Source organism: Leucoraja erinacea, chromosome 1, assembly GCF_028641065.1.
Source record: "Leucoraja erinacea ecotype New England chromosome 1, Leri_hhj_1, whole genome shotgun sequence".
Lineage (NCBI taxonomy): Eukaryota > Metazoa > Chordata > Chondrichthyes > Rajiformes > Rajidae > Leucoraja > Leucoraja erinaceus.
The window spans coordinates 77,161,916-77,234,004 of NC_073377.1; positions in this window are offsets into that span (position 1 = coordinate 77,161,916).

Below are 72,089 nucleotides of genomic sequence, written 5' to 3' on the forward strand. Positions count from 1 at the left end.
AAGGTGGCACAAATCCTGAAGGGTTTTCTGTGTGTGCACCGGTTTTCTCCCAAACTCCACAGGTTTGTAGGTTAATTTTGCTTTGTAAATGTAAATTGTCCGTAGTGTGTAGGATAGTATTAGTGTACGAGGTGATCGCTGCTCAGCGTGGAATTGGTGGGGCGAAAGGCATGTTTCCACACTGTATCTCGAAAGTACAAAGTCTAAAGTAAAAGTCCTTAGTGCAAGGTCCTATGTAGTAGCAGGGATTAAATACATCCACATGCAGTGGAAAGAGATGGCACACAATAAGTATTTTCTACTTATATAACAATAGGACTAGAGCCTCACCACATCCTAATCTAAGTTCCAATTTCTCTCTCGTGTAGTTGTAAGAATGTTTTGCACTTTTCCATGTAATGTCCTGATTGAAACCCTGGCACACCACTGGTCCTTTTCATTAAAGACAGTTTAGGACATAAAAGTACGAGGAAATCATTGGAATCTTGAGCGATGGGAAGGAACAAAGTACAAAGAGCCATTGTTTGGTTTGCAAGGGAAGATTATGTGCAATGGGGAGGGATTGTTGGAGGTAGGCCCTAACGATACGTGGAAAAGACATCTCAAAGCATTGAAAGGGAAGGTGGGGCTGAGATGTGGTAGATATGACATCACATTGCCGGTTGAAATTACCAAATCAGCCGTGGAATGCAAAAACTTGTGTTGGAACAGCGGCCCTTGTATGGTTCTGTGATGGCGCTGAGGGGGAAAATGCAGTAATAAGTGAAGTTATTGACCATTAACTGATTGAAAAAAGTTGAAACACTGGGAATTGGGAGATGATGGTGGGGATTCCCAAGCCAGAGGAAAGGAGAGAAAATTGAGATGCACTGTGTGAAAGACAACATAACCACACAGGCAATGGAGACATAGAGACTGGCAGTATGGAATAGCATTCTGTCTAGAAGGAAGAGGTGAAGACATTTAATGAGATTGCTTTGGGAGTTAATGACCTATAGAGTATAAATTGATGCTAAACTTCAGAAATGCAGAAATAGAAGTTACTCTGAAGCTATGAGTGGGGAACTGACCTTGAGAGGTGAAACATAGAAACATAGAAAATAGGTGCAGCAGTAGGCCATTCGGCCCTTCAAGCCTGTACCGTCATTCAATATGTCATGACTGATCATCCAACTCAGTATCCTGTACCTGCCTTCTCTCCATACCCACTGATCCCTTTAGCCACAAGGGCCACATCTAACTCCCTCTTAAATATAGCCAATGAACTGGCCTCAACTACCTTCTGCGGCAGAGAATTCCAGAGATTCACCACTCTCTGTGTGAAAAAAGTTTTCCTCATCTCGGTCCTAAAAGATTTCCCCCTTATCCTTAAACTGTGACCGCTTGTTCTGAACTTCCCCAACATCGGGAACAATCTTCCTGCATCTAGCCTGTCCAACCCCTTAAGAATTTTGTAAGTTTCTATAAGATCCCCCCTCAATCTTCTACATTCTAGCGAGTACAAACCGAGTCGATCCAGTCTTTCTTCATATGGAAGTCCAGACATCCCAGGAATCAGTCTGGTGAACCTTCTCTGTACTCCCTCTATGGCAAGAATGTATTTCCTCAAATTAGGAGACCAAAACTGTACGCAATACTCCAGGTGTGGTCTCACCAAGACCCTGTACAACTGCAATAGAACCTCCCTGCTCATATACTCAAATCCTTTTGCTATGAATGCTAACATACCTTTCGCCTTCTTCACTGCCTGCTGCACCTGCATGCCTACTTTTAATGACTGGTGTACCATGACACCCAGGTCTTGTTGCATCTCCCCCTTTCCTAATCGGCCACCATTCACATAATAATCTACTTTCCTGTTTTTGCCACCAAAGTGGATAACCTCACATTTATCCACATTATACTGCATCTGCCATGCATTTGCCCACTCACCCAGCCTATCCAAGTCACCTTGCAGCTTCCTAGCATCCTCCTCACAGCTAACACTGCCCCCCAACTTCGTGTCATCCGCAAACTTGGAGATTTTGCATTCAATTCCCTCGTCCAAATCATTAATATATATCGTAAATAGCTGGGGTCTCAGAACTGAGCCTTGCGGTACCCCACTAGTCACTGCCTACCATTGTGAAAAGGACCCGTTTACTCCTACCCTTTGCTTCCTGTCTGCCAACCAGTTCTCTATCCACATCAATACTGAACCCCCAATACCGTGTGCTTTAAGTTTGTATACTAATCTCTTATGTGGGACCTTGTCGAAAGCCTTCTGAAAGTCCAGATATAACACATCCACTGGTTCTCCCTTATCCACTCTACTAGTTACATCCTTGAAAAATTCTATAAGATTCGTCAAACGTGATTTACCCTTCATAAATCCATGCTGACTTTGTCCAATGTTTTCACCACTTTCCAAATGTGCTGCTATCCCATCTTTAATAACTGATTCTAGCAGTTTCCCCACTACCGACGTTAGACTAACTGGTCTGTAATTCCCCATTTTTTCTCTCCATCCCTTTTTAAAAAGTCGTGTTACATTAGCTACACTCCAATCCTCAGGAACTACTCCAGAATCTAAATAGTTTTGAAAAATTATCACTAATGCATCCACTATTTATGGGGCTACTTCCTTAAGTACTCTGGGATGCAGCCTATCTGGCCCTGGGGATTTATCGGCCTTTAATCCATTCAATTTACCTAACACCACTTCCCGGCTAACCTGGATTTCACTCAGTTCCTCCATCTCATTTGACCCCGGTCCCCTGCTATTTCCGGCAGATTTTTTATGTCTTCCTTAGTGAAGCCAGAATCAAAGTAGTTATTCAATTGGTCTGCCATATCCTTGTTCCCCATGATCAATTAACCCGCTTCTGACTGCAAGGGACCTACATTTGTTTTAACTAATCTTTTTCTCTTCACATATCTATAAAAGCTTTTGCAGTCAATTTTTATGTTCCCTGCCAGTTTTCTTTCATGATCTATATTCCCTTTACTAATTAAGCCGTTTGTCCTCCTCTGCTGGTCTCTGAATTTCTCTCAGTCCTCTGGCAGGCTGCTTTTTCTGGCTAATTTATTCGCTTCATATTTGTTTTGATACTATCCCTGATTTCCCTTGTTAGCCACAGATGCATTACCTTCCCTGATTTATTTTTTTGCAAAACTGGGATGAACAATTGTTGTAGTTAACCATATAACCATATAACATATAACAATTACAGCACAAAAACAGGCCATCTCGGCCGTACAAGTCCATGCCGAACATCTTTTTTTCCCTTAGTCCCACCTGCCTGCACACATACCATAACCCTTCATTCCCTTCTCATCCATATGCCTATCCAATTTATTTTTAAATGATACCAATGAACCTGCCTCCACCACTTCCACTGGAAGCTCATTCCACACCGCTACCACTCTCTGAGTAAAGAAGTTCCCCCTCATATTACCCCTAAACTTCTGTCCCTTAATTCTGAAGTCAGGTCCTCTTGTTTGAATCTTCCCTATTCTCAAAGGGAAAAGCTTGTCCACATCAACTCTGTCTATCCCTCTCATCATTTTAAGGACCTCTATCAAGTCCCCCCTTAACCTTCTGCGCTCAAGAGAATAAAGACCTAACTTATTCAACCTATCTCTGTAACTTAGTTGTTGAAACCCAGGCAACATTCTAGTAATTCTCCTCTGTACTCTCTCTATTTTGTTGACATCCTTCCTATAATTGGGCGACCAAAATTGTACACCATACTCCAGATTTGGTCTCACCAATGCCTTGTACAATTTTAATATTACATCCCAGCTTCTATACTCAATGCTCTGATTTATAAAGGCTAGCATACCAAAAGCTTTCTTTACCACCCTATCTATATGAGATTCCACCTTTCAAGGATCTATGCACGGTTGATACCCAGGATCCCTCTGTTCAACTGTATTCTTCAATTCCCTACCATTTACCATGTACGTCCTATTTTGATTTGTCCTGCCAAGGTGTAGCACCTCACATTTATCAGCATTAAACTCCATCTGCCATCTTTCAGCCCCATTTTTCCAAATGGCCTAAATCACTCTGTACACTTTGGAAATCCTCTTCATTATCCACATCTTAGTATCATCTGCATACTTACTAATCCAATTTACCACACCTTCATCCAGATCATTGATGTACATGACAAACAACAAAGGACCCAACACAGATCCCTGAGGCACCCCACTAGTTACCTGCCTCCAACCCGATAAAACAGCCATCCACCATTACCCTCTGGCTTCTCCCATTCAGCCACTGTTGAATCCATCTTGCTATTCCTGCATTTATACCCAACAGTTGAACCTTCTTAACCAACCTTCCATGCGGAACCTTATAAACAACATCCACTGCTTTACCCTCGTCAATTTCCCTAGTAACCTCTTCAAAAAATTCAAGAAGATTAGTCAAACATGACCTTCCAGGCACAAATCCATGTTGACTAATCGGACCCTGTTTATCCAGATGCTTATATATATTATCTCTAAGTATCTTTTCCATTAATTTGCCCACCACTGAAGTCAATCTAGTTCATCCATGCAGTCTTTAAATGCCTTCAATTGCATATCCTCCGTCAACCCATTAAGAATCAATCGCCAGTCTATCTTGGCCAATTCACGTCTCATGCCCTCAAAATTACCTTTCTTTAAGTTCAGGACCCTTATTTCTGAATTAACAATGTCACTCTCTATCCTAATGAAGAACTCTTGCCCAAGGGGCCACGCACAACAAGACTGCTAACTAACCCTTCCTCATTACACAATACCCAGTTTAGAATAGCCAGCTCTCTCGTTGGTTCCTCTACAGTTAAAAGATAAAACAATAGATATTCCTATTTTCAATTTATGTATTATGTATACCTTCAAACATTTTTATTTGGCTTTAAGAGATACTAGACTAAGTGGGATCCATTGGGTCTTGGTCCCCCAATGCAATATTCCATCACTCACCCATAGCTCCCGACTGCACAGGCGCAGCTCATTTTCCCTCATCCTTAGCACTCTCTTCCCCTCCTCTTCACCCTCCCTCTTCTTCCCCTCTCCTCCTCTCCACCCCAATCCCTCCGTCACCTCTCTCTCCCTCTCCTTTCCCCTACCCTCAGTCACTCCCTCCCTCCATCCATAACTCCTCCCCCATTCCTATCCCTCTATCGCCCACCTCATCCACTCCTCACCTCCCACTATAACCCCACTATCCCTCCTCACCTCCCGCACTGCCCTCTTCTCCCTCTATTCCCCATTCGCTATCTCCCCCACTCCCCCCTCTTCTACCTCCCCTCCTCTAGCTCTATTCCCCGTCCTCCCCCCCTATCCCTCATCCCTTTCTCCCACTTCTTTACCCTCTCCTACAACCCTCCCCATTCCCTCCCTCTCCCATCCTTTCCCCTACCCTCAGTCACTCCCTCCCTCCCTCCCTCCCTCCCTCCCTCCCTCCTTCAATTAACTGCTCTCCCTTCCGTACTCCCCTCCTCTCCCCTCTCTTCCCCCACACTTCCTCCTCATCTCCCTAGGATCCCAAGGTGCTGCTCCTCTCCCTTCTTCCGTGCCCCGGAGGAGCATAAGCTGTTGGCGCCCTTAAAGCCAGGCCTCAGATCCTCGGCTTGACCGATGCATCAGCAGCTGGCGTGTAGGCGGGGGGGGGGGGGGGGGGGGGGGGGGGGGGGTGGAATGCCCACCAAACATCACAGCTGTGTATCTCTGGCTTATTAAAAGTTGTCTCATTTCTTAAAAGTGTCTCCACTCCTTCTCTCCCACCTTCTTGCCCCCCCCCCCCCCCGCTTCTCCTCCCCCTTCTCCCCCCCCTTCTCCCCCCTTCTCCCCCTTTCTCTTCTCCCCCCTTCACCCCCCTTCTCCCCTTCCCCATCTTTTAAAGGACTTACCGTACACTGTGCAAGCCGTCTTAACCTTCCTGTTCATCACAGTGTTTGCCTGTATCATCTTGGCTTTGCACCGTGTGAATTTCAGACAGCGCTGCCCCGCTTTTCCTGGCGATGAGTTTGCGATGTGTTTGTGAGGTGTGTGTTCCACTCTGACAGTCGCCGTTGCCGTTCCCGGTTTTTCAGGTGAGTGCCTCGAACTTGATAGTCGCCGGCATTCTGCTGAAAAATCGCCTAAGTGGGACAGGCCCTTTAGGGATACTTTTGGCAGCCTTTCTTAAATAGAGAAACGACCTTAACCACCCACCAGTCTTCCAGCATCTCACCTGTGTCCAACCATGATTCAAACATCTCCACCAGGCCTCCTGCATATTGGTACTCTAGCTTCCCACAGTGTCCTTGGATATGTGTGATCAAATCCAGGAGACATTTACCCTTTGTTAACTTTCCCAAGTTCTCTAGTCTTCATGTATTTCTCAGTGGTATAAACAGAATAGAATAAAATGCCTTTTATTGTCATTCAAACAGCTTGGTTTGAACAAAATTTCATTTTCTACAGTCTAAAGGGCCTGTCCCAATTACGCGACCTTGGCTCCCAGATTACGCGACCTCATGGTCGCTTGAGGTGTACGGGCACCGTATGGCCGCGTGGGACCGGTCCCACTTAGAAGCGCGGAGTTGTGCGGGGCTGGTCCTGACATTGCGCGGGGCTCCGAAATTCTGGCAGATGAAATCTTCGCGCGCCAAAACCTGTCGGCACGCAAGCGCATTGCGGTCGTATGCAGCATCTTGATGTCGTATGCAGCGTCTTAATGGCATACGCAGCATCTGACACATACACCTATCGCGTGGCGTTGCACGATGACATCACCCCCCGGCGTGGCATTGTGCAATGACATCACCGCCCGACAGCGTGCGACACCCAAATTCAGTTGGCTCGCCTCCTGCCCAGCTGGTTGGTAAGCATGACACAAATGACGTCACAAGATAACATAGCGCAAACTTAGCGCGTAATTAGCGCGTACTTAGTACAAACTTTGCATGAACTCCACTTCTGTTTGGTCGCGCCAAACGCATGCAATCGCATGCAAGTGGGACAGGCCATTTACATTACAAAAAAACCGAAGACCCACACTTAACACAGTTTACACAAACATCCATCACAGTGAATCTCCAACACCTCCTCACTGTAATGGAAGGCAAAAATCTTATCCCTTCCCTTTGTTCTTCTCCCATGGTCCAGCAGTCCAACTGCAGCGTCAAGGTGAACTCGGGCTCCGGATGTTACATCCCCCGGCGGGCGATGGTAAGTCCCGTGGTCGTTTATGTCATGCCGGACGATGTTAGGCCCCGCTCCGAGTCATTTAAACCCCACGATTCCAGCAGGGGAAATTACCGTTTTGGGAGCTCCGGAAAGCGGTCTCCCACCCGAGACCTGCGAGTTCCCGATGTTCCTGTCCACAGGGCCTGCAGCCGGAGCCTCCGACGCTCCGAAGTCGGGTCGCAGCCGTGCGCCACCACAGCTCATCCCGCTCCAAAGACGGCCAGCTCCACAATGTTAGGCCCAATGACAACGGACAGGGAAAAAGTCGGATCCCCGTACAGGGAAGAGACTAACGGTTTCCCCCACCTCCCACTCCCTCACCCCCCACATATACACAGCTAAAGAAAAATAATAAAAACTAGACTCAAGACATACATTTAACAAGACAAAAATGAAAAAAAGACAGACAGACTGTAGTCGAGCCGCTGCCAATAGGCGCCGACACACCACACCACACTGTCCCACACAAAGTGAAATATCCAATGAAGACCTTGCCCATCTCCTGTGGTTTCACACATGGTTTTTATCATTTTAGTTTCTGAGAGCCCTTTTTCCCTCTCCTACCTTTTTCCCTTATTATCCTTGCAAAATATCTTTGGATTCTTCTTAACCTTATCTACCGGAGGCATCTTTTGACCTATTTTTTCCTTCCTCTTTTCCTTCTAATATCTGGTCCTCAATTCCTTATACTCCTTCAGGGATGCACGATCCCAGCTGCCCATTATTAACCCATGCCTCCTTTTTCCTGTTCAGGGCCTCAGTTTCCCTTGGATTTTAGGCTCCTTACTTCTATCTCCTAAGCTCTTCAGTCTAACAGGAACATACATTCCTTGAACTCTCACTTTGACTCTTTTGAAAGCATCCTGGTTTCTAGATCTCCCAACCTATCTCATTGCGGCCTTTGCACTTTTTTATTTGCCCTCTCTAAGTAATTGTAACACTATGACTCTGTAACACTATATTCTGCACTAGTATTTTTCTCTTTGCACTATCTTTGTACTTGTGCATGGCTTAATTGTACTCATGCGTGGTATGATTTGTCTGGATAACATGCAAACAAAGTTTTTCATTGTATCTCGGTATGCAAGAACCAATGCCAATACCAAATGATTTGCCTCCATAGATGCTGAATGACCCTCGGAGTTCCTCCAGCAGTTTCTCATTAGCCACTGACAGAATAAATCCAGAGCAGAATTATTTACTGTATGAAAGAAAAAAAAGATTTATTGAGAAGAAAATGTTGAAAATAAGTTGCAAACTTAGAATGTAATTCTGCTGCCACTCAAACAAGAGTGAATTATTTTAGTTATGGTTTAGACTCGAAATGAGTTAGTAAGCAAATGGTTGCAATGCAGATGGAACCAAATTCAGATTGTGATTCTGCAATTTTATTAAAACGATAAAGACATGAATTATATGCCTTTCACTCAATATCTAATGGATGAAAAGTAATGGAACTGATTGTAAATGAAGCAATTTACTGCATTTTAAAGAATGAAGGCAATATTCTGCATCAGCATCGATCTGTGGAAACTAGACAACCATAACAAATGTATCGAGATTCCGTTGAGGGCTCAATATTATTGGTTGATTATGTTCATAATGATAACTGTTTCAGAATTTGATATTCAGAGGAGATTTAAAATGGCTCAGTGCAGGTTAAAATGAAAGTTTTGTGCAACAAAGGAAGAAGTTAGAAAAACAGAGGGAAGAGTCATTGACTGGCTATAACACATGGAACACCATATGGTTTACTCCTCAGCTTTTTGCAATTTGTTAAAATTTTGTTATTCTATATATAATTATTGATCCTATTATCTCTATAGAATATCAACCGACATGTCGAACAAAGGGACTCAAACCCATTGTTTAGTACAACTTAATCTGTGCTAGCCCTCAAGTTACTTAAGCATACATTCATAACACTGATTTCTAATAACTTCATGTTTGATATACTGTTCCAACTGATCACATAATTTTAAATCACAAGACTCATCGATTGAACTCAGATACTACCCATGTGAAAACGATAGAACTCACCAGGTTCATGCTACAGTAGATGGTTCTAAACCCAGGGCCTTCTTCTTGCAATGGTTGTTCCTGGGTTCTAGCTACTAATGTCACAGATAGACCTTTTGTTTGCTTAGGTCAGGGATATAGGCAAGGTATTAAGCAGGTGAGTACTTGGCATCTGTTTTCACCTAAGAAAAATATATGGACAGTGATATTAGTGTGAAGAACATTAATATGCAAGAGCAGTTTGCGATTAAGAAGGAGGAGGTATTGGAGCCCTTGACAATCATTATGGTGGATAAATCCCCAGTGCCTGGTGGACCTATCCCAGGTTATTGAAAGAGACAGGAGAAAAGATTGTAGGAGAGTGGACAAAAATCTTTGCATATTCTCTAGCCACAGGCGAAGTCTCAGAGAACAGGAGAGTAGCTATCATTGTTCGTTTGTTAAAGAAGGAAAATAGAGAGAATCCTGTGAATTATAGGCCAGTGAGACTCATGTTCGTGAAAAGGAATCTGTTGGAGGGGATTCTTCACGATAGGATTTACTTATGTTTGGAAGAGAATGGAATAATTAGGGACAATCAGACTGGCTTTGTACATGGCAAGTCATATCCAACTAACAGGTAAGTTTTCTAAGGAGGTGAAAAAGATCGTTGAGGGTAGGACAGTGGATCTTGTCTACATGGATTTTAGCAATGCATTTGATAAAGTCTTCTATGGTAGGCTGATCCAGAAGATTGACATTCATGGGATTAACAGTTACTTGGTATAGATGGATTTAGAACTGGTTTATTGATAGAAGATAGAGTTATGGTCGAAGGAAAACATTCAGGCTGCCAGAGCATGGTCAATGGAGTTTCACAGGGATCTATGCTGGAACCTCTGTTGTTTGTGATATATATATATAAATGGATTGGACATAAACATGGATGGGTTGGTTAAAAATAAAAATGCAGATGACACCAAGATTGCTGGGGTCATGGACAGTGAGGAAGGGTGTCAAAGTATGCACTGGGATACACGTAGCTCAGCTGCAGCAATCAGCAGAGATATGACAGATCTGAGCGTGAGATATTGCACTTTGGGAGGATGAATGTAAGGGAAAATACACAATTATTGGCAAGACCCTTAACAGCAATAATGTACAGAGGGAACTTGGGGTCCAAGTCTACAACTCCCTGAAAATGGCAACACAAGTAGATACCACTCCATCTACCGGTGTTGCCTATCTATGCCTCTCATAATTTTGTATACCTATCATGTCTTCCCTCATGATCCAGCATTCCAGAAAGAAACTATCCAAGTGTATCCAACCTCTCCCTTAGCTAATACCCCCATAATTCTGATAAACCTCCTCTGCGCCCTTTCCAAGCCCTCCATATCCTTCCTGTAAAGGGTGACCCCATTACAGGAAGGATATGAGAGGCATAGATAGGGCAAACCAAAGATCCAATAGCAGAGCAAGATAGGCTACTCCTGCTAAATGCAATGGTCTGACGTGTAGTACGCTGTGGAGGGGATCATGGGCATTTTTCCACGCCCATTTTAGCAACCTGAGCCTACCTGACCCGACCCGACTCGCACTGTAATCAATGTTGCGGGGCAACAGTTTGTGTCGGTTAGATTCATAAATCTGTCAGTTCAAACTTCTTGTCAAGAATAAAATTTGATTCTGGTAATTGTCTTTTTTAATGTTTTTTAAATCATTTCTTTTTAAATGGCTCACAAGCAGTGTTTGAGTTGATTTTGTAGTAACCGGAACCGACCCGACTCGCAGGGTGATTGACAGGGGGGGACTTTTTGTGCGTGATTATAGGGTTAGATTCATAATTCTGTTAGTTCATAATTCTGTTGATTCTTGTTAAAGAATAAAATGTTTATAAACACACATACATGAAAATTATATAAATGTATATAACACACACAATTATATTTCTTCTAATCCAATAATGAACTTTATTTCAGACTAGACAAGGGACATTAAATAAGAAACATTGTAAATAAGAAACATTGTAAACCTCCCTGCAACTTCACACACACTAGGCCTTATCCCCCCCCCGGCACTCTCTCGCCTGCCCCCTTACTACAATGTCCCCCCCCCTCCTACTGCCCCTCTCCTCGCCACCCCGGACCCCGCCTCTCTCTCCTCGCTGCCCCGGACCCCGCACTCTCTCTCTCCTCGCTGCCCCGGACCCCACACTCTCTCTCCTCACTGCCCCGGGTCGCGCACTATCTCTCCTCGCTGCCCCGGGCCCCGCACTCCTTCTCCTCGCTGCCCCGGGCCCCGCACTCCTTCTCCCCACTGCCCCGAGCCGTGCACTCCTTCTCTCCGCTGCCCCGGGCCCCACACTCCTTCTCTCTGCTGCACCGGGCCCCGCACTCCTTCTCCTCGCTGCCCCGCACTCCTTCTCCCCACTGCCCCGAGCCGCGCACTCCTTCTCCTCGCTGCCCCGGGCCCCGCACTCCTTCTCCTCGCTGCGGATCCAATCTTTGGCCGGAAGCAAGAAGGCGGGAGCAAGAAAGCGGAGCAAGATGGCGGAACAAGATGGCGGAGGCAGGTTGCTAAAATGAGGCATAAAATCACCCATGAATCCGCCCATCTTGCTCTGCTTTCGGGTCTTTGGGGCAGACAGTCAGAACCGTTCTCCCAGTATGTAAATATTACATACTAGAGTGCATAGCTTTAAGCTAAGAGGAGAAAAGTTTTTTTTCACATAGCATGGTGAATGTCTAGAACATGCTGCAGGAGTTTATGGTGAGGGCAGATACCATAGTAGCATTTAAGAGACTGTTGGATTGGCAAATGGATATGCAGGAAATTAAGGGATATGGATTATGTGCAAGCTGATAAGATGAACTTTTGACGGCACTGGGCCTATATTCACAGGAATTTAGAAGAATGAGGGGTATCTTCATAGAAACATACCAAATAGTGAAAGGCTTGGATAGAGTGGATGTGGATAGGATGTTTCCACTGGTGGGAGAATCTAGGACTACATGTAATTGCCTCAGAATTAAAGGACATTCCTTTTGGAAGATGAGGAGGAATTTCTTTAGCCAGACAGCGGTAAATCTGTGGAATTCTTTGCTACAGAAGGCTGTTGAGGCCGTCAATGGATATTTTTAAGGCAGAAGTAGATAGATTCTTGATTAGTATGGGTGTCAGGACTTATGGGTAGAAGGCAGGAGACTAGGGTTAGGAGGGAGAGATAGATCAGCCATGATTGAATGGTGGAGTTGATTTGATGGGCCAAATGGCCTAATTCTGATCCTATCACTTATGACCTTATGATCTAATGAGATAGGACCTGGTCATGGCATCATGTTTGGAAGACATTGTGGCTGTAGGGCCCATTCCAATACTGTTCTACTGTATGTTTTATATTCAATGTTCTTGCTTTCTCACTTGATTTTGCTCTCTCATTCATTCCACAGCTCAGTGTCCTCCCACAGCCTCTCAGGATGCATGACACCTAGTTTCCAGCGACAGAATATGAAGTGTCAGGTTATGCCTAGATAAGCCATTAGTGTTTGGGGTGGAATGAATGCCAAATAAAATTATTGATCTTAATCAAAGTAACATTTGCTAGCAAAGGGTTGAAGAATCATTATTGGAAAATAAACGCTACTCCTGAATAAAGAGTCAGTTTAAAAACAGTAGATTTAAATGTGTCAGTTGTCTGACCTTTATATAAATGCAAGGACAGAACTGGAGAAACAAAAGTGAAATTATTGATCCAGTGAAAGCAAAGACATAGAAAGTAACTGCGGTACTCTGGAGGAACATTAGAGCAATTAGACTTAACCTGTTGTGCTGTTGTTAAAAAGGTTGGACATATTGTAGAAAGAACACAAGATGTATGCAGCAAAGCCTTTACTTGAATTATGAAGAGAAACTAAGAAATTAAATTTCAACTTCATGTTAGAAATTCAAAATGAAGTGTGCTTCATTTGAAGCCTCCTTAAAATTAATGGAAGTATTGACCTTGATGTATTGTGGACAGATAGTTTATAGAATGTCAGGTCAGATGAGCTGGAGGATATAGTTAATGGTTTAAAAAGCCATTAGCAAAACATAGCAGGGAATTAAGTCATCAAATCCTAAGTACCTGAAGCATAGATAAGACCTCTCTTACTGCAATTCCAATTTTTTTTTAAATAGATCATTTTCTGTTTTAAGCGTTATTAGGTTTAATAGTAAGATTAAACGAGAACTTACCAGTTTGAAGTTTGATCTGTATTTTATGAGGAGTTACGATGAGGGATTACGTGAAGCCCGCCCCAGGACGCATTGCGGCATAACTTCAAAGCAGCGGTGTGGAATCACAGACAGACACGTATTTGAAGTAACATAGTAAAGAATAAAGAGACATCAATTATCAGTTTGATCCATGTAATGAGGGTGGGAGCGGAGGGCACGTAATCCCTCATCGTAACTCCTCATAAAATACAGATCAAACTTCAAACTGGTAAGTTCTCGTTTAATCTTACTATTTTACTTCGGAGTCACGTGAGTGATTCCGTGAAGATTTCAAAGCTCTGTGATTTCAAACCGTGTAACAGTTTATATCACTCGCTGCCGAAGCCTTTGAGGGAGGAAGCGTGTTATCATAATCAACCAATGATTCTGTTTATAGAAAAACCCAATGGTATTTTACAATAACACTGAAGAATTTTAAATGCTCCCCTTGGCTAATTTGAATATTTGCAGATTGGAATCTTCCTGCAAATAAAAACAGGTTTTGTCAACAGTTTATAATAATTTATTTCTCTGAACGTTTTACCCCCACTATTCTGCTGTAGCCAGGATGTGGTTTACAGGCACGTCCATTCTTTTGCCATTGACGTGGAAGCTTCTCCTGTGGGATGACAACTTTATACATGTTAGTTTTATCCCAGGAGCTTTAACCTGCTTGAGCCATTTCAAAAAAGGCTTGTTACCCGACCACAAGGTGTTTTGTGACCAACCCACAAGGCTTTTCATCTCCCTCGCATAATTAGGTTGTGTCTATGTAAGGTAATAGGGTCTTGGCACATACCGTGTTTTCTGGCGGGTAGCCCGTTTTTTATGACTGGATAAGGTGTTCCTGGTCTGGTTTGACCATTCCCTCAACAAATGATAGAGATCTGGTCTGAAGCTGTGAGCATGGTGTCTAGTTGAAATAGGAGTAGTGACTGGACACTCTGTGCTGCTCCATGTGCCTTTAACATATGTTTTTAGTGCATAGAAGGTTCAGGTTTTGGACTCTGGCTGGTGGGAACCCCTTGAAGTGTGGTTAACCACTGTGACATCCCATATATAGGTGTACCTTATCTAGGGGTTTAGAGTTTTAATACCCTTCAAATTACCACCAGCCAGTGACCCCATGGCCTGTTGTCCTGTAGCTGTTTTGAAAAAGAACAGGCAGGGCAATTCTAGCTGTGTTGATGGCACTGTAGCCGAATCCTTCATCATGATGAAGGTTCTCCAGGAATTCCAGTTCGTAGTACCTGTATCGGATGAGTAGGTTTACCCCTTTATCCTTGCAGTACTTCTCTTGATGCTGGACAAGTGTTGTAGTCCAGTGGATGTTCAAAAGGATGCTGACATGGTGTCGATTATTCAGTATAACAATCCCAGTCCCAGAGGTTTGCGCAGAATCTGCAGCTCAGGAGCTTATTTCTCATGGCACAGTTGATTTGTGCCCGGCTCCGATTCTGGGTACTGGAAAAACACCATCCAAGTTCCAACAACCATGTCATGGCGTGAAGTGAAACAAGGCCTGCGTAAGTCCGTCAGGTACTATCAAATACCTGAAGCAGAATCCTTTTGTACTGTGCGTTGTTCTCGATTGGTGAGGCAGAAGGGAAAATACATAAATTAATTTCACCAATGCAGCGTGAACGCATTTGTCTATCAATATTATAAATACATTCTTGAATGACAACATGACCTATAGGCCAGAAAAGTTAATATATATAGCTGACGATCTTTCTGCTGGAACTATCTGTCCCAGAGAAAATTTTTTAATGAGGATTCCACTGGCCCAGGGTCTGGTTTCCCCCCGCGACATAGATAGGACATCCCCAAACACCTGGTGATATAGCGTTAATGCAAATAATCGATATCAGTTTCACATTCCATTTTAATTGTCATTATCAGTGTACAGTACAGCGACAATGAAAATGCATTAATATCTGTTGCATCATATAGCTTGATAGTTTTGTTAAACTTTATATGAAAACATCTAATTGATGTTGTCCTTAATTTTATGTGACCTGGTGTCTGTCACTTTATTTTGCTTACCAGGCAGGTAAGTTGTTGATAGTCCAATACCTCTATGGATATACCATTGCCAAATTGTTTTGACCAACTTGTCATATGATACCGACTTTATGCTGCCATATGGTTAATATAGGCCACCTCCATAGTGTAGTCTTATTTATACCCATACATGCAAGTGCTTAAACTCATAAATTTCACCCGAGCATTTTTTAGATACTTAATGCCCAGTATAAGTGGTAACCCCACCACTGTCTTTCTAATATTATTTCAGTGGGTAACTTCATGAGATGCTCAATGACAACCTATATGTTGATTTTGATACTAACATCTGAATCATGTAGACAGAAAATGGTACCTTTTTTCCCCCCAATTACTCTGTTATTTGTCGAGTAGTTGGTAGTTTGACCATTAATTTGTCCCTTGTTTGTGCCAATTCAACTATGTTGTCTCTTGGCAACATTAAAGTTACGTGGACTGAATTAATATGAAAGCCAAGATAGTCCAAGAAAGCGCTCTATTTGCTGGTAGGAACCAGACCCACCTACCTCCATGGTTATTGGCGGGGTTGTGTTTTTCTTTTTTGAGTGTTCTTCCCTGTTGACGTGCTGGCGATGTTGGGGGGAGGCGCATTTTCCAGGGGGTCCGCTGCAGGCCCTGACCTAAAAAAGGTTTCTGGGGATAGTGCGGCCCCAAGCTTTGACCAGTCGCATATTCGGGACGCCGACTGGTAGATACAGTGGTGTGCTGCCGCCTGGGTGGAATGAAGAGCTTTGGTATGTTCGCTGCCGGTGGTGCCCTCATGAGGCTAAAGGTCTTAGACGCCTCCTCCATCTCTTTGGGCTGTTTGTTCAAGTCCTTCCCAAATAAAAATGAGTCGGTCTCTACTGATGGAGTTTTGCATAATCCTGCAAATTTAGAATTGAGGGCCGGCCTGATGTTGTCTCTTCTCAGGTTATTCAGCTCATATTGTGTCGTGCACATGAGTGCCAGGACATCCTGTTGGTGAGATGTCATATCTACGGTCTCGACACCCCGCGCATAGGCTGTTATAGCCGCCGTGAGGAGGCGAAGTATGCGCTGGAGTTTGACCTCCTGTGTCCGAATCGGTCCCCCCACGTTGCCCCATATTTGAGGATTGAGGCTCTTGACCTTGAGAGCGTCACAATTATCCGGGGCTGTGTGCTCCTCAAGCACTTGGGCGAGCACCTTCTCCTGCAGTGGTTTGTTGGAGAGATGGTTTATGCTGGCAGCCATCCTTGGCTCCAGTGGTGCTCCAACCCGTGGGGTAGCGACGAATCGGCTTACGACCCCCAGCAGCTCTTCCTGCACACCCTGCTCTCTTTCGGCTCCTTCCGCCTGCCCCATACTCAGACCAGCCTGCCCCTGGTCACCGATGCTAACCTCCCATTCCTGGTCCGAGGTCGCAAAGGGAGGTGCCGGACTCAGCACCATGGAGGGGGCGCCTGTCCTGTCTGTCCGAGAGCGCTGCTGCTCTCGGTAGACCATCCCCTCCAATAGCTGCTGGAGCAGCTTAGGCGGCTGTCTCTCTCCCGCTTTGGGGTGGACATTTCCCCTTCCCCCGACGAGTCGGAGACGACCGGCCGTTTGGCTTCCTAGCCCCTTTCCCAGTCCGCCGTGTAGGCTATGGCGAGACTGGCTTGGCTCGGTCTCAGGGATAGCGAAAAACGCTCTGCGAGCGACGCTGCCGCCGGTTGCTGCCCCGCTGGTAGAGTTGGAGCGGGGCAGTTTCTCTTTGCGAGTTTTTTGCGTTGTGTTCCTGAAATCTGTAATAAAACACAACTGCAAACTCACCTTTCCTATGCCCAAGAGCCGCTCCTGCAGCTCAGGCGGCTGTCTCTCCCCCTCCTGGGTGGAGAGACGTCCCAGTCCGATGTTGCTCCACCGCCGGGTTTTCCACACATCCAGCCCGCTGCTCAGGTGCTAGCGGGCTGGCTCGGTCCCGGTGTCGGGTTTGCGGACCGCCCGCTAAGCGGTCCTACCGCCTGTTGCTGCCCTGACTCTCTCTTGAGCGGGCAGGTGCAGCATATTTCCCCCCCTCAGCCCGCAGCTGATGCTGACGGGCTTGGAGCAGTGTCGGGAGCGGGCCGCTAATTAGCGGTACTCGCTCTCTCTCTCTCTCTGACTCGGGCTGCTGCTCACCTGCACTCGGGCTGCAGCGCACTCCACGCCAGCACTGCACAGTGGGTTCCCCTAACGGCTCCGTAAATGTCGGAAGCCTCCTCCACTGCCAGCACTGCACAGTGGGTAAAGCGAGCGAGGACTCCGTAACCCAACGCAGTGCTAGCGCCGTCTTCCTGCGCTGTCAAATGTAGCCCCTGTGGAGATTTTACCGGCACCGGCACAGGTCCCATCCATGGTCCGCCGGCGCTCTCTCTCCCTGGTAGCGTCTTTCCTCCCCTCCTTCGAACGGGAAAACTCCTACCAGAGTCCAAGGGGGCCGCTTGCACGCCCTGCGGGAAACCAAGCAGACGCAAAGGGGCTGTAAAAGTAAAGGTAAGTACTTACCTAAACTTAGATTTTTTCTCGTTTCTTCGGGAGCCCTGACTCCCGGCTGCCGCTTTGCATTGCTGAAACGTAAATGCCGCAATGCGTCCTGGGGCGGGCTTCACGGAATCACTCACGTGACTCCGAAGTAAAATTGGCATATGCACCAGGAACAGAGCAATGAAAGTTTTATTTACTGCAACTTTGCAGACAAGTAAAGGCAACACAACAAATAAATATATAATAAATCATCAGTTATAGCACACAAACTAGACCATAATTGTGTAAACCAAAGGATGTAGTGGAACCTTGGTAAGAGTACATAGTTGTTCACTGCTAAGGCAGGGTTGTGGTTAGGGTTGTGCACTGCAGTAAAATAGCCTGATGGTTGATGGGAAGAAGCTGTTATTCAACTGGACGGAACTATTCTCAGTCTCTCCTTCCTTCTTCTTGATGATAGCAAAGGGATTAGAGTGTGACCAGCGTGATGTTGGTCTTTGATAATATTATTTGCCCTCTGAGGCAGTGCGTGTAGATCCATTTGATCAATACCCATATGAACGGGACAATGTCCATCACCTTCTGCAGCCTCCTTTGCTCTTGGAAATTTTAATTACCAAACCAGGCCATGATGCGACCAGTCAATGTGCCCTCTTCTGTACTCCTGTCAAAGGCAGACAGTATGCGTGGTGGCCTGATGGTTGTAGGAAAGATGCTGCTCCTGAATCTGGACATTACAGTTTTCAGGCTCCTATACCTTCCTCCCAATTACAGGAGTGGGAGGACAGTGTGGCTAGGGTGGTGTGGGTCTCTGATGATGCTGCCTGTCTTTTTGAGGCAGCAAATCCAATAGATACCTTAGATGATGGGGACGTCATTACCAGTGATGGACTGGGCAGTGTTTACCACCTTTTTACAATCGTAACTGGGCGTTCGTGTTACCGACCAAGCCATGAAGATATAAAAAGGTATTAAAAGTATCCACAGGCAAAGGGTGGAAGACCACTCCAACACCGTGGACACCAGATGCATGTGGCAGGGTGTCAGGGACATCACTGATTACAAGAGCAGACCTGCCTGCCCCCACAGTGATACCACACTGGCCAACGAGCTAAACACCTTCTTCACCTGCTTCAAAACTGGCAACACCACCAGGAGTGAAATAACCCCGGACATGGTGGAGGGACAGATCTTAACATTGAGCACACAGGATGTACAGTGCGCTCTGTGAAGGGTCAATCCACACAAGGCTGCAGGGTCGGACGGAGTCCAAGGACGGGTACTTAAGGACTGTGCTGAACAGCAGGCTGAGGTATTTACCAGGATCTTTAACCTGTCTCTATCTCTGGCAACGGTCCCCAAGTGCCTGATGTCAGCTACCATAGTGTCGGTGCCGAAAAAGACTAAAATCATCAACCTGAACGACTACCGTCCGGATGCCTTAACACCAATAACCATGAAGTGCTTTGAAAGGCTAGACCTCTCACACATCAAATCCAGCATCCCTGCCTCACTGGACTCACATCAATTCGCATACAGGGCAAATAGATCCACAGATGATGCCATCTCTCTGGCTCTTCACACTGTCCTGACTCACCTGGAGAGACAGGGCACATACGTGAGGATGCTTTTCATAGACTACAGCTCTGCCTTCAACACGGTCATCCCCACCAAGCTCACCACCAAACTCCACCAGCTAGGCCTCAGCTCGTCGATATGCGACTGAATCCTGAATTTCCTGATGGGGCGACTGCAGGCAGTGAGACGGGGCCCGCACCTGTCCTCCACCATCACCCTGAATACCGGCACACCACAGGGCTGTGTACTGAGCCCCATGCTCTACTCCTTCTTCACACACAACTGTGTTCCTGCATTCGTCACCAACACCATTGTCAAGTTTTCAGATGACACAATGGTGATCGGGCTGATCACTAACGCTGATGAAACGCACTACAGTGCGTAGGTGCAGAACCTGGCGGACTGGCGCTCAGATAACAACCTGTCCCTAAACACCTCTAAGACCAAGGAGCTGATCATCAACTTCAGAAGGTCACATAATTGGGAGAACACTACAATCTTTATCAATGGGGACAGTGTGGAGAGAGTATCCAGCTTCAGGTTTCTGGGCACAGACATTTCGGAGGACCACACATGCTGGTCAAGAAGGCACAGCAACAACTGTTCTTCCTGAGAACACTATAAAAGACTGCTGGCAACCTTCTGCCACTGCACCACAGAGAGCGTCATAACATATGACATCTCTGTGTGGTATCTCAACTGCATGGAGGCTGTGAGGAGAGCTCTTCAGCCGGTCGTCCACAGAGCGCAGAAGATAATTGGGACACAGCTCCAAGCCTTGGAGGGCATCTACAATACACGGTGCTTCAGGAAGGCCATCAGTATTCATAAAGACTCCGCACACCCTTGCAATAGTCTGTTCGAACTTCTACCATCTGGCAGAATGCATCCCGATAAAATGCTTTCTTTGGTGCATCAGCAGAAGTTGGTGAAAGGTGTTGTGAACTTGCCAAATATTCTAATGGGCCTGTCCCACTTAGGCAACATTTTAGATGACTGCAGGAGACTATGCCGTTGCCACATGGTCACCACATGTTTGCGGGTGGTTGCCGGTGAGTCGCCTTCATGGCCGAGAGGAGTTCTCGCATTCTGGGAACTAGTCACGGCCTCATTATGGTCGATCAACATGTTGAAAAATTAGCGTCGACTAGAATGAGGCCGCAATGGAGAGTAGCGAGAACTCTCATGTTGCAGGTGGGTCGCCAAGAGGTCCTAGTGGGTTGTCAGGAGGTCGAAGGTTCTCTTAGATTCTCATAGGTTGTAGCCGGTGCTGACCGGTTAATTTCATTGGCTCATTGGGGAAAAAAACGTAAGCGGTAGTTTTCAGCACCAAGGATAACCGACCGGTAATGTTAATGTCTGCCAAGCTTCACAGCTGTGTAACATAGAAACATAGAAACATAGAAATTAGGTGCAGGAGTAGGCCATTCGGCCCTTCGAGCCTGCACCACCATTCAATATGATCATGGCTGATCATCCAACTCAGTATCCCGTACCTGCCTTCTCTCCATACCCCCTGATCCCCTTAGCCACAAGGGCCACATCTAACTCCCTCTTAAATATAGCCAATGAACTGGCCTCAACTACCCTCTGTGGCAGAGAGTTCCTGTATCGTGTATCTCTGGCTTCTTAAACATTGTCTCCACTCATTCTCACCCATTTTCCCCCTTGACCCCCCTCTCTCCCCATTTTGAAAGGACTTATCGTAGACTGCTTTTTAGCTTCTTAATTGCATCACCAACCTTCCTTTCCATCACGGTGTGTGCCTGTATCACATTGGCTTTGCACCGTGTGAATTTCACTCAGACAGTGCTCCCCCTGCTTGTCCTTTCCCCCGCCTGCATAACGGGCTGGTGAAGGAAGCGATTTGTTTGTGTGTGTGTTCCACTCTGACAGTTACCGTTCCAGTGCAAATGAACTCATTCTAAGCTTCCCCCAGTCTAGTTCAGTCAATAAAACACTGATTCAAGCACTGGAACAACTAAACTTTATTACTGGATTGCACAACAAATCCCCCAATACGATACCTAAACCACCACGGGTTCGATACTTATTTCTGCCTGACCAAGCCCTTCAGCCTCGTGCAAGCGGAAACACTCCACAAGGTTACGCAGTCCCAAGCGCTCTTCCAGAAGATCGACAAAGGACATCGTGGGGGCTGCCTTTTATATATCCCCGAACCTTGATGGGGCCGAACTACAGAGGGGAGGTCCCCTGACAATCCAATCAAACATATTAATTACAACAATACATTATTGACAGTTCCCCAACCCAATAGCAGAACCCCCCCCCCATTCATTGTTTTAGGTAATGTTTCGGGAGGAAGCTAACATAACTTGAATAATGCAACATTCAGTCTGGAATCCTAACGAACCATCCAGGACTTACACTTTTAACTAATCAACAACAGCAGGGTACCTGTCTAACAACATTATTTACAATATGTACACTTAGTTGAATGAATCCAATCAACTCAAGCATTTTACACTTCCTTGCGGGCCCTCTGCAGAAATCCTATTCATTTTATCAATTGAATATGCAACACTGATTTGGCTTCGGAAGCCGCAGTCTCCGGTAAAGAAGCGGCCGTTCCAGGCATCCCAAGCTGCAGAGAGGGTTCTCCCGATGCCGGAGCACCATCACCCAGTGAAGAAGGGCCTGTAACATCGGCCCCCTAGCGGCAACTGCGGAGGCCTCAATAGGCCTGACTATGGCTGGACATAGGTATGGGGATTGGACTTTGTGCCTTCTCTCACAGTGGGAACCATTGTGGGGGGATGTTTTTATGTTTATTGTTAAATTCTTTAATGTTGTGTCTTATCTTTATCCGTGTGTTGCATGGCAAGTCAAATTTCACTACACCAATTGGTGTATGTGATAATAAATGTCCTTTGCATAAATGTTCTTTGTATCCTTTGTAGTTCATTCAATAAAACACTGATTCAAGCACTGGAACAACTAATTTTTATTTTTGGATTGCACAACAAATTCCCCTATACGATACCTAAACCTCCATGGGTTTGATACTTGCATCTGCCTGGCCAAGCCTTTCAGCCTCGTGCAAGCAGAAACACTCCAAAAGGGCACACAGTCCAAAGTGCTCTTCCAGGTAGGGCTGAAGATGTCCTGGTTGGATTGCTCCTGGGCCTGGCCAAGCTGGCCATCCGTGAGTCAAGGCGCCAGGCGGTGGATGGCTCTACCCGAGCCGGCTGCCTGCTCCTTTTCCAGGGTTACGTCCGTGCCCGGGTGGGGTTAGAAAGGGAATATGCCCTGTCCACAGGCACCCTGAGGGAGTTCTGTGACCGCTGGGCTCCGCAGGGTGTTGAATATATCCTCAATAAGGATTGTAACATAATTGTATAGTAGTTTATTATGTATATATGTTTGTATTGTATTATGGTGGTGGGTTCTGGCTTGTTATATTGTAGTGTAAATATTATTTTTAATAATTGAATACATTTTTTGATTAAAAAAAAACACTCTTCCAGAAGATCGACAAAGGACCTCGTGGGGGCTGCCTTTTATAGATCCCCGAACCTTAATGGGGCCGAACTACAGAGGGGAGGTCCCCTTACAATCCAATCAAACATATTAATTACAACAATACATTATTAACAGTTCCCCAACCCAATAACTGAATCACCCCCATACATTGTTTCAGGTAATGCTTCGGGAGGAAGCTAACATAACTTGAATAATGCAACATTTACCCTGGAATCCAAACGAACCATCCAGGACTTAACACTTCTAACCAATCAACAACAGCAGGGTAACTGTCTAGCAACATTATTTACAATACGTACACTTAGTTTGCATGAATCCAATCAACTTCAAGCATTTTACACTTCCTTTCAGGTCCTCTGCTGAAATCCCATTCATTCTATCAATTGAATATGCAAAACTGATCTGGGCCCTAGACTTACTGGCACCATTCAGAAGCTTGTCTTATTTCTGCAGAGCACATCAGACTTGTCCAAAATGGCCTAACAATACACGAGTCCTTTACTAAATTTTGGTGATATTACTGCTCTGTTTTAGCCAGGATTTACACCAGTTGCCAGTTTTTCAGGCAACTGCCGGTAACTTGATAGTCACTGGCAGTCGCCTGAAAAATCGCCTAAATGGGACGGGCCCATAAGCCTTCTAAGGAAATAGGGGTGTTGTGGGCTTCCTTGGCTGCAGCTTCAAATTGGCTGGCCAGGCCACATTGCTGGTGATATAAATTTCTTGGAATTTGAAGCTTTCGACTATCTCTACGTCAATACCATGGATGCATATTGATGTGTGTGCATTGCTTCAATTTTTGAAGTCAATCATAATCTCTTTTGTCTTACTGACATTAAGGGAAAGCTTGGTGTCTTGGCACCAGGATACAATGTTCTTAATCTCCTTTCTCTTCTCTATTGTCATTATTTGATATCTGACCTACTACGCTGGTGTTGTCTGTGAACTTGTAAATTGAGTTAGATTGGTATTTGGCTGCAGTCAAGAGCATATAAGAAGTATAGTAGGGGACCGAGAGCACATCCATGCAGAGCACCAGTATTGAGAATTATTTTAGAGGATGATTTGTCACTTATCCTCACTGATTGTGGTCTGTTGGTCAGGAAGTCGAAGATCCAGTTGCAGAGGAGAGTGCTGACACCAAGTTCCACTGGTTTGGAGATGAGCTAGGTTGGGATAATGGTATTAAAAGCAGAACTATAGTTAATGAATACGAGTCTGACGTAGGTCGAGAAGCCTGTTTGTTAGATCACTGATTTGTGACATTTTCTTACTGTAAGTAATCTAATGCAGTTATATCTAAGGTTATCCGAGGTAGATAAAAATGCTGGAGAAACTCAGCGGGTGAGGCAGCATCTATGGAGCAAAGGAAGAGTTGGCGTTTCGGGTTGAGATCCTTCTTCAGACCAGGCTATCCTGCTCAGGCTATCCTGCTCAGCCACTGCCAAAATGTCTTTATGCAGAAAAAGAACAGTCTAGTGTTATTTCAAAGGTACCCAGAAGGGAGAAAATAGTTATATTGAATCCTGAAACACAAAGGGCAATGACAACCTATTATTAAAAAGATGCCTTTGCAGAAGATGAAGTGGGTGGTTGGATAACCATTATCAAAGCCCCAAGTTCATAATGGTGGGGAAAGCATGTGAAAAATAGAAAGACAAGCACTCCGTTTTCACAGAGGAGGTGAACATTGGGATTGTAAAAACATTCACAATGGGCATGGCACAGGTTGTACTCAAAGGGAAATAGAATGAGCATCTTCCTTGCACCTGATGGTTTACAACCTGAGGGAAGCTCGGCAAGAGGTAGCAATCTTGAATTTTTCAGACAATAACATACAAACAAATTATTCCAGTGGAGTCGGTGTTGACAGCTTTGACTCCCGACTTCATAAAAAGGAGATAACAATAGGTTTCACTTGCATAGGCAATAAATATGAGAATGTACATTCAATAACCTAAGAGAACAAGCAAAAGGATTTCAATGCATGATCAACCCTTCAATCATTGAGTGAAGTGCAGGCATCACACCAACTTTGTGCTGCTTGGTTAGCTTCTTTAGTACAAATCCAGCCCGCTGTAACTGCAGGTGATTGAAATGATGCATCAACAGGGGGCCAATTGCATAACTGGTTAGGTCCAATTAAAGCTACCTGCACTGTTTTAAGCTGGAGTGCGAATCTTAAAAGGGAGTCAGATAGTGGCTGGAACAGATACTGACAGTTATTCTACAAGTGAATCTGTTCCAATTATCTCAAGCTCCAGCCTTGAAAGACCCAGACACATAAAACTGTAGTCAGACATGGTCATCAAACATGTTTCTGCTGTATTATTCTGGCAGAACCTGTTAAATCATCTCAGAGAGAATTATGCTGAATGGGTTTAATCAACTTTGATATGCATACCTGCTTTAAGGAGTGCAGGTCGATTTAAATCCTTTCAATCTACTGCAGTTACAGAGGACTGGATTTGCACACAAGAAAATAGCCAAGCTGTACAAAGTTGGTTTGAAGCCTGCCAGGGTCACCTTGACAGCCATTGACATTGGTGGTTTCAGACCATTAAAGCTTTGGGGAAAGATAGCCTGTTAAAACTAAAAGCTAAATTATATTGGAGAGCACCCTACCTTCCCCAATCCTTCATTCACAGTTTGGTGGCATGTGGAGGCTGCAATTCCTTTATTTTTAATCACCATCTACAATGCCTCCTGTTAAAACACTGAGGTTAAAATTGCACTAATCAGAGTGGGAATGGACATAAAAACATAGACATAGAAAATAGGTGCAGGAGTAGGCCATTCGGCCCTTTGAGCCTGCACCGACATTCAATATGATCATGGCTGATCATCCAACTCAGTATCCTATCCCTGCCTTCTCTCCATACCCCCTTATCCCCCTAGCCACAAGGGCCACATCTAACTCCCTCTTAAATATAGCCAATGAACTGGCCTCAACTACCTTCTGTGACAGAGAATCCCACAGATTCACCACTCTGTGTAAAACACTGATTTTCTCATCTCGGTCCTAAAAGACATCCCTCTTATCCTTAAACTGTGACCCCTAGTTCTGGACTTCCCCAACATCGGGAATAATCTTCCTGCATCTAGACTGTCCAACCCCTTAAGAATTTTGTAAGTTTCTATAACATCCCCCCTCAATCTTCTGAATTCTAGCGTGTACAAGCCGAGTCTATCCAGTCTTTCTTCATATGAAAGTCCTGCCATCCCAGGAATCAGGCTGGTGAACCTTCTCTTTACTCCCTCTATGGCAAGAATGTATTTCCTCTGATTAGGAGACTAAAACTGTACGCAATACTCCAGGTGTGGTTTCACCAAGACCCTGTACAACTGCAGTAGAACCTCCCTGCTCTTATACTCAAATCCTTTTGCTATGAATGCTAACATACCATTTGCTTTCTTCACTGCCTGCTGCACCTGCATTCCTACTTTCAATGACTGGTGTACCATGACACCCAGGTCTCGTTGCATCTCCAATTTTCCTAATTGGCCACCATTCAGATAATAGTCTACTTTCCTGTTTTTGCCACCAAAGCGGATAACCTCCCATTTATCCACATTATACTGCATCTGCCATGCATTTGCCCACTCACCCAACCTATCCAAGTCACCATGCAGCCTCCTAGCATCCTCCTCACAGCTAACACTGCCCCCCAGCTTTGTGTCATCCGCAAACTTGGAGATGTTGCATTCAATTCCCTCATCCAGATCATTAATATATATTGTAAATAGCTGGGGTCCCAGTACTGAGCCTTGCGGTACCCCACTAGCCACTGCCCGCCTACTCTTTAGAAACATAGAAACATAGAAATTAGGTGCAGGAGTAGGCCATTCGGCCCTTCGAGCCTGCACCGCCATTCAATATGATCATGGCTGATCACTAAACTCTTATCCCGTACCTGCCTTCTCTCCATAGCCCCCTGAGTCCCCTATAACACAAGGTTCTCCCATCTCCTCTCCCTCTTAAATATAGCCAATATAAGTCGGCCTCAACTACCCTCTGTGGCATGAGAGTTCCAGAGATTCACCACTCTCTGCGTTAAAAAGTTCTTCTCATCTCGGTTTTAAAGGACTTTCCCCTTTATCCTTACCGCTGTGACCGCTTGTCCTGGACTTCCCTAACATCGGGAACAATCTTCCCTGCATCTAGCCTGTCCAACCCCTTAAGAATTTTGTAAGTTTCTATAAGATCCCCTCTCAATCTTCTAAAATCTAGAGAGTATAAACCAAGTCTATCCAGTCTTTCTTCATAAGACAGTCCTGACATCCCAGGAATCAGTCTGGTGAACCGTCTCTGCACTCCCTCTATGGCAATAATGTCCTTCCTCAGATTTGGAGACCAAAACTGTACGCAATACTCCGGGTGTGGTCTCACCAAGACCCTGTACAACTGCTGTAGAACCTCTCTGCTCCTATACTCAAATCCTTTTGAAATGAAAGCTAACATACCATTCGCTTTCTTTACTGCCTGCTGCACCTGCATGCCTACCTTCAATGACTGGTGTACCATGACACCCAGGTCTCGCTGCATCTCCCCCTTTCCCAATTGGCCACCATTTAGATAATAGTCTGCTTTCCTGCTTTGCTTCTTGTCTGCCAGCCAGTTCTTTATCCACATCAATACTGAACCCCCAATACCATGTGCTTTAAGTTTGTATACTAATCTCTTATGTGGGACCTTGTCGAAAGCCTTCTGGAAGTCCAGATATAACACATCCATTGGTTCTCCCTTATCCTCTCTACTAGTTACATCCTCGAAAAATTCTATAAGATTCGTCAGACATGATTTACCTTTAATAAATCCATGCTGACTTTGTCCAATGAATTCACCACTTTACAAATGTGCTGCTATCCCATCTTTAATAACTGACTCCACAATTTTCCCCACCACCGATGTTAGACTAACTGGTCTGTAATTCCCCGTTTTCTCTCTCCCTCCCTTTTTATAAAGTGGGGTTACATTAGCTAACCTCCTGTCCTCAGGAACTACTCCAGAATCTAAAGAGTTTTGAAAAATTATCACTAATGCATCCACCATTTCTGCGGCTACTTCCTTAAGTACTCTGGGATGCAACTTATCTGGCCCTGGGGATTTATCAGCCTTTAATCCATTCAATTTACCTAACACCACTTCCCGGCTAACCTGGATTTCACTCAGTTCCTCCATCTCATTTAACCCCTGGTCCCTTGCTATTTCCGGCAGATTGTTTATGTTTTCCTTAGTGAAGTCAGAACCAAAGTAGTTATTCAATTGGTCTGCCATGTCCTTGTTCCCCATGATCAATTTGCCTGTTTCTGACTGCAAGGGACCTACATTTGTTTTAACTAATCTTTTCATCTTCACATATCTATAATAACTTTTGCAGTCAGTTTTTATGTTCCCTGCCAGTTTTCTTTCATAATCTGGTTTCCCTTTCCTAATTAAGCCTTTTGTCCTCCTCTGCTGGACTCTGAATTTCTCCCAGTCTCTGGTAGGCTGCTTTTTCTGGCTAATTTGTACGCTTCATCTTTTGTTTTGATACTATCTCTGTTTTCCCTTATTATCCACGGATGCACTACCTTCCCCGATTTATTCTTTTGCCAAACTGGGATGAACACTTGTTGTAGTTCATCCATGCTGTTTTTAAATGCCTTCCATTGCATATCCACCGTCAATCCTTTAAGAATCATTTGCCAATCTATCTTGGCCAGTTCACGCCTCATACCCTCAAAGTCAGCTTTCTTTAAGTTCAGGACCCTTGTTTCTGAATTAACAATGCCACTCTCCATCCTAATGAAGAACTCAACCATATTATGGTCACTCTTGCCCAAGGGGCCACGCACAACAAGACTGCTAACTAACCCCTCCTCATTACTCAATACCCAGTCTACAATAGCCTGCTCTCTCATTGGTTCTTCTTCATGTTGGTTTAGAAAAATATCCCATATACATTCCAAGAAATCATCTTCCTCAGCACCCCTGCCAATTTGATTCACCCAATCTATAGGTAGATTGAAGTCACCCATTATAATTGTTTTACCTTTGTTGCACGCATTTCTAATTTCCTGTTTGATGCCATCCCCAACTCCACTACTACTGTTAGGTGGCCGGTACACCACTCCCACTAGCGTTTTCTGCCCCTTAGTGTTTTGCAGCTCTACCCATATCGATTCCACATCCACCAAGCTAATGTCCTTCCTTTCTATTGCGTTAATCTCCTCTCTAACCAGCAACGCTACCCTGCCTCCTTTTCCTTTCTGTCTATCCCTCCTGAATATTGAATATCCCTGGAGGATGTTCAGCTCCCAGTCTTGGTCACCCTGGAGCCATGTCTCCGTGATCCCAACTATATCATATTCATTAATAACTATCTGCACATTCAACTCATCCACCTTATTACGAATGCTCCTTGCATTATTATACAAAGCCTTCAGGCTTGTCTTTACAATGCACTTGACTGAAATCCTCCTCAAATATGTTGGTAGAAGCATTCAATCAGCATATTTTAAACTGAATAATATTGGTGCTAAATTGCCAGAACTGGCAATTTCATACCTGCACCTCCAGCATATTTATGCTCATGTCCTATTTCATTATTCTAAGGAAGAGAAAAAACAAGGATTGAAGATGCAGTTAAAAACATACCATTCTTCAGATATACACATCAAAGATGATTAAACCCATTTAGCCTAATTCACTCTGAAATGATTTAAAGGCTTCTGTCAGGGCAATATAACAAATAAAAACATGTTAGATGACCGTCTGACTCCAACTGAAATAAGAGAAAAAAGATTAAAGGTTTATTTGATCAGCCAGCAAAATTCCCAGCTTTACCGGTCAACAAATGCTCCAAGTACCCCGATTCCTGCTCATTGCCAGGCTATATTAATATGAGTTTATTAGTGTTCAACTGCATTTGTGGAATGAATTTAGCTACTTTTCATTTTATTTTTGTTCTTTCTAAACTTCTCATTCACTGATTGCAAAAGTGAGCTTCTCTTTGAATTCAAACTCATCATGCCTCTGGAATGGCAATGCCACTGGGAATTCTTCATACTCTTCTGGGATATGTGGATGGGAGGGATCTGTAACAATGCAAGCTTTTAGGAGATTCACCTTTGCCACTGGAATTACTACTATTATAAATCTGAAGCTTAGCATTGGCTCACTTTTCTACCATTTTCTTCAGTCAACAAAGAGATTGTCTTGAAGCATTGCAGACTACAGAGCAGCATGGCGCAGTGGTAGAGTTGCTGCCTTGTAGCACTACAGACCTAGTTTAATCCTGACTACGTGTGACCTGTGACCTGTGTGGGTTTTCTCCTGTTGCTTCAGTTTCCTGTGCACTCCAAAGGCATACAGGTTTGTAGGTTAATTGGCTTGGTAAAATTATAAATTGTCCCTAGTGTGTAGGATGGCATTAGTGTGCGGGGATCGCTGGTTGGCGCTGACTCGTTGGGCTGAAGGGACTGTTTCCACGCTGTAAACTAAATGAAGGAAACAAAAGGACTATACATTCTTGTGCCAATAGAATATTTTTTTAAAGGAACCTGAAGAAAATTGGTTCTCCATAACATAAACATAGGGAAAGCTGTTTATGTGAATGAAGTATTAAATAAGCCAACTGAACAATTTTGGTCAGCACGTGAAAGTGTTCAGGAAAATATTGTTATCAAGCATACTGAGTGCAATTATATACGGATAATATAGATAGAAGGGTGGCAACATGTCAAAGCAAGTAAAGTTGCTGCCTCATATCACTTGAGACCAGGGTTCAATCTTGACCTTGGATGCTCTCTGTATGGGGTATACACATTCTCTCTGTGATCATATGTGTTTCTTTCACTCCACCAATTTCATCCCACATCCAAAAGACAAGCAGATTGAAAACTACCATTGCCATTGTAAATTGTTCCTGGTACATAAGAGAAGGGTGAAATTTAGGAGATAGTTAATGGGAACTGTAGATGGCATGTGCATGTACCTTTAATATAGTGACCTCACCACTACTAACTACTCCCCATATCAGAAGTATAATTGCAACCTCCCCACCCATTGATCGCTCTCTAGCTCCTGTGACAGACCACGTACAGCTAGGGCAGTAACGTTTGTGTATTATCAATAAATAGTAGTAAAGACACAGTGTGTTGATGACTCCTCTTTATAGGAATGTTGGGTGAATAAAATGGGTTACGGTATGGTTAGCATAAAAATGAGTGGCTGATGTTTAGTATTGAATCAGTGAGCTAAAGGGGCTGTTTCCATGCTGCATGACTTTGAGAATAGTTGAAAATAATTATTACATTACTATTGAGATGCTTTTCTTTCAACATCTTTGTTCAATCATGGAAAATTATTACTATCCTGGACAAAATTACATAATTACTGAGGTTTTGCTGATGGCATTGTTTTCCTATTGCGGGTGTATTTCATTGCTCCCCTGGTATGTGAATGAGAAAGCGCATCAGCGCCTCTACTTCCTGAGAAGATTACGGAGAGTCGGTTTGTCAAGGAGAACTCTCTCTAACATCTACAGGTGCACAGTAGAGAGTATGCTGACCAACCGCATCATGGCTTGGTTCGGCAACTTGAGCGCCCTGGAGAGGAAGAGACTACAAAAAGTAGTAAACACTGCCCAGTCCATCATTGGCTCTAACCTTCCTTCCATCGAGGGGATTTATCGAAGTCGCTGCCTCAAAAAGGCTGGCAGTATCATCAAAGACCCACACCATCCTGGCCACACACTCATCTCCCTGCTACCTTCAGGTAGAAGGTACAGGAGCCTGAAGACTGTAACGACCAGGTTCAGGAATAGCTACTTCCCCACAGCCATCAGGCTATTAAACCTGGCTCGGACAAAACTCTGAACATTAATAACCCATTATCTGTTATTTGCACTTGATCAGTTTATTTATTAATGTGTTTTGCAGTCAATGCCTACTGCGTTCTGTGTGCTGAAGCAAAGCAAGAATTTCATTGTCCCATCTATAAACTCACAATAAACTCACTTGAACTTGAACTTGAACATATAGCACAGAAACAGGCCAGTTGGCCCAATTTATCCATGCAGAACAAGATGTCCATCTAAGCAAGTGCCATTTGTCTGTGTTTGACTCTTATTCCTAAAAAAAAATCCTATTTATTTATTAAATTAGTAAAACAATTAATTGACATTAAAAAAAATCAGGCGACAATCATACCTAGAAATTGGATTGCACATAGTGCCAGATTAACATGAAATTGGACCAATTTGCACTTGGTTTTTTAAGTTGTAAATCATGAAAAAGTGTTTAATGCCTGTTTTGAAGTGTTTGTGAACTTTTCATTTTTGAATTTCGACCCATCAGGAAAATGAACTGTCAATTCTTCCTATGGAAGTTTTAATTTCTTATGTATGTTGTTCATGTGAAAGCATTATCAACTTGGGCAGCTTGTTTTAATTCCTTGTCAACAGAAATTATATTAAAAGACCCCATCTTAACACCATTGTCAAAAACAATGAAACAAGTACATCAGTCAAAACAGTATGCTATATGTAAATTAAAGGCAATCCCCGACACAAATTTTATTTTTAGTGAAAGATCCCCTGTCATTTCAATTAAAAATAAGCAGTCAGCAGCTGAAGATCAAAGGATGCGTGAATGTAGCTGATTGACCCCCTTGATCTGTGAGTACAAAGCTAGTGCGGATCAGGAGGACTTGGGGCCAACTGCAGCCACAGGTTATGACCAGACCTGCCTGATTAATGAGCGGTCTCACCCATTAACTTCTCCCAGCACCACTTTATCTCCTCTCCCCCCCCCCCCCCCCCCCCCCCCCCCCCCCCCCCACACCACTTAATTCCCCTCCTGATGCAATGGAGAAATCTCTTCAAAGCCCAGAAATATTGACCGTCTTACCTTGGGTCAATCTGCAAGCCACAGAGCAGCAGTCTGTCTAGAAAGCAGCACAACCAGTGAAATGTGCAGGTTGGATTTTACCATTCTTTTGTAGAGTAAACCATGATAATGATTTCTTAAAGTAATTATGTGCTAGTTTGTAAGTTTTATTGTATTTGATACTTCCAATTTGGCATTAGTGTTAGATTAAGATGTCAATCATAGGCAAACGTATTTCTCTACAGAATGCCAAAACCTTTTTTTTAACCAAATGTGTACAAACAAATCATAGTAATATCAAATTAGATGTTAGCAAAAACCCCAAATAGAGGCTTCTTCATTCAATTAAAAAAAAAAACATTAGATTGATTTGCATGCTTTAAGAGATGATAAAAACATGAACTGCACATTTTACTCGGACTGATTACTCAGACAGGAACGGCATGGTGGTGTCGCGGTAGAATTGCTGCCTTACAATGCCAGGGTCCTGGGTTTGATCCTGGCGATGCGTGCTGTCTGAACAGAGTTTGTATGTTCGCCCTGTGACCGTGTGGGTCTTCTCCAGGTGCTCCGGTTTCCTCCCATACTTCAAAGACGTACAGATTTGTAGGATAATTGACTTCTGTAAAAATATAAATTGTCCCTAGCATGTAGGATAATGCTAGTGTATGGTGGGATCGCTGGTCAGCGCGGACTCAGTGGGCCAAATGGCGTGTTTTCCTGATGTATCACTAAAGTCTAAAGTCCAAAGATTGATCTTAAGGTGATAAGATCATGGGATAGGAGTAGAATTAGGCCATTTGGCCCATTAAGTCTACTCCACCATTCAATCATGGCTGATCTATCTCTCCCTCCTAACCCCATTCTCCTGCCTTCTCCCCATAATCAAGAATCTATCTATCTCTGCCTTAAATATATCCACTGACTTTGCCTCCACAGCCGTCTTTGGCAAAGAATTCCACAGATTTGCCACTGATGCTTGGTGGAAGCGTAGCAATAAATGTGGAAGGATTCTTTAAGGGTATCTATAATTAACACTCTTGAAGGGGACAGTGCAAGTGGATGTACTTCAAGATTCAAGATTCAAGAGAGTTTATTCTCATGGGTCCCAGATAGGACAATTAAATTCTTGCTTTGCTTCAGCACAACAGAATATATATATATATATATATATATATATATATATATATATATATATATATATATATATATATATATATATGAGCCTGTACCGAGTAAATATAATTTGTTATCCACAAAACCATAGGCCGACCAAGAGTCAAGTAATTATCAAATGCACTGGAATCAGAACAATTATTTTTTTCCTCATACTGCAGCTTTACAAGCACATTAAATGCCATTACAGAACAAATACATCAGTAATAAAGTATCAGTTCTACTAGGTAAACCAGACCCTAATAAGATCAAGGCAAGGTACACAGTGCAACCTTGACAGTAAAAACTCCATTATAGTTCAGTGCTGAGGTAGGGATATGGTTAGGATTGTGCAGGGTGGTTCAAGAGCCTGACGTTGATGAGAAGAAACTGTTCTTGAACCTGGAGGTAATGTCAACAGGGCTTTCGGCCACACCTTGGTCTTTGAAGATATTAGCAGCCGAGATGAGAGTCTGATCCCAAATGGGTAGGGGGGTGTGTGGGAGGTCTTTGATGACCAGGAAGCGCCCACTAGAACGGGGCCATGATGAGACAGTTAATGTTCTCCACTGTAGACTGTAGAAGACCAATATAGTATTCAGCGACATGCTGACTCTCCTCAAATGGCGAGGTGATACAATGAAGCAGCAGTAGAATTGCTGCCTCACAGCGCTGGAGACCCAGGTTCAATCCAGACCAAAGGTGCTGTTGTTGTCGAGTTTGTATGTTTGCCCTGTGATCATGTGGGTTTTCTCCAGTTCCAATTTCCTCCCACATTCCAAACTGTTCAACTGTAAAGAAGTGCAGGATAGAATAGTGTAAGGGTCATTCAGCGACATCTCTGAGGTCTCTCCTCAAATGGCGAGGTAAAACTACAATGAAGCAGCAGTAGTAGAGGATAATCCCGACGCCAGAGCACCATCACCCGGCGAGAAGGGCCCGGAACATCCGGCCTCCATAAAGGCGACTGCGGAGGCCTCAATAGGTCAGACTATGGGTGGACATGGGGATGGGGACTGGACTTTGTGCCTTCACTCATGATGGGAACCATTGTGGGGGGATGTTTTTATGTTTACATTTATTTACTATTGTTATGTTTCTTTTTAATGTGCTGCAATGGCAACTTGAATTTCACTACACCAATTGGTGTATGTGACAATAAATGAACCTTTGAACCTTTGAACCTTTGAACCAAAACTGCATACAACAAAACATTTATAATAAAGCCATGTGCATGGACAGAGAGCAGGTTCCAAGAAGTTGTTTAACTTTTTCATTTCCAAGCCTGAAATTAGGAGAATCCTCATTGCACCCTGTTATGCATATATTATTTCATTAAAACTGTGTTTCCACTTGAAATGTTATTGTAGTGAAATATAACCTGTTGTAAATTCCAAAATGGTGATTGTCCACATGGAATGTAATACAGGAATTATAACTTTGCAAAGATTTTAATATTGTTTTAAAGTTATATGAAATATTTGAAGTAGATACGAGACAGGATAGCAGAAGAGTTCAGGCCAGGTGCTGAGGGGATATGTAAAACTTAGATCAAAAAGGAAGCTGCAGTAACAATTGTCCATGGAAAACGTAACCTCTCAGCCACTAGGAGGACTGCAGTCAGGAAAAGAGGCCTGTTCAGCAGTTAGACCACCGAGACAGGGGCTAAGGTGAGGGAAAGATGGTCCCTGATCAGGCACGAGATGCAGTGTCTCGAATTGTCAACAAAGTGCCCCTGGGACTGTGAGATACTGTAGGGTTTAGCTTGTGGCAGGGAGAGGTTAAGAGAAATGGAAGCATATACAATTCTTTCTATTATTTTATAGTTACAGTAATCGATCAACCTTGGGTATGGATATTTCACTGTAATAAAAATTTCTGAATTTATGGCATTTAAAAACATCATAGATAGGACATCTTTACAGCAGATGGTAATTTAATTGTTCGCTGTGAGTAAATGCAGGGAGAGACATAAGACCTAAATGGAGAGAGCTGGAGAGTGAGTGAGTCGGGGGGGGGGGGGGGGGGGGGGGGGGGGGGGGGGGGGGGGGGGGGGGGGGGCGTGAAGGAGCCATGATCTGGTAGAGGAAGTAAAGGTGCAAGAAGATGAGCACTGTGCCGGAATAACTCCAATAAAATTGCTGGATAGTGGAACAAGAATGCCGCAGTTGGGCCAGGGAAATAAGCCAGAGACCTTGAATGGATGCAATCTGTAAGGATGAACCATGAGCTTGCTGTTGCATCCAATTGCTGGAGGCGGATGCGATTTTTATTGAAATAAAACATAATTGAAACAGTGGATGTTTAATTAAATGTGGAGCTCATGTCACAACTATGTCTTTTTAAGTATTTTCAGTATGATATAGCCTTTGCTGAACTGCTTGCTGACAACCTGGGTCATAGGTATCGGCTTTTAGATCTAATTTCGACCATTCAGTGAAACAAGCCTGTCTATTTTGATAACATCATGGTGTAGTCGAGACACGGTGGAGAAATTGCATTCAGTGTTGGAATGACTCACACCAGGAAGTGTTTGGTGAAAACTCCTGATCGGCAGGATTTCACCAGGAAAACACTGTGAAACAAATTGAAAATCATTCACTATGTAGCACTAAAGCCTCTTTAAAAAGAGGCAAATGGGTTTTGTCTAATCCAATTTCCCAAATGCACTATAATTCTTCCCATTGCGGCTCCGAGCCAACTGTCAGTGAGAAAAGAACATTTCCTCTGAAAAATATGTTTTATCAGGGAGGCATTTAAAGTCTTGTTGAAGTAGCTTCAAGGAGATTTGATGCCATTTTATACATAGAGCAGACATTGCCATTGGTTACCATGGTGAGCACATTTGTCAAGCTGTATGTTTTCAGCTCCTTCAGTCTGTGTTGAGACTATCAGGAGAATCAATTTGCTCCATGTAGCCATATCAAACAGATGACTGATGGTGCGTTGAAGAAAACCTTGATCTGCTTGATCAAATTTGGAAAATATTGAGGTGATGAAACTGATCAACAAAATCGCTGAAGGGAATGTATCAAATATCAATATCCTTCTTTCTTCTGTTCCAGTTGCGAATTGAATTGCTATCGACATCATGTATTTAATGGCTTTTTGGTTCGGATTTTCAACTTCTAACATTTTTATTTCTTTGTTTATCTTCATCCCCTAATCCCTGGACCAGCTGGTGGGCAAGGCTTGCCAACTCTGCCAGACTGTTAACTTTCCCAGATGGGAAGCCATGGGCAAGGGCTGATGAAGTGCAGCTGTGAGAGTTCCGAGCAAAAGTGTAGACAACGAGGAGTTGATAGGCAGTCGATAACTCCCCTCAGCTTTCACTAATGATCTGCTTTCAGCAAAAGTGGGCTGAGGCAGACTGAAGTGCATTGAAGCAGACTTATCATTAACCTGCGCATCTTAAACAGCAGCACTCATCCTAACCAGAGGTGAGCTGAGTACAGGTAAGAGTCAAAATAGGTGAAGGCTGATTAACTGGAATCCCTCACTGGAGCAGAGACTCTTTGCCCAGCCCCTCCTCTCTGCCAGCTCCCTCTCGTCCCCCCTACAATCAGTCTGAAGATGGGTACCGACCCAAAACATTGCCTACCATGTTCTCCAGGAACACCGCCTGACCTGCTGAGTTACTCCAGCACTTTGTGTCCTAATTAAAAGTCCTGATGTGTGGAAGGGGATGGGTGCACTTCACTGATTGTCTGCAAACAGTCAAGTCAAGTCAAGTCTATTCATCACATACACATACGAGATGTGCAGTGAAATGAAAAGTGGCAATGCTCGCGGACTTTGTGTAAAAAGACAAACAAACACACTCATATTCTTTTACATATTAAATATTGGAAGGAAAAACATTCAGTAAAGTTAGTCCCTGGTGAGATTTACAGTCCGAATGGCCTCTGGGAAGAAACTCCTTCTCAACCTCTCCATTCTCACAGCATGGCAACGGAGGCGTTTGCCTGACCGTAGCAACTGGAACAGTCCGTTGCATGGGTGGAAGGCATCTCCCATGATTTTATTGGCTCTGGAGTTGCACCTCCTGATGTATAGTTCCTGCAGGGGGGCGAGTGAAGTTCCCATAGAGCGTTCGGCCAAACGCACTACTCTCTGCAGAGCCTTCTTGTCCTGGGCAGAGCAATTCCCAAACCAGATGGTAATATTACCGGACAAGATGCTTTCCACAGCCGCTGCGTAGAAGCACTGGAGGATCTTCGGAGACACTCTGAATTCCCTCAATTGCCTGAGGTGGTAAAGGCGCTGCCTTGCCTTACTGACGAGTGCTGCGGCGTGTGATGGTCCATGTCATATCCTCAGAGATGTGGACTCCCAGATATTTAAAACAGCTCACCCTATCCACAGCATCCCCATTTATCCTCAATGGAGTGTACGTCCGCGGATGATGTGCCCTCCTAAAGTCCACGATCAGCTCCTTCGTTTTTTTGATGTTCAAGAGGAGGCTGTTCTCCTGGCACCAGAGTGCTAGATCAGCCACCTCCTCCCGGTAGGCCTTCTCATCGTTGTCTGAGATCAGGCCCACCACCACAGTGTCATCAGCAAACTTAATTATTGAGTTGGAGCTGAACCTAGCCACACAGTCATGTGTGTACAGGGAGTACAATAGGGGGCTGAGGACGCAACCCTGGGGCGATCCTGTGCTCAGGGTGAGGGACTCCGATGTATTCCCTCCCATCTTGACTACCTGGGGCCTGGTGGTGTCCCAGGCACATAGGGAGGTGTTGAGCCCCAATTCCAGTAGCTTCCCGGCCAGTCTGGTGGGGACTATCGTGTTGAAGGCTGAACTGAAGTCTATAAACAGCATCCTCACGTAGCCCCCCTTCTGGCTGTCCAGATGGGAGAGAGCTGTGTGCAAAACCTGGGAGACCGCACAGTCCGTGGATCTGTTCAGCCGGTATGCGAACTGCAACGGATCCATGTTGCGAGGGAGGAAGGCGCAGATGTGTTTCTTCACCAGCCTCTCAAAGCATTTTATGACTACCGAGGTAAGGGCCACCGGACGATAGTCATTCAGACAGGCTGGGGAGGCATTTTTTGGTACTGGTAAAATGATGGATTTTTTTAAGCAAGCAGGGTCAACGGACTTGTCCAGGGAGAGGTTGAATAATGTAGTGAGCACTGGAGCTAGCTGCGTAGCACAGGACTTGAGTACCCGCCCTGAAATGCCATCGGGGCCTGCAGCTTTCCTCGTGTTCACCCGTGTCAGAGCCCTCCTCACGTCGTGCTCGGATAGTGAGAATGTGTGCACTTCCTCCCTTCAGCTTCGGTAGCCAGCACGCTGGTGGTATTGTCGATAGTCGGCAGACCTGGGGTGGTGTTGCCCCTCTCGAAACGAGCGTAAAAGGAGTTCAGGTCATCAGCTAGGGAGGTGCCGGCACTTGCGGATGAGGGTGGGGTGCTCCGGTAGTTGGTTACAGTCCGTAGCCCCTGCCACAGGCGTCTGGTGGCCTGCTGCTCCATCTGTGACTCCATCTTGTCTCTGTACCTCCTTTTTGCGTCCTTCACTGCCCTTCGCAGTCGGTAGGACTCTGCCTTGTAGACGTCCATGTTTCCTGATGCCAGGCCCGAGTTGTAGGCAGCGGTGCGAGCCTTCAAGGCCACACGAACTGACCCGTCTACCCAGGGTTTTTGGTTCGGAAAGGTGCTTACACTTACCGTGGGGACGATGTTGTCGGTTACTGTTGCGATGAAGTCCGTGACTGCTTCCGCAAACTCACTGACTTCACTGGAACTTGCTTCGAACATATTGAAGTTGACATCGCTCAGTGCAGGGAGGTCAGCAGAAAGTAAGGTTCAGGAAGATGGATGGCAAAGGGCATAATCAGCAGCCAGGAAGGGAAGGTGATAACAAACATTTTCTTCATAACCCTTAAGGGCTTCAGTTTCAGTTTAGTTTATTGTCATGTGTACTGAGGTACAGTGAAAAGTTTTTGTTGCATGCTAACCAGTCAGCAGAAACACAACACTGTCACAGTCTGCCCTCTCCTCATTCTCATCCACTTCTCCTCCCAGTACTTTTCCACCGGTCCCTCCTTCTCCTCACCTGCCTGCCTGCCACTGCCCTCTCATCAGCCTAACTCTCCTCACCTGTTGCACAGTTGCCTCTGATCACCTATTAACCCGGTATATAGACTCTCCTCGCCGTTCACACTGTGCCAGATTGTTCTCAGCATTCATGCAAGACTCTCCAGCGATTTCCCGACTGCCTACACGGATTCGAAACTGCCTGCCCCTGACCATTCCGTCCTGTTGTCTTTACGGATATCACCTCAGCCTTCTGTCCCCGACCTCCTGGTTTCTGTCTGCCTCTCTCCTGGGCTGTTTGGTGTATCCCTGCAACGGCTCCTCGACTACCTGCCTGGCTTCAACTCTCCTTTCGTCTGTCCCTCGCTGGTTTGTTTGCATCGTGTGTTGAATCTTCTGGTTACCGGACTTTCCGCTACCCCGACTACGTCTCCTGCCTGCCCCTCTTCGGAACCCTCGCTCAATCCTGAGCCTCTGTGTGAGTATGGTGTACCCATTCCTGTGTTACTACTCTGTGTTACAGTATCGTAATAAGGTTCATTACCAATTAAGCCTGCCTGATTCTGTGCTGCTATTGGGTACAAGCTATACCCGTTACAGTATAATATGGCCAACAATGGGCTCAGCGCACGCAATGTCGCCGTCAAACCGCTTTGAGAGGATTGAGCACACGCTCCTGCAGCACGAAGCTATGCTCACTGCCTCCAACTTCGAGGTTCGACAGGCTGTGTCAAGCCATGAGCAGGCATTGGTTGCACTAGCCACCGAGGTCCAACAGCCGACGACCACCCTCGCCCAGGCTACACCCCAGGTTTCGCCTCCGGCTCCGACAGCACCAGCTCCCGGTCCGCCAGGACCATCACCTGAGCCTCGGGTGGAAACCCCGGAGCGCTACGCTGGAGACCCGGAGGGCTGCAACCCATTCATCATGAACTGTTCCATTATCTTTGCCCTACAGCCCTACACCTTCGCCCAGGAAGCGGCGAGAGTGGCGTTTACCATTAATCACCTGACTGGCAGAGCTCGGCTGTGGGGAACGGCTGAATGCGAGCGACGCACGCCGGCTTGCTCCTCTTTCCAGGCCTTCGCCACGGAGATTCACAAGGTGTTCGGTGAGGTTTCGATGGGTCCGTGCGCTTCGGGAGGTCTGCTGGGGTTGAGCCAGGGGAACTAGAGCGTTGCTGACTTCGCCATCAACTTTCGCACCAGGGCCCGTCAGAATGATTGGAACGCCCCGGCCCAGTGTGACGCTTTCTTGCTGGGCTTGAATGATGATATCAAGAATGAGTTGGTGTCCCACGACCTTCCTTCTTCTCTGGATAGGCTTATCGAGCTAACGACCCGTCTGGACCAACGCATCCTGGCGAGATGTCGGGAGAGGCGACAGGGACAGGCGGTCCGCCAGCTATCCACCCAAGCTCGTTTTCCTCCAAAAACTGGACTACCCTCGTCGGGGCAACCGTCAAGGCAACCCGAACCCATGCAGGTGGGTCGCACCAGTCTCACCCCCGAGGAACGGGAACGTCGGCGTGGGGGGAACCTCTGTCCCTACTGTGGCCTGGTGGATCATTACATCTCCAAGTGTCCAGTAAAAGGGCCAGACTCGCCAGTAGCTATACCCGTTACAAATACATGATTACAATCTATCCATTACAGTGTATAGATACATGTTAAGGGAATAACATTTAGTGCAAGGTAAAGCCAGCAAAGTCCGATCAAGGATAGTTCAAGAGTCATCAAAGAGGTAAATAGTAGTTCAGCTCTGCTCTCTGGTTGTGGCTGGATGATTCATTTGCCTGATAACAGTTGGGAAGAAACTATCCCTGAATCTGCTGGTGTGCATTTTCACACTTCTGTACCTTGTCGCCTGATGGGAGAGGGGGGAAGAGGGAATGGCCAGGGTGCAACTCATCCTTTATTATGCTGCTGGCTGAGGCAGCGTGAGATAAAAATCTGAAAAGGAAACCAATAATCCCCAAATCCTTCCACTGTAGGTTTGTTTCCAGCTTTGGAAAATCATCACAGCAGGAGTAAAATTCATATTGAACGTCTGCTGTGTGAAGGGAGAAATTTAATTTCAACAATTTCCATCATGAGCTGTGAAAATAGCTGTAGCCAGTGCTTTTATTATGAAGTTGTAATAGTTTGTACTATAATAGCACATTATAAATGACTATCTGGAGACAATACTGACTATGGGGATGGTAGGTGGGGAAGCCCTGAAATGCAATTCTGCAATAATTACATGTCCACACATGAACATGACTTAGTGTGTTAGTATTGTTTAATATGGTATTCACATAATATCTACATTTTCAAATTGGTGATAACAAAAAATCTGTGGCACGCTACTCTGAGCATATGATTATTTAAAAGTAATAACAAATGGTAAATTATTTTTTATAACAGGATTGATTATGCTATTAACAATATTTCCACTGGTGGATAATTACCCTCACCAATGTATTATTTTGGAACTGATTTTTTGAGCATTGGGATCAATTCAATTCTATTAGCTATTCCTGAACCTTACCATGAGTTTCACCAATATATTTGAGAACTAGTTTTTTGTATAGTGTTAAGAACATTCATGAGAGAAAGATTCCTAAAAGGATTTACAATTGTCTCTGGACTTGTAATACATTATGTGATGGATAACAATGCAGACAATTATTCATCTGCAACTACATAGACCCAGTTGTAGACTAATTAATAATTCATTGCAAACTTTGAATGTTATTTTACGTGGATTCCACTGATGCTTTCGCAAATCAATTCAGAAAGCAAACTCTTTTGTTTAACAGGCCTAGTGAGCTCGCCATCCCTTGGCACAAGCTGTTTTGAGGCAGAGCGTGAAATAATAATGTGCTTGTTCTCTAGTTGCCAGTGCTTGTTTCCATTCACCCATCTGTTCTAATGGATGGCACCATCTCCACAAAAAACATGGAGGATTTGTGCATGTCCTTGTCAAAGTGCTGGTTGATGTCCTGGGTTGAGCAAGAACACATATTGTGAATATTGGTTTGCCTTACAAGTAGACTAAATCAAAAACAAAATACAACACTTGTTCCAAGAGCATCTTGAATTGAAATATGTAAGTTATTGGGGCAAATCCTCCAAAATTATGGAAGAACTCGGATAAGGACATGGATATTTTAAAATGACAGATTTGCTGGCTGCAATGGAAAAAAAAACCCAATCCACAGAAAGAAGCAGTTTCAAGTTTCAAACCTGTCTGGCCTGTGGACTTGGGCATCACACAACTTTGCGAATTAAGTGGACAGGAAAGGCTGAGACGGAGATAACAAGATTATCTTGGATACACAAAGGAAGGAACCAAGCCTCATCAGACGGTGGTAAACAGGCCAGCGCAAGCACAATCACCATCTTGGATGACCCATCCATCAAGACAATAGGAGCCCATCCAGGCAATGGGATAACGATCAGGCTGAGGGATCATGACATCAGCAAACCCCTTATCATCGGAAGCCTATTGTTCATGCCAGATCGAAACTGGGAATCATCAAAAGAACCCTTTTATCCAGAGGACCACCTGGGGGTTTCAAAGGGAGCTCAGGTATAAAAACAGGAGTCAAGCCAGAACTTTCTCTCTCTTTCTGCTCTGCTGGACAGCTCATGGGCCTGTATCGACCTAGCTGTGAGTATCCCGGTGACCTGGTGAAATTCCCGAAATAAGATAGAGGTTGAGAAAATAAAGGGAAAGGGGGGTAAAATAGTGTAAAGTAAGTTTTATGACATGCCCGATAGTTTTCCGTCCATAGTCTTAGTTTAAAGCATAAGTTTAGCCACGTATTATGCAGTGTTGGTGAGATTCGATTTCTCATTGTTTAATAAAGCCTGTAAATTTTAGACTTGCTTTGAGTCCATCTTGGTTTCTGTTTTCTCTCATCAGCACACTCTGGTCAATTCAACCTTTTATCATATCCCACCATAATTCCGAGGTCTAGAACCTAGGGGAATCCCTTTTGTTGTATTCTCTCTCTTGGAAACCGCTCAAGTGGAGTGGTGGCCGTTTGACCCTCCGACAAGGGAGAGAATAACTCGGGCAGTTGGGCCCGAAGTGGAGTAAAAGGGAAACGCAAAACCCCAACAAATATATTGTTTGATGTTTTTCTTTAAAGGCATGTCTGTATTTCTGTAACTGAGTGAAGTTCTTAAGCATGATAAGAAAATGAAAGTACTACCCATTTTTTTACAATGTTAATTTAACTCTTCTCTCTCCACTGATGCTGTACTGTTTCCTAAGTTCAGAAGTTGTAGGAGCAGAATTAGGTCATTTGACCCATCAAGTCTACTCCGCTATTCAATCATGGCTGATCTATCTTTCCCTCTCAACCCCATTCTCCTGCCTTCTCCCCATAACCTCTGACACCCATACCAATCAAGAATCTATCAATCTCTGCCTTGAAAATGTTCATAGACTTGGCTTTAACATGTCCTGTTTCAACTTCAATACTTGGGCTATTTTGCTTTTTGATGCTTACGAAATCAATACATTTTTATTGCATTGTACCAATGGCCTAAATGTAGGCAGTGCAAATGAATAACACATACAATCTGCTGTCGTTGTTACTTTTGATCAGCATTAAGAGCATTTAAAGATAGTTTTCAATACCGCGTCCTCTTGAGAAGATCTGCCAAAGGTGAAGACAGGGACAGCAATCGCCGAGTGAATGTTCATGCATCTTCACCAAAGCAGTGGTTGCTCATTGTAATCTGTTTTGATAATTCCCTTCCATTGGACAAGAGCTGTGTGCCATCTAAGAAAGGAAATGTAAATTAAAATATTGAAATCAATGGAAAAGCAAGGAAAGCAAAGTAAATAAGAATAGAATTAAGGAGAAAAGATTCTGAAAGCATAAATAAAAGATCAAAAAATATTTAAAACATTTCTCAGCCAATAATTAAACTATGAATGAGAATCCACATCTAAAATTCACATTGTGTTTAATGTTGACCATTTCACAGTGCTTGGCTAGGCCCAGCACAAATACACGTGTCTCCTCAGCGTAAGAAAACAATAGATTCATCAAAAATAGATACAAAATGTTGGAGTAAATCAGCGGGACAGGCAGTATCTTTGGGGAGGAGGAATGAGTGATGTTTCCAGTCGGGACCCTTATTCAGACCAAATGTAGCAAGTGGATGGTGGGTGGGAGGGTGTGAAGTTGGAGGCGAGAAAAGACCAGGACTAACCAGGGCCAGTGATAGCTAGATTCACAAAACCACGTACAGTCGGCAAATCTTCATCGTCAGTCTCGCTGGATTGCAAAGCTGCCACAGTGAATGGCTGTGACGTTCAACTTCCAGTAACAGTCAGGGCATAGAGCAATGTTAAAACAATTAAAACATGTTTTAGGATGTTCCTTCAATTTGAAAATCACAACCAGACCTTAAAAATCAGTTAAATCATTAAAATTGATTTCCATGTAAAATAAAAGCGCAGTAATTCACCTGCCCCCTATTCATTTGAATGGGGATGATTGTGCTTACACCAGGTTTAGGCCAGCATAGGCTCAGGACCATATTTTTCAGCCTGAGAATCAGGAACTGTCAAGGTTCAGCCGGGTCATTGTTCTCCATGCGCAGCGCATCAAACAGCATAGGCAGAAAGATGAAACCATACTCAGTAATGTGTGATTCCTGAATTTAAACCAAATATTCCACAGGGATGCATGGATACATCCCATCATTGATGTTGCCATAAGAGTGGAAGGCCTGCCCCATTTATCTCTGTATCATCTCAATTACATTTATTTTCATTTTAAAGACCTCTATTAGGTCATCCTTCAGTATTTACTGAAGAAAAAATGCATGTCCTCTGATTCCATGCTCTCTGAATGAAGTTGTTAATCTATTATGAGATATACATTTCCCTGAAAAATATTTGATGACATATATTAAATCAAATTAATTACCATTGTCAGCTCTTTCTATTATTTCTTTTAAAAAGTTGTTGGTCAACCAAAACTTTCCCTTTTGAAATCCAAAATAGTTTTTCATTACTATGCTTTTGTTTCTGTATCTTAATGCATTTTGTTGTCTCTGTACTGTACACTGACAATGACAATTAAAATTGAATCTGAATCTGAATTTAGCTTGTTGGATGCCTTTACATTTCCTACAATAATATTAAGTTGGCATCTATAATTCTATCTATAATTCCATGGACTTATTCTATCCCGTTTTTTAAATAAAGGTATTACTAGACTGTGGGACCCATTAGGTCCCGGCATCACACGGGAGGTGCTGGTCCCCCAATTAAATATTCCACCTCTCCACCAATTCCAATATTGGTGGCCAGTGGGGGGGGAGGGGGGCTTTCTGGAGCACTTGTATGGGTGTTGTGCGCTGAAGGGACTGGTTTCCAGAGGGCTAGTCACTCAAGCCTGTTGTGCCGGAAGCGCACTCACTCACGGCTGGTGGGCTCCCAGGTGACTCACGGCTATTCCTTGAAATTCCATTTCAAGCAGGGTGCAAGCCCACCAAATTCAAGTGCAGTTTCATACCTTTTCAAGAAGCTTGTAAGGCTACCAAATTCAAGTACAGTTTCATACAATTTCAGGGTGCAAGTCCACTAAAGACAGCGAGTCATAACCTCTTGCAGAGACTGAGCCATGCCCACACTTCCGGGTTTTATAGTCCCTACCACCCTCTCACCAGAAGGGGCGTGGCCATCATGGCGTGAATGACAGTAGAGAGAATCTCAACATTTTTAAAACTCTAATAACTCTTTAATTTCCATCGATTGGAAAAATCCTCGGCACATGAACGGAGGGGGACGCTGAGTAAGATGGCCACAAATCACAGCCATGCGTGGTAATTTTTTTTCTGGCACTTTTAAACCAAAACACAATTTTGCATATTCAAACTACGTTTTTAAACCACATTAAGGTCACTGACATGTCAGTAAAACCATTCACAGTTTAGTAGACATGTGTCCAGTGTTATTCACAGCTCAGACTGAAAATTGTGACCTCTCGCTCCCCCATCTTGCAGAGAACTGAGGCACCTCCACACTTCCGGGATTTATAGTCCCACCAGAAGGGGCGTGGCCTTCAGGAGAGAGAATCTCAACATTTTTTAAACACTAATAACTTTTTTATTTTTCATTGATGAGAATAATCTTCTTGTCCTGCGCTGTGGAGGGGGACTCTGAGTAAGATGGCCAAAGATCACAGCAGAAAGTGGCAGCGTTTTTTCTAAAATCAATATACAGAACAGGAAGTGGTCAAGATCAGACTTTTAGTAATATATAGATAGATATTAACTATTCAAACATCCTCTGGAACTATACCATTTTTAGCCAAGTAAATGTAATTGTAATTAATTTATGAGCCAAGTATGTAAACATACAAAGAATTTGATTTGCCGACAGTCATACAAAAAAGCAACAAGATACATAACCACATAAAAATTAAACATACTTAAACAATTACACAACCACCGCAATGGTGTGTGAGAACGCCACACAGCGTAAGCGGAGCCCCACAGCCACCTACATCCAATGTCCGGGCCACACACATACTCATTCACCTTGATGTGACCAGAGCTGTCATTCTCTCTGGAGTCCCTGTCCGCCCGAACAGCCAGAAAGCCGTCCACACTCGCACTAGACTCTGGGATATCCTCATGGAGCCATGTCCCCGCAAAATACCAAGATCACTGCCCTCATGGCAATCCCTCCGAGTCCTCACCAGTGCAGGCAGCACGTCCATCTTGTTTATTTGGCTACTTCACATTCCTCACTGTGATGGAATGCAAATAACATGCCTTCTTTCCAACTTTTCTCCCGAGATCGGTGCAATCAAAATTTCCGAGGTCAGGGTGATCGAAGCTCCCACATCGGGACAATCAATGCTCCTGCGTTTGAGGCAGTTGAAGCTACTGCGATTGGAGCTATCACAGTCAATCCCTAACAAAGGGACAGCCAGCTCCACGATGTTAAAGCCGCAGTGCAGATGGAAATACGAAGAAAAAGTCACATCTCCGTCAACAAAAGAGACAAAATAGGTTTCCCTCAACCCCCCACATATTACAAAAACTTAAGGTACACTAAAACATACAAGCACAGACCAAAACAAAGAAGAAAAGACGAGACAGGCTGTTGGTGTGGTTACCATGTATGGCGCCACCTCCCAGTAATGTCTGTGTAGTAAGCTTCCAATATCTTTTCTGAAATACTTTAAATTGTCTGGATGCAATTCATTTGCACCTAGGGGCTTACACATTTTGGTTTCATTAATGTATTTCATAGTTTTCTATTTTAAATGTAACTTTGATTTAATGTACCATTAATCATTTAATCATCAAAAATCATGTCCATCTGTTCCATTTCCCTGAAAAATATCAAAGCAAATAATAAATTAGTATTTTTGGTCTCACCCAGTGGTATTTCCTAATTATCACTTCATGGGTCCGTTCCCATCCCAAACCTTTTTCATCCATCCATGTGTCTGTAAAGCATTTTACATTTTTCCCTTCTAAATGGCTCAAAATGATTGTTGTAGTTTCTCTTCTGCTTGGCAGACCTTTTTTTGCATCTCTCCTAGTTCCCTTGGTATTGGATCCAATCACAGCCTATATACTACAATCATTGTCAACATGCTGCAGTTCAACTTCTGATGTTTGGGTAACCTTGATTGTGCGAGTATAATCACCACAGGTTGAATAACATCCCTGTACGTTTTGCCAATGACTGAAACAGCAGATGCATTGATCCTCTGAAGCAAGTGTAAACTTAGATGAGAAGTTTCTTGCTGACCGAAAATGGAACAGGGAAGTTAAAGTTCCACACACACTAACCACCCACACACACACACACACACAAACCATCCCCACACACACACACTAACCTCCCCCCTTGATATTATATTAAATGTGTTAATTCGATCCTTTTACCCCCATCCCCTCCCTATTCACTGACGCATAGCCCCCAACTCGCAGGCGGGTCTGAGAGAGGGAGGGGGGGGGGGGTGGAGGGGGGGTAGAGAGATAGGGAAGAGAGAGAGAGGGGGCAGAGACAGAGAAATAGGGGCAGACAGAGACAGAGAGGTAGAGGGAGAGAGGGCAGAGAGAGAGAGAGAGGGAAGAGGCAGAGAGAGGGGGGAGAGAGAAGGGAGGAAGAGAGAGGGGGGGGAGAGAGAGGGTGGAAGAGAGAGGGGATGAGAGAGGGGGAGAGAGAGGGGGAAAGAGAGGGGGAAGGGGCAAGAGATGGGGAGAGGGGTGTGAGAGAGAGAGAGAGAGGGGGGGGGAGAGAGAGAGAGAGAGAGAGAGGGGGCGAGAGGGGGAGAGAGGGAGGGGGAGGGAGAAGGGAGAGGGAGAGAGGGGAGGGGGAGAGAGGGGGAGAGAGAGGGAGGAGACAGGGAGGAGGGGGGGGGTGAGTGAGGGGGGAAAGGGAGAGTGGGGGTGGACAAGGGGGGGGGGGGAGAGAGGGGGGGAGAGGTGGCGGGGGGGGGGGGGGGAGAGGGGAGGGAAGAGGGGGGGGAGAGAGAGGGGGGGTGGCCCAGGCCAAGCCAAGAATTGGACTAAAGCCGAGCCGAGCCGAGCCGAGCCGAGGTGAGAGGCCAAGTAGAGCCGAGCCGAGCCGAGCCGAGCCGAGCCGAGCAGCCAAATGAGCTGGCCGAGTGAGCCGGCTGAACAACCCAGCTGATACTTTTGAATAACTGGGAGTGGGTGGGGGGGGGGGGGGGGGGGGAATAGTTAGGGAGGGTGACATGACTTGCAGCGCATGGAAGAAGGATGCACAGAGCAGACCCATTGTGACGTTATCAGCAAGAGACAGTGGTTTTTAAATTCAACGTTTTTTCAGAATTTTGAACATTTTCAGTAATAACTCGGGAAATAAAGCCTGAAATTTTCAGCTAAAGTGATTTTGGACTACATGGGAAAAATCTCTACTGAGACTTCCGGTTGCGCAATGCTGGACTAGCAGTCGGAACTTTTAGCTCCGCTGCTGTAGAAACACGATTTTTCGCGTTAAAATCGGGTCTGGAAGTATACCCAACAGTTGAACCTTCTTAACCAACCTTCCATGAGGAACCTTGTCAAAGGCCTTACTAAAGTCCATATAGACAACATCCACTGCTTTATCCTCGTCAATTTCCTTAGTAACCTCTTCAAAAAATTCAAGAAGATTAGTCAAACATGACCTTCCAGGCACAAATCGATGTTGACTGTTCCTAATCAGACCCTGTTTATCCAGATGCTTATATATATATTATCTCTAAGTATCTTTTCCATTAATTTGTCCACCACTGAAGTCAAACTAACAGATCTATAATTGCTAGGTTTACTCTTAGAACACTTTTTAAACAATGGAACAAGATGCACAGTACGCCAATCCTCAGGGACTATTCCTGTTTCTAATGACATTTGAAATATTTCTGTCATAGCCCCGGGTATTTCTACACTAACTTCCCTCAATGTCCTAGGGAATATCCTGTCAGGACCTGGAGACTTATCCACTTTTATATTTTTCAAAACTGTCAGTACTTCTTTTACTTTGAAACTCATAGTATCCATAGCTACTCTACTAGTCTACTAGACAAATTGATAACCACACCCTGTAGGTTGTCATTCTCTTCAGTTTAGTTTGGTATAGTTTAATAAAGTTTATTGTCACGTATACTGATGTGCAGTGTAAAGCATTTTGTTGCATGCTATCCAGTTAGCGGAAGGACAATACATGATTACAATCAAGTCTCCCATAGTGTACAGATACAGGATAAAGGGAATAGCATTTAGTGCAAGATAAACTCTGATTAAGATAGTTTGAAGGTCTCCAATGAGGTAGGTGGTAGCTCAGGAATGCTCTCTACTTGGGTGAGGCGAAAAGAGGGAGTGGCCGGGGTCAGACTCCTTGATTATGCTGCTGGCCTTGCCAAGGCAGCGTGAGGGGGAAATGTAGTCAATGAAAGGGAGGATGGTTTATGTGATGGTCTGTGCTGCGTCCACAATGTTTCAGCAATTTCTTGTGGTATTGGATGGAGCTGTTCCAAAACCACGCTCTGATGCATCCTGATAAAATGCTGTCTATGGCTCATCTGTAAATGTTGATGAGAGTTGTTGGGGACTTGCTAAACTTCCTTAACCTTCTAAGGAAGCATTGAAACATCTGAAATGAAGAGAGACTGGGGTGAACGTTTGGAGTGAAACCAGGGCAGAAAAAAACATGTTGGCCTTCATAACGAGGGGATTTGAGTAGAGGAGTAAAGAGGTCCTTCTGCAGTTGTATAGGGCCCTGGTGAGACCACATCTAGAGTATGATGTGCAGTTTTGATCTCCTAATTTGAGGAAGGACATCCTTGCTATTGAGGCAGTGCAGCGTAGGTTCACGAGGTTAATCCCCAGGATTGTGGGACTGACATATGAGGAAAGATTTGACAGACTGGGCTTGTATTCACTGTAATTTAGAAGGATCAGAGGGGATCTTATAGAAACATATACAATTATAAAAGGACTGGACAAACTAGATGCTGGAATTTTTTTCCCAATGTTGGGAGAGTTCAGAACAGGGGCCACAGTCTAAGAATAAATGGGAGGCCATTTAAAACTGGGGTGAGAATAAAACCTTTTCACACAGAGATTTGTGAATTTGTGGAATTCTCTGCCACAGAAGGTAGTATAGGACAATTCACTGGGTTAATTTAAAATAGAGATAGATAGAGCTTTAGGGGCTAGCGGAATCAAGGGGAATGGGGAGATGGCAGGCACCGGTTAATGATTGTGGATGATCAGCCATGATGACAATGAATGGCGGTGCGGGCTTTTAGGGCCAAATTACCTCCTCCTGCACCTATTTTCTATGTTTCTCTGTTTCTATACGTCTGCTGACACTGCTGCAGTCTTTCCTGCAACATATGGAGAAGGGGAGCAAAATCTGGAGCGTATTCTTGGATAATCGAATCCCCCTCATTATTTTGACCACTTTTCTCTGGCCGCTGCTAACCATCATTGTTCTCTCAATGATGTTTTGTTTCATAATATTCCATGTAGCTCTTCCAGCTTATCTCCCATACCATTAGAACATACATTGGATCATCAAAAAAACTAACAAATTGAAATTTATGCATGTTAAATCCCATTTTGTACCTTCAATAGTTGACACCCACTGTGAAAAGAAGCCACGCTTAGTCTATTTTTTATCCACCTGGTAAAAATAAAAGAAAGAGAATCAATAGTCATTGGCAGTGAAGTCTTTCAATCATCTCCGGAAGTGGCGGCGCTGGTGAATGGCTGCGCACTCGCCTGTTGTCCGTTTGTCTTTACTTTTTTGTGTTGTTTTTTCTCGTTTTGTCTAGTTACGTTTTTGGTTTTTAGGTTGTGTTCATGTCGGGGGGGGGGGGGGTTTGAAACAGGGCTTGCTGTCTCTCCCTTCAGGGGATGCAACTTTTTCATCATATCCCCCATCTCTGCCTCCGTCTGCGCTGAGGCCTAGTGGCGGAGCTGGCGACCTCGAGACTCCGTGGGCAGCCAGTCAGGACTCACTCTAGGCTCGCTCCAGTGAGGGTGGCCCAGCTCGGGGCTGGAACGGCACTCCCGTGAGGGCGGCCTGGCGAGGGGCTGAGACTCTCCCGTCGGAGCGGCCCATCCCGAGGGTGGAATGGCGCTCCCGTCGGAGCGGCCCAGCTCGAGGGAGGAACGGCACTCACGTGAGGGCGATCCGGCTCGGGGCTGGAACGGTGCTCGGGTGGCTGGGACGGCGTTCTGGCAGCTATGACCTGAGTCCGGGGTTCAGCCGCGGGCCAGTGGCTGCGTCCGCTGGACTGGAGGGCGGCAGCTTCGACCACCCCGGGCCGCGGTGTTTGAGCCGGCCCGTTTGCGGGGTTTGGTGAGCCGCGGAACTGTTTGTGCCATCGCCTGGTAGGAAATCGCCTCAGCGCAGAGGGAGAAGAGGAGGGAAGAGACTGCAGCCCTAAGATTTTTGCCTCCACCGCAGTGAGGAGGTGCTTGGAGGATACACTGTGGTGGATGTTAATTTGCATTTAGTGTTGTTTATTATTGTATGATTGTATGTATGACTGCAGGCACGACTGCAGACAATAAAGGAATTCAATTCAATTCAATTCAATCTTCTTTCTAATGATTTCTGTTTATTTCTGAGACCCGTACTAAACCTTGCCATTGCAATCGATGGCTGACTTGACTGCAGGCAAGCCAGCAGTTCATGTTGCAGTTAGTTATTGACAAATGTGATGGAGTCATGCCCGAGGTAAACGATGCATCGATGACCTGCTTATTCCACCCGTGACTGATAGATACATTGATTTGACAATGCAATCACCTTCATAGTATCTTGGAAGGAGGTCAACACAAAATGTAAGAATCAAACTAGAATTTACAGTTGCTGGCTCTTTTGTGCAAAATGAACTCTGGTATTTTAGCCAGAGTGGAAGGAGATAGATTGGCTCTTTCAATCACTCTCTTTAAACGTACACCACATTTGGCACATCTCAATTGATGGTTAGAACAAGTGAACCATGATGTAGCAAAAGTGCAAGGCTTGACAGAATATCACTTGACATCGCAAGCACCATTTTCCTTCTCTTGGTGGCCTTTTGCTGCCAATTGCAACGCTAGTGAAGCATTGAATATTGTCCCCCATTGCATACGGAAATCTCAAAAGATGAATACAGTTTGTAACAAATGACTTTTAAATGAATATAACAGCTTTCTTGCATTAATGCCTCCAGGAAGAACATTTAAAATTTTTCTCCGACGACACATTATTCCTTCCAACGTCCCACCAGTTTGTGAGCTGATCCGTGCGGTACACTAATTAATTCTCATTCTGTTGTGGCTCGGTTTGCATGCAGTAATTTTGCTACTGCCAATATAAAATGCACTATTACATGTTCCTGCGATTAACAACCAAAATATTATTGCTCATTTAAGGATTTGTAGCAAGGCCAGTTCATTAATTCTGTGATTTAAAAAAAAATCCTACTTTCTTTTATATCTGGTACAGTTTATATGTTCTTTAATTATGGTGTTTATGACCAGAAAAAGTGAGGTGCATTTGATTGAAATGTTTATATTTTCCTTTTTAGTTTAGTTTGGAGATACAGCACGGAAACAGGCCCTTTGGCCCACCAAGTCCGCACCGATCAGTGATCCCTGCACATTAACACTTTCCTACACACAATAGGGACAATTTAGTGTCACGTGATCTCACCAATCTAAAGCACTGAATGCAGTAGACAAAGTTTGAAGATGCACATGTGAAAAGATATCCTACTGAGCATACAAATACTCATCTCAGTTCTGGTATCATTATATCCTTGGGCCAGAAGATGCACACAAAATGCTGAAGTAATTCAGCGGGACACGCAGCAAATCTCTGAAGAGAAGTAATGGGTGACGTTTTGGATTTTTGTCTACCTTCGATTTTCCAGCATCTGCAGTTCTTTTTTAAACACTGTATGTCATGTTGTTACTTGTTGGCGGAGCACCAAGGCAAATTCCTTGTATGTGAATACTTGGCCTTACTTACTTACTTACTTACTTACTTACTTACTTACGTACTTACTTACTTACTTACTTACTTCTGACTGCATCTGCAGTTCCTTCCTATTCATGGGACAGGTCGTGCTCAAAAGGAAACATCCTTTCAATATCTCATTTTGAATTGTTTTTATTAACAGATTCCATCCACTGTTTTTGCTTCCTTGATCAAATTTGATCAAATTTGTGCCCCTAAACAAGAACATTGCTCCTCAGACAACCAATTTATCTCGAAGACCCAAAATGATCCAATGAAGCTTCATATATTTTTCAGATAGATAACATATAGGAAAATGCAACATGACTGCGCATATTGATTTCTCATCCACGTTATAACTTTTGTGTTTCTAATCTAAAAGGAATTCCGAAGTTGAAGGCTGCCAAAAATTATTGGGTTTTTTTAAATCCAGTTTGCACTTTTCTGCGATTGAGTTTCATTTCAGCCAGGCCCACCAAAGATCCCCATGAATATATTCTGCTGCTTTAGCAGCATAGACTGTAATCTTTGAGGGTCAGGTTGCACCTGAACTAGGGGGGAACCAATATCCTCACTGGCAGGTTTGCTAATGCTCCTCGGGATGGTTTAAACTAGATTGGCTGGGGGATGGGATCCAAAGCAGGAGTGAGGCAGATGAGAGGCTATAAGTCTCTGATGCAGGAAACATGTTCCCCATGTTGGGCATTAACTTGACAATTTTTGATAGTTGAAAGACAAACTGTATTTATTTTAAAAGTGTTAGTTAAAATCATTTGTCATTTTAAAACTACTTTATACAAACTTTCACATGTGTTTATCTATCTGAAAAGTGATTTGTTGTTTGTACAACTTGAAATCCAATACATTAGTGCTACCCAAAAGTGCATGAGCCGCATTGTTCGTTGCACATCAGTGATTTCTTGCTTTCCCTCTGATTTAATTGCTGATGGGCTTATCCCTGCATTGATGGGAATTGCTGCAAGAACCCTTCCCTCTCCCCAGTCCTTTCCTGTTATAAGGCATGAGTGGCCATCTTGCTCCATTCTTCTCGACTGGATTGACTGGGCTTATGTACACTGGAATTTAGAAAGATGTGAGGGGATCTCATAGAAACATATACAATTTTTCAGGGGTTGGACAGGCTAGATGCAGGAAAAATGTGCCCGATGTTGGGGAAGTCCAGAACCAGGGGTCACAGTTTAGAAAAAAGTGGAAGGCCATTTACGACTGAAGTAAAATGTTTTCACCCAGAGAGTTGTGAATCTGTGGCATCCTCTGCCACAGAAGGTAGTGGAGGTCAATTCACTGGATGCATTCAAGAGAGAATCAGATATATCTCTTAGGGCTAATGGAAATAATGGATATGAGGAGAAAGCAGGAATGGGGTACTGATTATGGATGATCAGCCATAATCATATTGAATGGCGGTGCCAGCTGAAAGGGCCTAATGGGCCAAAGATCCGTGAAAAGGTACTTTGGATCCGTCTTCACTAAGGAGGACACAAACAATCTTCCTGATGTACTAGTGGACAGAGGATCTGGGGTGACGGAGGAACTGAAGGAAATCCACATTAGGCAGGAAATGGTGTTGGATAGGCTGATGGGACTGAAGGCTGATAAATCCCCAGGGCCTGATGGTCTGCATCTCAGGGTACTTAAGGAAGTAGCTCTAGAAATCGTGGATGCATTGGTGATCATTTTCCAATGTTCTATGGATTCAGGATCAGTTTCTGTGGATTGGAGGGTAACTAATGTTATCCCACTTTTTCAGAAAGGCGGGAGAGAAACATAGAAACATAGAAACATAGAAATTAGGTGCAGGAGTAGGCCATTCGGCCCTTCGAGCCTGCACCGCCATTCAATATGATCATGGCTGATCATCAACTCAGTATCCCGTACCTGTCTTCTCTCCATACCCTCTGATCCCCTTGGCCACAAGGGCCACATCTAACTCCCTCTTAAATATAGCCAATGAACTGGCCTCAACTACTCTCTGTGGCAGAGAGTTCCAGAGATTCACCACTCCCTGTGTGAAAAAAGTTCTCCTCATCTCGGTTTTAAAGGATTTCCCCCTTATCCTTAAGCTGTGACCCCTTGTCCTGGACTTCCCCAACATCGGGAACAATCTTCCTGCATCTAGCCTGTCCAACCCCTTAAGAATTTTGTAAGTTTCTATAAGATCCCCTCTCAATCTCCTAAATTCTAGAGAGTATAAACCAAGTCTATCCAGTCTTTCTTCATAAGACAGTCCTGACATCCCAGGAATCAGTCTGGTGAACCTTCTCTGCACTCCCTCTATGGCAATAATGTCCTTCCTCAGATTTGGAGACCAAAACTGCACGCAATACTCCAGGTGTGGTCTCACCAAGACCCTGTACAACTGCAGTAGAACCTCCCTGCTCCTATACTCAAATCCTCTTGCTATGAAAGCCAACATACCATTCGCTTTCTTTACTGCCTGCTGCACCTGCATGCCTACCTTCAATGACTGGTATACCATGACACCAAGGTCTCGCTGCATCTCCCCCTTTCCCAATTGGACACCAAAAAACAGGAAATTATAGACCAGTTGGCCTGACATCGGTGAGGGGGAAGATACTGGAGTCAATTATAAAAGCTGAAATAGCGGAACGTTTGAATAGCAGTAACAGGATCGGTCCGTGTCAGCATGAATTTACAAAGGGGAAATCATGCTTGATTAATCGTCTAGAAATCTTTGAGGATGTAACTAGGAAAATGGACAAGAGAGAGCCAGTGGATGTAGTGTACCTGGACTTTCTGAAAGCATTTGAAAAGATCCCACATAGGAGATTAGTGGGCAAAATTAGAACAAATAATATTGGGGGTAGAGTGCTGACATGGATAGAAAATTGGTTGGCAGACAGGAAACAAAGAGCAGGGATTACATAGAAACATAGAAACATAGAAAATAGGTGCAGGAGTAGGCCATTCAGCCCTTCGAGCCTGCACTGCCATTCAATATGATCATGGCTGATCATCCAACTCAGTATCCTGATTCACTTTCAGAATGGCAGGCAGTGACTAGTGGGGTACCGCAAGGCTCGATGCTGGGAACACAGCTACTAACAATAAATATATTAATGATTTAAACTGTGTTGAGTGTTTGTTATTTATTCTATATTATGACTGCAGGCTAAACCATTTTGTTCTACTGAAAAGTGCAATGACAATAAATTGAATCCAATCCAATCCAATCCAATCCAATCCAATTAAGGGATTACAAGGAACATTAGCAGATTTGCAGACACAAAGCTGGGTGGCAGTTTGAACTGTGAGGTGGATGCCATGAGAATGCAGGGTGGCTTGGACAGTTTTGGGGAGTAGGCAGATGCATGGCAGATGCAGTTTATGTGGATAAATGTCAGGTTATCCAATTTGGTAGCAAACACAGGAAGGCAGATTATTATATAAATGCTGTCAAGTTGGGAAAAGAGAAAGTACAGTGCAATCTGGGCGTCCTTGTTCATCAGTCACTGAAATTAGGCACGCAGGTGCAGCAGGCAGTGAAGAAAGTGAATGGCATGTTGACCTTCATAACAAGAGGAATTGAGTATAGGAGCAAAGAGGTCCTTCTGCAATTGTACAGGGCCCCAGTGAGACCACACCTGGAGTATCGTGTGCAGTTTTGGTATCTGAATTTATGGAAGGACATTCTTGCTATTGAGGGGGTGCAGCGTAGGTTCACGATTAATTACCGGGATGGCGGGACTGTCATATGCTGAGAGAATGGAGCAGCTGGGCTTGTATTCTCTGGAATTTAGGATGAGAAGGGATATTATTGAAACATATAAGATTACTAGACTATATGGGACTCGTATGGGTCCCATGTTCATGCTGGTCCCCCAAAGCAATATTCCGGCGAATAGATACTTGGGCTGGCAGCTTGAGTGACTCTCAGGGCTGGTGGGCCGGTAGATCAGTCACTCAGGGTTGGTGGACTGGCAGTTCATTCACGGCTATTCAGTGTGCAGGCCAACAAATTCAAATTCATAGCATTTCAAGCAGAGTGCCGGCCACCAAATTCAATTTCATGGCATTTCAAGCAGAGTGCTGGCCACTAAATTCAATTTCATAGCATTTCAAGCAGAGTGCAGACCACCAAATTGAATTTCATAGCATTTCAAGCAGAGTGCAGGCCACCAAATTCAGTTTCATAGCATTTCAAATGGACTGCAGGCCACCAAATTGCCAAACAACTCATTGCATTGTCATTAAGGGCTATCAAATCATTTATTGCAAGTACACTCACAGTTCAGTTGATTCACAGCTTAGAATCACAGTTGTGGACATTCCCTCGTGATCTTCCAGAGTGACTGACTCATGTCCAGGCATCCGAGGTTTTATAGTCCTGCCCCTGGTGTTGATTTCCATGCGAGAGGACCTATCCGCTGATCTCAAGATTTTTTAAACACTCATAATTTTTTCATTTTTCGTAGATTGGCAAAATCCTCGGGGCTGCCTCAGTGGAGGAGGACTGTGAGTAAGATGGCCACAAATCATAACAAAATATGTTAGCGTTTTTTTCAAAAATCAATATACAGCGCATCTATATACAGCCAAAGGATTATTGGGACACAGCTACCAGCCTTGGAGGGCATCTACCACACACAGTGCCTCAGGAAGGCCGTCAGGCCGACTCCTCACACCCTTGTAACGGACTGTTCAAACTACTTCCCTCCGGCAGACGTTACAAGGCCTTCTATGCCCGAACCTCCAGACTCAGAAACAGCTTTATTCCCAGTGCTATAGCGGCTCTGAACTGGCCCTGCTGAGTTCCCCCCATCCCCCCTGGACTGTCTCCCTCTGATGGTCACGTCTCACAGCTTATTTATTTATTTTACTTTTCTTTACATCGGTTGGAAGCTGCATACTAAATCTCGTTGCACTGTTGTGCAATGACAATAACATATATTATTATTATTATTATTATTATTACTATTATTATTATTATTATTATTATTATTACTATACAGGAAGTGGTCAAGATGAGACTTTTAGTTATATAGATTAATGGGCCTGTCCCACAGGCGATTTTTCAGCGGACTGCCGGTGACTGTCAAGTTGCCGGCAGTCGTGTGAAAATCCGGGAACTGGAACGGAGACTGTTGTAGTAGAACACGCACACACATACACACACAAACACTTCGCAAAGGTGGGGGACAGGCCAAGCGGGGGGAGCACTGTATGAAATTCATACAGTGCAAAGCCAAAGTGATACAAACACACACCGCGATGAACAGGAAGGTTGGCGCTGTAATTAAGATGGCTAGCACAGCGTATGGTAAGTCCTTTAAAAGAGGGGGTAGAAGGGGGAGAAGTAGTGGAGACAACTTTTAAGAAGCCAGACAACTTTTAAGAAGCCAGTGATACACAGCTGTGAAGTTCGGTGGACATTTAACATTGCCGGTCGGTTATTCTTGGTTCTGAAAACTCCTTCTTACATTTTTTTCCCCAATGAGCCAATGAAAATGACTAGTCAACAAAGGCGATTAACTAAAACTACCAACGACTACCTCGACTAACTGCATGGCGACCCCACTACAACTGCACCTATGCCAACAGGATTCTCGATTATCTCCATAGAGACCAACATGTTGAAAAATTAGCGGCGACCGTACTGAGGCCGCGACTAGTTCCCAGAATGTGGGAACTCCTTGCGACCATGAAGGAAACTCACCCGAGACCACCAGAGAACATGTGGCAACCATGTGTCTCCTGCACTCGCCTAAAAAGTCGCCTAAGTGGGACAGGCACATAAGGGTTTGGTCACGCTAGAAGCAGGACACATGGTCCCGTTGTTGGGAGAGTCCAGAACCAGGGGCCACAGTTTAAGAATAAGAGGTAAGCCAATTGGAACAGAGATGCGGAAACACTTTTTCACACAGAAAGTTGTGAGTCTGTGGAATTCTCTGCCTCAGAGGGCGGTGGAAGCTGGTTTTCTGGATACTTTCAAGAGCGAGCTAGATAGGGCTCTTAAAGATGGCGGAGTCAGGGGATATGGAGAGAAGGCAGGAACGGGGTACTGATTGTGATTGATCAGCCATGATTACATTGAATGGCGGTGTTGACTCGAAGGGCCGACTGGCCTACTCCTGCACCTATTGTCTATTGTCTATGGAATGGCCCACTCCTGCACCTATTTTCTGTTTCTAAGTCGATGAAAGCAAGTTTAGTTTAGTTTAGTTTAGTTTAGAGATACAGTGCGGAAACAGGCCCTTCGGCCACTGGGTCCGCACTGACCATCAATCCCTGCATATTTACATTATCCTACACCCACTAGGGACAATTTTTACATTTACCAAGCCAATTAACCTCAAACCTGTACGTCTTTGGAGTGTGGGAGGAAACCATAGATCTCGGAGAAAACCCACGCAGGTCACAGGGAAAATGTACAAACTCCGTACAGACAGCACCCATAGTCAGGATCTAAAAGCTTCTAAAAGGCAATTGGTTTATCACAATGCTAATTCCACTGTTGCTGCTCTCTGCCATTTTTGTTGCTGAAGCTCTCTGGTTTCTCTGGAGTTAAAAAACGCTGGGAATGCACCAAACCCCACACAGTTTACAGAATCAGCATCAGAGTCTGATGATTACATTGATCAAATATACAGAAGGCAGAGAGCTGTGCATTCTTTGCATCGGATAGCCAAAGAACGATATTTATAACCCAAGGAACTACTGTTTGAATGTGACAGTGAAAGCACTCCATGCGTGACCTGCAATTATTTGGCTAATAAGCAGGGCCGACTCATCATCACGTTACCATCATAGCGCTGAATTTCTGCATAGCACTCTTTTTAAGTTCCACAAGGCCTTTGACAGAGTCGCTGATGATTTGCTTCCATTTAAAATTTCTATGTAATCCAGTTAAGATATGCACTGTAATATTGTACTTTTGTAACGTGCAACATCAGCAGCAGAAATCTAGTTTGCTTTCCTTTATAATGTTGATAGTTTCTGAAGGGTCTAGCTATGATTAATTGACTAGAGCTACTCTTTTGAATGCCAATGAAGCAAGCCATATAAAAACAGTTGATGTGCTCAAAGCGTTAAATAGTTTTCTAAACTTCCTTTTACATTAAAGTCAGGCACACTTGAGCTGGAGCAACAGTAAACTACAACAATTCAACAGGTCAAATGGCACAATTGAAGGCAAAGGGATGGTTGATGTTTTATGTCGAGACCCTGCATCAGGACTGAAGGTGAGGTGTAGTACTGAGATAGGCAGTACATAGAGATACGGGAGTTGGGGGAGGAGTGAGACAGAGGGGGACATGTGTCAAGGTGGGGGGGGGGGGGAGAGGTGTTGATGGGCAGATGGAGCCAGGTGGAGGGGCACCATACATTTCGGAAATGAGGGGTTGTGTGAGATGGAATTGTAAACATAGGGAGACCCGTTTCCAATTGTTCAGAATTGCCCCTTCCTCATCGTGGGCTTCCAGTGGCAGCACATCTCCACCCCTCATTAGGATGGTCTTAGTTTAGTTTGTCAACTCTAATGGGGATCAGATCCAGGAAGCATCCGGAGTACTGCCCTTGCACAATGCTATTCAGCAGCTGAATATGCCTGCCCAGTCTGAGGTCATTCTTCACACGCCAAGAAGTTGGATCCGGTGCTAAACGAGCATGCAGAACCATCTCTGGTTGCCTCAAACTCACACGAGTTGACGACCTGTACCTGCTGTGTGATATTACACCCCCTCCAATCAGGAAACATTCAGCTGGTGATGCAACGTCTGTGGACAGAGGAAAAGCATTGCCTTAGGTATTTTCATTAGAAATGGAAAATTGAGAAAACAAGTTGATTTTAAGTTGCAAAGATGGTAGAGGTCAGATGGATAGGACAGAAGGAATATTTCAGACAGTGAAGTCAGATTGGTATAGTGAAATGTTATTTATAAAGCTTGAAGGCTGATAGATTAATGAGGGGAGTAAGAAAGGGAACAAAAGGATGTATACAAATGCAGACACAGTTGATTGCAGTTGCTGGTTCCCAAAATAAAAAGACACAAAGTGCTGGAGTAACTCAGCGGGTCAGGCCGCATCTCTGCAGGACATGGATAGGTGATATTTCGGGTCGGGACCCTTCTTTATAAAAATGAACGTTAGATACTGCAGATAACTGACACCAAAGGGAGAATTCTGGGTCTAGCAGATCAGGCAGTATTTGTGGAGAGAGTAAAACAGAGTTAGTTTTACAAATTAAGTTTCTCTCGGCCCATTGATTCTCCCTGCCACTGACATAATGTGGTGATGTCTATAACTTGGATAACAATCCATAATGCTGGCAATAGCTCAACAACCATGCACACTGCTACAAATTCCACAATTAGTGTATGTCTGTTCATTCTCTTAATCTGCATTGTTATGGGGAGAAAACAAGCCTTTAAATTGCTTTCCTATAAATTTTATTTCCATCATACATTTTTTAATTAAAGTTAATGGTGGTAATCAATCTCTCTTGCATCTCAACTTTTCAACGACAGTATTTGAGAATTATCAGTTTAAAGTTGAGGTAATTGTTCAGAACTACTACAGAATGAATGATGGATGATTTTAAATTTGACAAATATTTTAATATATTTATTACTGGAAGTATATTTAAATACATATGGTAGAAAATATTTCAAGAAGCAACTTACTTATTAATATTAATGAAACATCATTGAATACAAATGTCACACAAAAGGGAGCTATTTGGGGTCATGGTGGAATGCAGTTCCATTAAATAGCACTCCAATTAGTCTCACTACACTGTTTTTCCACTGACAACTCAGCAAATCTCTGACTGCATTTATTACTTTGAAATTTCCCCCAAAATTTTATTTTGCTACTTTACAGATATTAAAAAATCAGGTATTAAGTATTCACCGCATAAACACTTTTTTTCCTATATCTAATCTTTAGTTGTTCTGGAAACGCTCCAAAAACATATGAAACTTTAATGAATATGAATAAAATATATGAAACAGTTAAAGCTACTATATGTATTATCTATAGATCAAGTGAGCATGCCATAATGTGGTGAATGCCTCAATGACCACAATGGGTGGTAATTTAAGACTGCATTACTGCTGTGCTTCTCCTCATCAGCCAATTGACAATGAGGGTGACAGAATAAATTCACGCTTATTTAAATAACAAACTGATGATTAATTACATCAGAGAGTAATTCGGCAAGTCCTGTGTAGATGTCAGCTCCTAAAAGTAGCTCATGTCTTCTGATTAACGTATTAAAATTATTCTAGTGGGACAATATACAGTATCACTTCTCTGGACCCCACTGGATTAATCTTGGGTTTTATTTGCAAGTATGAGTTGGAATGATCAGATTAGCATAGTTTGTCATCAGTGGCAATGTTAATGCTTCCCAAGTGCCTCACAATGAGATATCTTGAATTTCATATCTATACAATGTAAATCTAATTATGGTTTTTTTTTCCATTATGTTTTGTATTTTGTGTTTTAAAGTCCAGAAATATTATCTTGAATATATGTAGAGCATAGATAGAACAATACATAGGAAAAGGCCCTTCGGCCCACAATGTCTGTGACAAACACATTCGTAAGATAAACTATTCTACTAATACATGGTCCATTTTCCTCAATTCACTGCATATCCATGTACCTACCTTAAAGCTTCTTAAATGCCACAATCATGCCCAATTCCTCCATCATGCAGGGAAGCACGTTCCAGTCACCCACACCTACTGTGTAAAATTGCCCCGTGCATCTGCATTAAAATTTGTACCTCTCACCTTAAAGCTATGCAATATAGTCTTTGATATATCCACCCTGGGAAAAGGTCATATCTATGCCTCTCATAATTGTATCTACTTCTATCAGGTCTCATCTCCCATCGATCTCTGTTGTTCCAGAGAAAATGTAGCACAAGGCACAACTAGTTTATATGTGGCAATAATATTAGCACCGGGTCATTGTGGAACATGGGGAACAAACCTTGGATAGGTTTGGAATTGGGGCCTGGTTTGGGGAAATCCGTTTTGGAAATGGGACTCTTGGGTGAAATCCAAAATATGATTGGGGTCATGGTGGAGCCAGCCAGGGATAATAGAGACATAGAGTCATACAGAACGTAAACAGACCCTTCGACTTAACCTGCCCAAACCGCCCAATATGCCCCATCTACACTAGTCCCACCTGCCTGTGTTTGGCCCACATATCTTTAAACCAATCCTTTACATGTGCCTATTTAAATCCATAAGAGGGGTGCAAGGGTGTCACAGGGGCATCAGTTGATCAGAACTGTTGGACAAGGGGCTGGGGTGCTGGGCATGCGGGGAGGTTTGCATTTCAGGGCCGTGTTGGGATGCGTTCATCGGTGTAATGTCTCCTGTACTCGGCCTTGGTTAGACCCTGTTGTGACTAGCACAATGAATACATGTCTGACATCTTGTAAGAAGGATTTAATCTGCACAACCAGGAAACCTCTAGATGGTCACCTGACCTCAGTCACGAGGCACAGGCACACTTTCCAGCTTCTGCTTTTGGCCTCAAGGGACACTGGCATTTATATTACATTTATATCACACATCTCCCCTTTCATTTACATCACATCTCCCCCTTCCCTTTAATTACATCACATCTCTCCCTTCAATGTTGGGGTCAAAACTAATAACTTGAACCTTTAATCAATTTAAAGTGGATACCACAAATAACACAGTGCTCTTCATACTACAAAACTATAAAATAATTGCCCAACAATTTTACATAACAAGTCGAGTTGGGGGATTTGACAATCGCCCAATCATCGACCTCGTGCAAGTGCATTCACACCCCAACGAGAATGTCATCAACGACTATCTCCACCCGTTCTAAATCGCCAAATTCTTCCTGCATCGCCAGCTGCCAAATCTCACTTGTGGATGAGATTCCAAATGGAAGCATGAGGTATTGGTATCTCACAAAGGGAGTATTAAATGTGGTCAGACTCGAGCTGTCATCGTTCAGTGGGAACTGCTGGTACCCACTTGTAGCGTCAAATGTAGTAAATGTTCTTGACCGTCGGAATTGGGAAATGCTCCCTACGAATGGCCGCATTGAGGTCATGTGGGTCAAGGCATATGCGGACTTCACCATTAGGCTTGCTAACCACAGTCATTGAATTCACCCAATCCGTCGTTTCGCTCACGGGCTTTATGACTCCCAAGCTTTCCATGCGCTCTAATTCGGCTTTGACCTTATCCCTGATCTTATAGGGGATAGTGCGGGGCAAGGTTTGCTTAGGTTGTACGTTCTCTTGCAGCGCTATGTTGTACTCATGTCTTTTTAGCCTTCCCAGCCCTTGGAAAATCTTGCGGTTTTCCTCAATGATCCTCGCAGTGCATGATGTGCTCGTACTCACACCATCAACCGCCTCCTTTCTCCTGTAAGACCCTGTTGTGACTAGCACAATGAATACACATCTGACATCTTGTAAGAAGAATTTAATCTGCACAACCAGGAAACTTCTAGAAGGTCACCTGACCTCAGTCACGAGGCACAGGCACATTTGCCTGCTTTTGGCCTCAAGGGGCACTGGCATTTATATTACACATACATCACATCTCCCCCTTCACTTTAATTACATCACATCTCCCCCTTCCCTTTAATTACATCACAATCGGCATGGTAGAGCTGTCAGATATTCAATAGGTCGGGACAGAAATGAATGTACATCACCTTGGTACAATTGGCACAGCGGTAGACATGGGGTGTTGAAGGCCCCCAAAAGTTCTGTTAAATAAAGTTAATTTGCAACAATCGTGTTCCTAGCACCTGGTTGGGACTTGTTTAGGAAAACCCACTCTAAATTACAGAGACTGGCTGCACGGTGGCTTGCGATGGAGCTACTGCCTTACACCTCCTGAGACTCGGGTTCATTCCTGACTAGGGGTGCTTCTGTGTATGGAGTTTGTACATTCTCCTCATGACCTGCGTGGGTTTTCTCCAAGATATTTGGTTTCCTCCCACACTCCAAAGATGTACAGGTTTGTAGGTTAATTGGCTTGATATAAATGTAAAAATTGTTCCACGTGTGTGTAGGGTAGTGTTAGTGTGCGGGGATCGTTGGTCAGTGCCAACTTGGTGGGCTGAAGGGCCTGTTTCCATGCTGTATCACTAAACTAAACTAACCAAAACTTTCAAATACTTATTGTTCTGGGAATGCCAGACACTAGCCCCACCTGGGAAAAGCCCCACCTGGTCAATGCCTGGGAGGGGTGCTGAATGGGAGTCAATGCATTATATTCTTATCTAAGATAGATATTGTTTCATCAGCATTAGAATGACACACATTTAGAATCGTTCTGTCAAATTTCTGGAACAGCTCAATTCAATACGTTCCTCAAATATGCCATTTGAGAATATAAACAGCGCTACAAAATTGAATTTGCTGGCCATATTCGCTGTATTGCAGTCTCTTAAAAATGAATTAAAGTAACAGGCCAGTCTCCCTGTCAAGAATATATTGAAATAAAATTCAAATTTCATAGAATAACTTTTGTCATTTTAGTGATGGACCCAAGTTTGTGATCTTGCTAGGGTTGGTTTGATGCACTGCCCACTGCCCATCATGTTCAATTGGTCAATGCTGTCAGTCCATCATGAAAATTATGCAGGTGGTGTTCTAAAACATCTACAGAATCTTGCAGCTTAAGAAATTTGATCACATAACTCCATTTAACTTCATGACATGCAGAATGTGGCATATGATGGATGGCAGAATGAAATATAATTTAATGTATAGTTTCTAGTGGTGGGACAGTTCTGTTGGCTCATTAGAAGTCACATCAACATACAAGTACCTATAGTCCAGCTACATTGTATTTGTAATGGATCAGAGAGAGGAGGTTCCTGAATCTATCCCTCCTGGAGGCATTCAAGTCCTTTTACCTAAACGCTGTGTATTTGATCAGTTGACTGGGTGCGATGTGTGGAGATATAGAAGGGATCCTCAGAGGAACTATGACCTTTGTCTCCAACTCATACAAGGTTCTTACAATCTAAGTGTATAAGTGAAGGGAGTACAGAAAGACTGAGGAAACTGACCATAGCACCACAGTGCAGGGGACCCATTCAAGATAGAGAAGTAAAAAGGATTAACTAGTGGTGGAAGGCAGTAAAATAGTGGGGAGATATGCTGTTCTTTGCAAATATGAGCATTAAGTGTATTGCTGCGTTACCTGCCAAATGCCAGGGTTAAGGTAATCTCTGTAGGTTGTAGATGAGCTTGGAGTGGAAGAGGAAATATCCAGTTGTGAAACAGAAAAATGCGATTAATATATGTGGGAGTTTGATGGTCTGTATGGGTCTGATAGTGGAAATGAGCTGCTGTCTAAATTAAATAGCAGAACCGATAAATTAATAATATTTGGTTTACTGCCATAACTGTGAAAATTGGCTTAGGGTCAGCAATTTGAAAACAATGAGAAAAAAAAAAGTGGGCTCTAACAAGGTTCAAGGTTTGTTTATTGTCACATGTACCAAGCTACATGTGGCAATACACAAGGTACAGTGAAACATTGTGTGGAAGCAATGTATGTTACTTCATGGGAAACCCTTTCTGCAAAGGTGAAATTAATTCTGCAAGGCTGAATTCATATGAATCTGTTCAGGACCATTGTCTTATTAACTCAGATAAACAGAAAGTTAAATTCATTAGATGGGGACAGATTCAGCAAAAGGGAAGTTTAGGCAGTTAATAAGAAAGAAATGATTGATAGTGCAAGATAGCAAAATGGGTAATTAAAATACAATGGCAAGAAGGGAAAGACCACATGAATATACCTGTGCCTTTGCAAATACAGTAATTTGACATACAGAAGGCTGGTCAGAAAGGAAAAGATGGTTTGGTAACTCTAAGTTTAAAAAAAAATCATTACAGTAGTGAGAAACATCATAGCTTGGAAGATCAATATATAGAATGATTTTGGGTTGGCATAAAAATAACACAGGTAACATTTGGAGTCATTTATAGGCCTCTTAATAATTACTATAATGTAAGATATTATATATCAAGAAGCAGTAGTACTCAGTAAGAAACTCACTGCAATATTGATTGAAGATTTTGAACTGATAGGAACTGGCTATTTTAGATGAGACAGGATTTATTAATGATATTAAGATAAATATTCCTCTGGGAAATAGCAATCGTAACATGACAGAATTTTACATTCAATTTGTTGTGAATATTGCATTTAGCTATAAGGTGATGGTGGATAAAATTGGATTGTTTTGTCTGACGCGTTGGAGTCCAAGGGGAGTCCTGATAGCAGTATATAAAATTATGAGAGGTATAGACTAGATAGCTCAGCGTCATTTTCCTAGTGTGGATTTTTCAAATACAATAGGGTATTAATTTGATGTGAGAGGGGGAATGTTCAAAGGAGATTTATGAAGCAATTATCTTTACACAGAGAATTATAGTTGCCTAGAATGCATTGCTGGGGAGATGGTGGAAGCAATATTTCATAGACATTTAGACAGACATATGAACAGGCAGGGATGGAGGGATATAGATCAAGTGTAGTTCAAATTGGCATTATAGTCAGCACAAAATCCTGGGCTGAAAGGCCTGGACCAGCCCTTTACTGTTCTACAGTATGTTCTAATTCTGTTCCAATAATCTTTCCTTATAGCTGAAACATTCCATCAGAGGCAATATCCTAGTGATTCCTCTCTTCACTTACCTCAATGCAATCACTGCCGTCCTGCATCTAAATTTTCTAACCCAAAGAATTTGCAAAACACTAAAAGTCAATAATCCAGTTTAAAAAAAAAACCCTCTGTACTTCAATGCATCAATCTACTTTTTTTTAAATGGAGCTTAGGCAGAGGACGTAACAAATAATATCACAAGTTCCTTGAAATGCAAAACCTATCAACAAGGACTGTGAAGGTGAAGGTGTTGTTATGGAGAATTAGAATATCTTTGATAGGTGCTTCTGAACTTCTTCAATCAGATCCATAATAATAATGAGTGCCTCCACCTTATCTGTTATTGTTAATGAAAGCTCTGGGTCAATATTTTGTTTTATACATTTTAATGCTCCAAGGCTAAATCAATTGTTAACTTCATTTGAAACATCAGCTTCACTTCCTCTGGTCCACCATTCATCAAACGCTCCACTCCAGCATTCGGATGGTTATTCACCAAAAGGCTACATAGTTCTCTCTTTTTACTTAGGCGATAAGGTAATAAATTTCACATTCCACTTGTGTACTGAGAAGCTGAGAATAATGATGATGCTGGATGCTGAAAGGCAAATTCTGACTGTTACTGATGGCTTAACAGGTTCCTGGACTTGCCCAGTATTTCATTATTAATTGAGTTGAGTGAGATGAGGTTATTGTTCAACTATCACGACTTAGTGAGTCTCGTGTATCATAGAGCAGTTTAATTGTCACTTAAAACAGGATCTCTTAGTCTGAAACAGCAACTCTGCTTCTCTTAATATGTTAGCAAATTGATACTAATGAATGGCAATACTGCCAGTTAAAGGATGATGTATAACAGTGATTAGGTTTTCAGTTTTATTTTGTGCTAGCCTCAATTAAATATACGATTATGTCATGTTTCGCTGTTCTCATTTTTTTGTTTTAATTTCCCATCATCTGCAAATCTCTCACATTAATAATACCTTTCATTTTTATTTTTACAAATTTCATGTATTGGCAACCCAAAGACCAATGCAGAACACAGATCAGTACAGCAAAGGAACAGGCCCTATGGCCCACAATGTCCGTGCCGAACATGATGCCAAGTTAAATTAATCTGACCTTCCTGTACACGATCCATCTCCCTCCATTCTCTGCATGCATCCATGTACCTTTCAAAAAGCCTCTTAAATCTTAAATGCCACAATTGGATCTGCCTCCACTACTTGCCCTGCCAGCACATTCCAGGCACCAAGCACTCTCATTGCAAAGAAAAACTTGCCCCGAACATCATCTTTCAACTTTGCCCCGAACATCTTAAAGCTCTGCTTCTAGTCTTTGACAATTCCATCCTGCAAGTAACAGGGCTGCCAACATTGGGTGAGAGTTGAGAGTGAGAAATTGCGATGGAGCGTAGCGATCGAGGGGGGAGGGTGTGGGAGGGGATGTCCCCCCTCCTGTAGTAGGCTCCGGAGGGGGCACCAACACTCACCCGGTCCGCTCTTGGCTCCGAGCCGGGGTTAAAACTCCATGGGGTGTGGACAGAATGGTCGACGGACATAGAGCTGCCGGAGGTGAGGGAGGGAGGGAGGTTTGTGCCGTGCCTCAGGGGGGAAGGCGGAGGGGGGTTGGTGCTGGGACCACTGCCACCGAGTCTCACTTCTCACACCATCTGCATGGGAGAAACTAAACTACTGTTTTTTCCCCCCCAAAACCATCCCACAGGCCGGTAATTTGATAGCCCTGCTTTAAACCAATCCCCTCTCGTGCTTGAATCACATATCCTGGGAAAAAGACTATGCATTCACCTGATATTCCCCACGTGGTTTTTACTCACCTCTAAAACAATTTTTGCTTTATTTTGAACTTTCAGCACCGCAGATATTTGAGCATGAGAAATTTTGTGATCAGCGTGAGAGCATGAGAATTTTGTGAAATGCGTGAGTCTCACGCTCAATGCGTGAGAGTTGGCAGTCCTGCTAATAATGCAAACATTTTATGCTAGTTCCAATTGTATGGAAAAAATCACTTATTACTGCTTTATCACAGTTAAGTTACTTTAAGACCATTTCGGCAATGATGGCACTCAACAAACGATCAACTAACAAATTAAAGCAAACTAAAAATAAATAACATGTTCCCTTTCCTGACTCGACCTCATAAGTACTTTAACGCTGCTAACAGAGCAAATGGATATTAATCTCAAGAATCAAAATGGGGGAAATGGGGGAAATTTTGCTTAAATGGTCATTCTAAGCTCATTCAGATCTTCATAGAGTCAGAGTTATACAACATGTACGTGGCTGGCCCAATTTGTCCATAATGATCAAGTTGACATTCTGCGTGCCCAGGGACTGGCTGCCATTCCCAGATCAGCTCGCATCCCAGGGACTGGCTGCAGTTCTCAGGTCGGCTCGCCTGCCCCGGCCCTGCGAAAACGAATTGAAAAAAAACTTGGTTTTTCGGGTTACGGGCCGGATTCAGCCGTGTGCCATAGGTTGCCGAACCCTGTCCTAGATGTTTGGCCTCATTGTGGTCCTCCCCATGTTTTACAACCGATTCACCTGGTTAGTTTTATATCCGGCTGCTTCATGTTGTCAGCGGCTGCACATCCAACCAAGAATGAATAGAAGAGAAGAGATGCGACACCACTCACAGCTGCCAACTGACGCGCTGCCCCAGACTGCACAGATTGTTGTGATGGCACAAAAAGACAAACTGTGCAGGGACTGAAGACAGTGTGAGAATTCTGTCATCAGCG